The 72,089-nt window shown below is 36.3% G+C and overlaps 1 protein-coding gene and 1 pseudogene across 2 annotated transcripts; both read right to left on the minus strand.

Annotated features, from left to right (window-relative positions):
- Positions 1 to 4,699: 4,699 nt before the first annotated feature.
- Positions 4,700 to 54,095, minus strand: LOC149826698 (chromatin structure-remodeling complex protein BSH-like). Of its 2 annotated transcripts, XM_090020109.1 has the most exons (11): positions 53,904 to 54,095; positions 53,208 to 53,296; positions 37,767 to 37,861; positions 35,335 to 35,406; positions 35,162 to 35,209; positions 34,797 to 34,880; positions 31,371 to 31,409; positions 31,048 to 31,136; positions 30,773 to 30,835; positions 5,163 to 5,258; positions 4,700 to 4,959 (listed from the first exon to the last, which is right to left on the minus strand). In XM_090020109.1, the coding sequence occupies exons 1-11, from the start codon at positions 53,951 to 53,953 to the stop codon at positions 4,932 to 4,934; spliced, it is 753 nt and encodes a 250-aa protein (XP_089876235.1). In that variant the 5' UTR covers positions 53,954 to 54,095; the 3' UTR covers positions 4,700 to 4,931. The 2 variants fall into 2 exon arrangements, with proteins under 2 accessions (XP_089876235.1, XP_089876236.1); XM_090020110.1 differs by lacking the exon at positions 4,700 to 4,959 and having other exon boundaries at positions 5,159 to 5,258.
- Positions 26,945 to 28,504, minus strand: LOC149826699 (protein CYPRO4 pseudogene; annotated as a pseudogene).
- Positions 54,096 to 72,089: the final 17,994 nt, after the last annotated feature.

The raw sequence follows: 72,089 nt of genomic DNA on the forward strand, positions 1-72,089 counted from the left end.
TGGTATAGTCGCATTGATGGATACTTCTTGAGGAATGGATTCAAACGGTGTCCTTTTGAGCATACTTTGTTCATCAAAGAAGGCAATCAAGGGGAGTTCTTAGTCATATGCTTATATGTTGATGATTTAATAATTACCGGCACTAGTGCAAGCATGTGTGAAAATTTCAAGAAGGATATGATGCACGAATTCGAAATGACTGACATGGGGCTTCTCCATTTTTTTCTGGGCATTGAAATAAAGCAAGTCGAAGATGGAATATTCATATCTCAAAAATGGTATGCTGAAAATATATTAAAGAAGTTCAGAATGGAGGGTGCTACACCTCTTAATACTCCTATGGAAGTTGGACTGAAACTTAGCAAAAATGATGGTGAGAGAAACATTGATGCAACTCTCTATAGAAGCCTTGTTGGTAGTCTTATGTACTTGACTGCTACAAGACCTGATCTTATGTTTGATGTCAGCATGATTAGCAGATTCATGGAATCTCCTTCTAATACTCATTGGGACATAGGCAAAAGAATTTTGAGATATGTGCGTGGCACTATCAATTATGGAATTCATTATAAATGTGTTGAAGATTCAAAATTGGTGGGTTTTTGTGATAGTGATTGGGGTGGAAATAGAGATGATAGTAAAAGCACTTCAGGTTTCGTTTTTCACATTGGCTCAGGTGCAATCTCGTGGGCATCGAAGAAGCAAGTTGTTGTTGCTCTCTCCACAACCGAAGCTGAGTATATTTCATTGGCTCTTTCTAGTTGTCAAGCTCTTTGGCTAAGGTGGATTCTTCATGAGCTGAAGCATCCTCAATGGGAGAGCACTCCTTTGTTTTGTGACAATAGTTCAGCCATAGCACTCACCAAAAATCCAGTTTTTCATGGCAAAAGCAAGCATATTCGAATCAAGTATCATTTCATTAGAGACTTGGTCAAAGATGGAGATGTCAATGTCAAGTTTTGCAAGACCCAAGACCAAGTAGCTGATATCTTTACAAAAGCATTGAAGAATGAAACTTTTAATAAATTGAGAGAGAAATTAGGTGTCGTTATAGTCTAGCTTAAGAGGGGCTGTTGGAATTATAAGCTAGACTCTTCGTATTCCTCCCTCATTTTTGGGAAACTCATTTTACTTTAAGGCTTGTTGGAATTATAAGCTAGACTCTTCGTATTCCTCCCTCATTTTTGGGAAACTCATTTTACTTTAAGGCTTGTTGGAATTATAAGCTAGACTCTTCGTATTCCTCCCTCATTTTGGGAACTCGTTTTACATTAAGGCTATTTGCAGTTCTCTATGCAACTCTTTGGGTTCCTCTCCCATTTATTTCTTTTCCTTGAAAATGTAATAGTCTTTTAGTTTTTCTATGGTAGGAATTTATTATGTAATTAAATTCTGGTTAAGCTTGAATGCTATATATATATAGTAGCCATGTATCCTCATTTTGACAAGTCATTGGAATGTATTGAAGCCTTTTGTAGCTTTCTCCTTCTCTTGCACCATTTCTGTGTGTTTTTCATTCTAGAGAACAATCTTCTTCTCTAGTTTGTTGTTTTATTTCCAACAACCACCTTTTCAATTTGTGTGTGGCTTTTTAGTGGCTTCTTGCAACAGCATGGCCAAAGCTCAAGCTACAGGAAAATTCAGTAGTTGGTATTAGTCCTATTGTTCACCCCAAGATGCAATAAGAAGGCTGCATGCATTTGGAGATGGTGGGTCATCTCTATTTGGTGGTACCTATGGAAGGAGAAGAATAGATGCTCTTCTCTGACAGCTATTAATCTGCTCCATATCCACCGTACCACCATCAAGGATGTTCGATCGTTTGTTGCAAATAAGTGGCCAGATGATGACCTCAACCGGTGGGATCTAATTTTGTGAGTTTGGTTTTCCTTATTAGCTTACTTTCTGCATTGTATGTAATTTCTACCTTGCATATTGTGATTGCCTAACATTTCTATCAAGAAAGTCTTGGGAAAGATTAAATAAACTTAATTAATTTAAATTAAAATACTAAATTGAAGTTATATGTGAAAATAAGATTACACCAAAAGGGCTGCATGGCCCGGTTTATTCATGCAATTTGGAATGTCAGCTCATAACAAATTAAATCTGTTTTAAACAGACTACCAGAAGTAACTGGATCTGAATGTAGCGTTGATTTGGATTTGCCAACTAACTAGCGTTGGTTTACTAACCTTATTGGTTATGCTTGTTTACCATTATTGAGATTGGATAATTTTTTTAAGATTTTTATTCCCATATATGAAAACCCAACAAGGTCAACTATCTTTTTTTCTTAATTGAACATCCATGCGGCTTACTAAATTCAAAGAAATGGACACGTGTTAATATATATATATATATATATATATATATATATATATATAGAGAGAGAGAGAGAGAGAGAGAGATGGATAATACATCTGTGATAAATTTGGAAATGAAACATGCTATTGAATTTTTGGGTTTTTTTTCAAAATTACGACAGTACTGATCTATAATTTATATATATATATATATATAGAGAGAGAGAGAGAGAGAGATGGATAATACATCTGTGATAAATTTGGAAATGAAACATGCTATTGAATTTTTGGGTTTTTTTTCAAAATTACGACAGTACTGATCTATAATTTTTATAGGAACCAGTTCTTGGAGTATTTGATTCTGATGCATGAATAGGTTTTTATAAGGTTTCAAAAATCATAGGCGTGCAATTTTCATAAATTTTTGAAGCTCCAAATACCATTTTTTCATCCAAAGTGTCAATTTCTGGTAAATCAATCATGCTGAACACATCTATGGTCAAAATTAAAAAAAAAAACACCAAAAATCAAATAAAACGATTCATTTAGCACCCACGTATTACTAATGTATATAATGGAGATTGTGCTGCCCCCTTTTTGGTTAGGTTACCGTTAGACCTTCAAAAAGTCATAGTTTTGGGTGTTTTGTGCTAGATCTGAACCGTTAGATGTGTTTATCATGCTTATTTATCAAGAAAGAAGCTTGGCTTTTAATTGGTTTGATGTAAAAATGTAATTATTTTATGAAAAATGATCATACTGTAACTTATTTTTTGATTATTTTATCATTAAATTTTAGTGCAATATCAATCATTGATTTTTTTACCTCTTTAAATTACACACCTGAGCACAATGATTCATAATAAAAAAACATGTTTTCTATTGAATAAACAATGATAAACATCTAACGGTTCAGATCTAGCATAAAACATCTAAAAGTATAGTTTTTGTTGTATCCTAATTGTGGCCTAACGACAGAAAGTGGCTAACCGCCAATGGACGTGTGGGAGTCAGGCATGTGCTGAAGGTAACAAGACCTTTAGTGGTACTTTTGTGTGCTGCTAAAGGCTCTTTTATAGACGCACGTGCATCTACTGGCAGTAGGTAGCTCTCTCTCTCTCTCTCTCTCTCTGCAGCACCATTTTCCACCGGCTCAGAAAAACCACCATCGTCTATGATTTCTATAATCGAATTTCTTGTTATTTTGCAAGGTAATTTCTTATTAGGGTTTTTTCCACATTAGACCCCACCTTACAAGCCAATGACAAATCGGTCCTTGCCTTATTGCTATCCTCAAATACATCCCTATGGTTTTACAAACCTTACCAAAATGGTCCTTGTGGTTAGTTTCCGTCAACGTTGGTGAAGGAAACCGTCGTCCTTTAATTAGATTACGAATTTATCCTCAAAATACAAATCACAATTGTTTTCTGTTTCTTCCCCACCTTTCCTCTACCCTCACAGCCTAAACCCAAAACCGATTCTATACACCATCCTCTCAACACACACGACGTCGGCATCATACCCCACCTGCCCTGCAGCGCCTACACCGCTAGTGCCTCTCTTCAACATAAGGTGCAAAGCCTTTTTCTAGTTATCTTCAACCACCTGGATCATTTTCTCCGAAACCTTTTCAGACATGGCTTTAAAATCACTTCTGGAAAGCTCTGATTTTTGTTGACTAACAAACCGCTGGTAGAAGATGGTTGTGTGGTTTGTGATTCTTTGATTTTATAATGAAGTGCGCTTGATGGATTTAGATTTAGCAAATCGACAAATCTTGTACAGAGAGCATACCAAGATGATGGGTGCAGGAACTGATGACGACAGGCGCATGTTTTTCTGTAGAAGATGTAAAAAGTGAAAGATGATCTCGTATTTGAAGGGCTCTAGATTTAGGAAAGAGATTATTCATGTAGTTAAGGATAATTATGTGAATTTGTCACTGATTAACCTTGGTTGGTCATTGGCCATGGTTTACTCAGCGACTGTCAACGGAAGGATGAATTTGTCCTAGCGGTTTATAAGGTAAGGATGTTTTTGAGAATAGCCATATGAAAGGGATTAGTTTGTCTTTAGCTCATAAGACAGGGGCTAATATGGAAAAAAACTTAATAAAACCAACTATTTGAAAACAGAGATAAAAAAAAAACTTCAGCCTACAGTTATTTTGACCATGCCAATCAACTTCCTCATAAATCTCACAGCATCCTGGTTACATGCAATAGACAGCATATTTAAGACATTTTTTATTATATGCTATGATCATTTTGATGTAACCCACAATTTCAAAGGCTGGTTATGCTTACAACAACTAGTATAGCATGCCGCAGCAAACTGCAATATGTTTGTCACGGGGATAGTGCCAAGAATGATGGAGGACAACATTGTTTGCTCACGAGCTGCGAAACTACTAGAAACCATGATTTTTTGAAGAAAATATACATTAAACTCATAATTAGATTAGAAACTATTTTAGTTGATAACAATGCATGATAAGAATGAAGACATTTAATAGCTTCAGCTGATTTATTAAGAATCTTCGCCTTTAATCAAAGAACAATCCCTCAACTGGCACTCAACGGTGGCTGCCAAACACCTATTTGCACGACATTCAAATGACCATCATTGGTCATCTGGTCTTTTCTTCAATCTACAAAAAGACAATTTTTATCTCAAGTAAGAATGCAAACCGAGAAAATTTTATCATGCTCGCAAGCTGCTGCTATATTTCTACCTATAATAACCATGAATTGAGATCATACTTGCAGCTGACCACAAGCTAGCAGCTTTGTCGCTAAAGCACTTTGCATGTAAACTATACTACATTGTGTTTGGATCAGTTTAGATACTCACCGAGCATTTCTTTCTTCTTTTGCGTCCAATGCTTCCACTTCCTCACTTGATAAAATATCAATGATAGGCTCATATAAATCCCATTCCTTCCTTTTCCTGATACAAGGCAACAAAAATACTTCGATTATGCAGAGACTATCAGGCTGCCAACAATAAACTTTTCCAGTCTAAAACAATGGTAAGGTAAACAAACCAAAAATTTCCAAGACCAAAAATATGTGAAAATCAGTCAAATGCAAATCTGTCTCAACATTTTACAACAGTGTCATCTGTTTTATAGATCTATCCATCCAACATAAACAGAAAGGTCTATAAATATCATCCAAGCAGGAAAGTTACTAAAACACAATTTCTTTTGCCAGCATCCCAAGATAAAGGAAAAATTATTAAATAATGCAACCAAACAATGTGGTGAATTTTTTTTATTTGTTTATTTTAGAAAGTCAGATATAATTGGAATGCATTGAAATCAACGTAAGCAAGAAGTCTTTTCCTGTCGTAGAAGATATCAGTGAAAATAAGTGGATCAATGTTTGAAGATAATTATGAGAAAATATAACATGCTCAATGCCACATTGTGAACAGAGCTGGTAGTGTATGAAGATAGCATTAACATGTTTCATGGTACAACTGCACCATAATGTAGCCAAAAATCTGGAAGTTGCTTCAAATGTTATATTTTGAAAAACATGTTTGAAGATAATTATGAGAAAATATAACGTGCTCAATGCCACATTGTGAACAGAGCTGGAAGTGTATGAAGATAGCATTAACATGTTTCATGGTACAACTGCATCATAATGTAGCCAAAAATCTGGAAGTTGCTTCAAATGTTATATTTTGAAAAACTTGTATTCACTAACAAAAAAACTTTGGCTCAATGCCAGTTGGGCTAGCTAACTTCAATTTTGCAAATGCAATAGACTGTCAACGTCACTTACATATGCCAGTTAATGATAGCAATTCATAGCTAAAGCATAGGTTCATGAGGCAACATATGGAGAACCTTTGCATAAAAGGCATCCATATAGATGTGAGGTGTCAGGATTTTGCTTTCCTCCATGGAAGAAGACTAAAATACAAAAGGGTTACGCCTCTCTGAAGGTCATGCAACTGCTGAGACGTGTCACCTCTACTGGCTAGCCCGAGACTTCTTATTTTTGTTTTGTTCTTTATCAACTACATTGTTAAGGGGGAATTTGATACACTGGACAAACGCCACACGGACAGCGGCGTTTGCCCCGCATATCAAACGCGCCTTAATGGTCTCTTTGGGTTGCACCCAAATATTCATCCCCAATAAGAAACAGGATAAAGAAACTCTGAACAAGTAAATTATAATCAAAGGGGAGTTTGTCCAGCACATGTTAGTTGTTCCCGTCTTTGTCCTGCACATCAAACGTGCCTTAATGGGCTCTTTGAGGTCCAGCCAAATATTCATCCCTTATAAGAAACAGGATAAAGAATATCTGATCAAGTAAATTATAATCAAAGGACAATTTGTCCTTCATTTACATATCTTCTAATCCTATAAGAGCTTCATTGAAAAAAATCCTATAAGAGAAAAACATGAAGGCCACTCAATCTCCAGTAGCCAACAAATCAAGGCTCTCTCTCTCTCTCTCTCTCTCTCTCTATATATATATATATATATATATATATATATATATATATATAGAGAGAGAGAGAGAGAGAGAGAGAGAGAAAATTGGCTACTCTAGAGTACCATATTCTCAAGCTAAAACTCACAAGTGAGTTTTATTACATCAATTTGAAACAAATGCATCCAGCGTGGTCACTTTACTAGGGAATGCACTTTTGATCGAGTAGTTTCAATTTTAAAAAATGATTTTCTCAATCATGAAATTTTTACACATTGTGGACGGTTAAATTTTGAATCCTTAAAAAATCTTTGTATACAACGCGATCAGACTGTTTCTATCCATAGGGCTTGATCCACAAGAAATTAAGAAAATATGATGGAACAGGCTGTTTCTACTAGAGGGCACAGCCATGTTCAACATGTAAAGGAAGGGTCTACTTCTGTAAGTTCTTTTTTTCACTTTTTGACCTTTAACCTCATAGGCATGTCAGTCATATAATTGTCAAACAATTGGGTTCATCTATTATGAAACCATGTCCAAATGGCATATTAAAATTGCAATATATTCACTCAGACTGAGTATGGAACCAGGACTGATGCCATTTCGCTGTTGGTGACCAACCAATGCTGTTGTGACGTAAGTCATGTAATGAAATGGAAAAGAATACAAGATAATGCCTCTTATGGGCTTACAAGAACACTAAATCAAATAGCACCAAGACCACTTATGAGTCAACACTCAAGCACATACACATATGCCAGACAAGAGCCAAGAGAACACATAAAAAATATAGAGAATTATATTACAAAATGCTTGAGAAAGCATTAACCTTACAAGAGGGAGAATACCCCAATTTATACACAATCAAGGGAGCATAGAGCCCTTGGGACACTCCCCAATGGCTAGAAATAGAACCATTGGGGAGGTCCCAACTACCCTATGGAGGGATTCCCTTAATGCCCTTCAAGACAAACTAAAACCCTAGTTTGTACAATAAAATAAAAAAGACTGTAGCGCCCCTAATGGGCACAACCTATTAGGTGACTGTGAAAAGATGAAAATACTCCTATTAAGTATTTTTCTATTACAATGAATAAAACATATAATATATATATATATATTATATGTATATACATACACATATATATGCATATATGGATATCTTAACACCCTCCCTCAAACTCACAGTGCCACAACCGAGAGTTTGCCAAGGAGGAATTGTGGCAATGTAATGTTCTTTTTCAAGAATTATTCTCTGACATAATGACAATCCATTTCGATGTATTTGGTCCGCTCATGAAAAGTGTGATTGTCGATGATGTAAACTGCACTTTTATTGTCACAACATAATCTTGAGGGTTCTGCTATATGAACTCCCAAGTCTTCTAATGATTGTATCAGCCAAACCAACTCAGAGGTAGTAGTTGTCATAGCTCGGTACTCTGCTTTTGTAGAGGGCAATGACACCTTTTGTTGTTTCTTGCATTTCCATGAAATCAATGAATCTCCTATAAAAATACAAAAACCCATAGTTGAACGATTATCATTCACATCTCCTTCCAATTAAAGTTTGAATATGCAATAACTCCTAATGGAAAAGAGGATGACAAAAATAAACCATAATAGTATTTCTGATATATCTAATAATTCTCATTACAACACTCGTATGTATTGTAGTAGGCGTATGCTGAAATTGACTATTGGGTATTTTATTATTACAATGAATAAAGCATATATAATAATATATGTATATACATACACACACACACATATATATATATATATATATGATATATATATATATATCATATATATATGTACAACTATATATATGAATATATGCATATCTTAAGAGGTCATACTTGTTCAAATTGTATATATATATATATATATATATTGTTGCGACAGTTCATGGAGCACTCAGGAACCGAGGCAGAGAGAGAGAGGCAAAATCGTTATTTGATTAGGGCTACTATCCTCTAGTTTAAATAGAGGTTAGCCTAAAGAGAAATTACATATGGGTCCCTCATTTGTATATTAAATATCAAAAAGAAACTTTTTAAGAATGAAACATAATTCAGACGACTAATCTTAACACTCCCCCTCAAGCTAGAGCATAGATATCAATCATGCTCAGCTTGTCACAACAATGATAGAAACTAGGCCTCGCGAGTGCCTTGGTAAAAACATCAGCTACTTGATCTTCGGAAGATACATGATCTGTGCAAATATAACCAGCCTGAACCAAGTCACGTACATAGTGACAGTCAACTTCAATATGTTTAGTCCTTTCATGAAAAACTGGATTGTTTGCAATATACGTAGCAGCCCTATTGTCACACACCATCAACATAGGTAAGGATACTTTTACCTGAAAGTCGATCAAAACTGATTTTACCCACATAATCTCAATTGCGGTCTGAGTCATAGCTCGGTATTTAGATTCAGCACTCGACCTGGCTACAACAATTTGTTTCTTACTCCTCCAGGTAACTAGATTTCCTCCCACAAAAACACAGAATCCAGTTGTTGACTTTTTGTCTTCAATAGATCCTGCATAAACTGCGTCAGTGTAAGCAACAACGTCCAAGAAAGAATTTTGTTTAAACAACAGTCCTTTACCAAGAGACGACTTTAAATACCTAAGAACCATCATAGTTGCATCTCAGTGAACTTTGGTAGGTTTATTCATGAATTGACTGATTTTACTCACAGCTAACGAGATGTCAGGTCTAGTGACTGTCACATATAACAACTTACCCACCAAAGATCTAAAACTGATACTATCCACATATTCAGATTTTTCAACGAACATATGAGTTTTGGGATCCATAGGAATGTTAGCAGGCTTTGCTCCTAGCATTCCAGTCTCTTTTAATAAATCTAACACATACTTTCTTTGTGACAAAACTAAACCTTCTTTGTTTCTCGCAGCCTCGATACCCAGAAAATATTGGAGGGAACTAGGATCTTTAGTAACAAAGTGTTTCTGAAGATGATCCTTTGTTGCAGAAATATCTTGGGCACTGCTCCCTGTCAATATGATGTCATCGACATATACCACCATAACCACAATTCCAGAACTAGTTTTCTTGATGAACAAGGAGTGGTCTGAAGCTGACCTAACAAAACCAAAATCCGACATTACCTCAAATAATTTATAAAACCATGCCCTAGGGCTTTGCTTCAGGCCATAGATAGCCTTCTTCAACTTGCACACTTTCTGACACTCCCCCTGAACCTCAAAGCCTGGGGGTTGTTGCATGTAGACTGTTTCATGCAAATCCCCATACAAAAAAGCATTCTTGACATCCAACTGAAATAAAGGCCATCCATAGTGCACAGCAACAGAAAGAACAAGACGAATAGTGTCAAGTCGAGCGACTGGGGAAAAAGTTTCAAAAAAGTCAACACCATATGTCTGAGTATAGCCTTTTGCAACCAACCGAGCTTTATACCGTTCAATTGACCCATCCGAGTTATATTTAATGGTATATACCCATTTGCAGCCAACAATATCTGCATCAGTAGGAGGATCAACCAAGTGCCCCTAGAGCATAGGGCATCCATCTCATCCGGCATAGCCTGCACCCATTTGGGGTTGAATAGAGCTTGACTGTGATGAAGCGGAACAGAGGAGGCAGACAGAGCCGAAACAAAATTCTTCATAGATGCCCCAAGATTAATTTCTGAAACAAATTGTAAAATGGGATGATGGGTGCACTGTCTTTTTGCTTTGCGCAGAGCAATAGGAAGATCATCATCAAGAGCAGAAACTTCAGTATGCTCAGAGATACTTACTTCAGGGGAAGAAGATAATGGGGGCATGGTGGTAGGTGGTAAACTGTGAGTGTATACTATAGGAGGGTTTCGGTAGCGAGACTCACCAGAGGATGGAGCCAAAGGTTGTGGAGGAAACGACTCTAAAGGAAAAGAAGAAATTGGCAGAGGGAGGACATCATCATGGTTCTCTTGTAACGTTGGAGTAGCCTCTCGAAGAATATGGAATAGACTCAAAGAAGGTAACGTCCGCACTGACATACTCTTTATGGAATATAGGGTCATAACAACGATATCCTTTTTATTCTTAGAATACCCAAGGAAAACACATTTAATAGACTGTGACGCAAGTTTATCTCGATCAGGACCCAGTTTATGCACAAAACACACACATCCAAAAACTTTAGGGGGGATAGGAAAGAGAGGAACCTCTGGATAGAGAATTTGGATTGGGATCTGGTCTTCTACAGAACTTGAAGGCATGCGATTTATAAGAAAGTCAGCAGTCAAAACCGCATCTCCCCGGTATGATGCAGGCATATTGGATTGAATCATTAGACACCGAGCGACATTGAGGATTTGTCGATGCTTCCTCTCAGCCACACCATTTTGCTGGGATGTATGGGGACATGTAAATTGAGGTTGAACCCCATTAGCAGAATAAAATTGAAGCAAGTCTTTGGATTTGAACTCCAGAGCATTATCAGTGCGAACAATTTTAACACACACGTCAAATTGAGTTTTTATTTCAACAATCAAAGATTTAAGAATAACAGGGCCTTGAGACCGATCTTTTAACAGGAACACCCACGATAACCTTGAGAAGTCATCAACAATGACCAAATAATGACGACATTGAGTCCTAGTAGAAATCCTACTTGGACCCCATACATCGACATGAAGAAGATCAAACAGTCTTTGACTCGACGGACTTAGACTAGAAGGAAAGGAGCTTCGGCAATGTTTTCCCAATTGACATGTTTCACATTGAAACGAAACTGAAGGAGGTATATGAGGAATGACACGCCGAAGTTTTGGAACTGGAAGGTGACCGAGACGACGATGCCACAATAAAGGACTTGAGAATGATGTAACAGCAGAGTAGACCGAACCCACTGGTTGATGTAAATAATACACACCACCTTCCTCATGGCAGCCACCGATCCTCTTTCCCGTCAGCAAGTCCTGAAAGGTGCAACCCATAGGATCAAAAATCGCCCTACAATTCAACTCTTTTGTCATTTGACTGAGAGACAATAGATTTTGTGGAAAGGCAGGAGCATGAAGAACATTTGACAATTGAAGAGTGGGGGAAATAGACATGCTTCCCTGCCCTACAATTGGAGAAGAACTGCCATCAGCAAGAACTACTTTTTTATCATACAGGTTTTAAATTTGAAAAATTACACGAATTTCCACACAAGTGTCTAGATGCTCCTGAGTCAATGATCCACCTACCACCGTGGCTTGATAGGCCATCACTTCTAGAGTATGCAACCTCAACAACAGTAGACTTCGAAGTGGATGGGTGTAAGGCTAGAAGCTCTTCATATTCAGTCCTGCTAAGAGTTACAAAATCATTGGAATAATCTGCATCTGATTTCTGCTCCCCTTTTTGTAAATCAGCCATTACCATTACTATTTAATATAAACAGTTCTTCATGGCAACCAGATATGAGCAAACCAAAGGTAGAAAGCAGGTTCAGGTTCACGACAAAAACAATACATTTAATCTGTATCCACGACCATTACTGAACCATTTTCAGCATAAAAAAAACAGCACAAAGATTGGAAAGTCTTAATAGAAAGTTGGCCAACTGAATCGGATGAGGTCTGTCACCATACGCTTAGATAATATTATTCCATACCTGACGTCGAGATTCGTCAGAACCTATATAAGCATGACTCCAAAAAAAACTCCAATAGATTTTTGGCGTCAGATCATATACCAGATCAGCGTCTGACACTCATAGAACAATTCCCTTATAGCCTTCAACAGACCTGATCCCCACTTGATCAGTCTTCTCCACGATCCACACACCACAATCTTCAAGACTGTATCACTCTGGCTGACCTGCTCCAACAAATATAACTTTAGCCATATTCAGATCTGGCTGAATTCAGGCCTTCTGAAATCAAGCCTCGACAGTGACCTAGACACAGATCTGAAATCCAGATCTGTCTTCCACACATTGGTTCAATCATAGAGGATACAGCAGCGACTCCTTATCATACAGGATTCTCGACAAAAAAAAACTAAAAGCGCGGTATAGGATTCACGGCAAACCCAGATCAATCGAAAAGAGCCAATCCAAAAAAAAAATTAGCATCCAAATCCATGAATATCCAGATCCACTATAGTGAATTGCCTTCACCACAACACCCAGATCTGTGATCAGATCTGAACATACGATCAGATCCAAAGAAATATGCAGATCTGCGACTATAAGAGTTCCCACGACAGATCTGGTCGTCACCCACATCCACGACAAAGAACAGGCCGCCACCCACTTCACTTCAACATTACTGCAGTGTACCTGTATCCACCAGATTTGATCGACCGAACCATACTTCCACCTCGACTTTTAGATCTTAAGTTTAGTCCACTTCACGCAATCTGGTACCCTTCACGCACGATTTGGTGCAGACCCAGAAATCACGCCCCTTCACGCGATCTGGTACTCTTCACGCATACTTTGGCGCAGACCCCGAAGTCACCCCCAAGGTCGCCTGCTTTGATACCATATTGCGACAGTTCATGGAGCACTCAGGAACCGAGGCAGAGAGAGAGAGAGGGAAAATCGTTATTTGATTAGGGCTACTATCCTCTAGTTTAAATAGAGGTTAGCCTAAAGAGAAATTGCATATGGGTCCCTCATTTGTATATTAAATATCAAAAAGGAACTTTTTAAGAATAAAACATAATTCAGACGACTAATCTTAACATATATATACACATATGTATGTATTCTCTATATACATATATATACATATTTCAATGTAACTATGATAGTTTCTTTTTTATTTTTTGGTTTATTTTGAACTGGTCAACACAAGGTTGACTAGTCTAAAAGAGATGTCTAAATAGAGCCATTGGACCTGCTCCAGCGTCTCTATGAGACTCTTAAGATGTATATCTCAAAGGCAATAAGTTTTGGGGATATGTGATGGGCTCTATTTTAGAACCTCAACTCAAACTCACCAAGTTGGAAAGAGGTCAAGAAAAAACTTTAGAAGGAAATGCTCGCATAAAAGCCATTGAAGACCATCAATCCAAGATAGAAGATTGGGAAAGTAAACATGCAAAAATTCTTGCATAGTTTATGAACAATGTTGAGCTCAAAATATATGCCAACATCTCTAAGTTCTGCAAGGCAAATGAGGCATGGTTTTTTTATGAAAGGTATTATACACAAAAAGATCTTGCAAGGCAATTTTTTCTTCAAGAAAAATACATACCATGAAACAACTAGTGAAAATGTTGAACTAAGAAGAGAGCAAATGGAAAAAGAGTATTTTTTCTAATTCTTATATGGGCTTAGGCCCGAATATGAACAAGTTAGATCTTCTCTTCATAGATCTAAGTCATTTCCCATGGAGGATGATGTTGTCAAAATATGTCAAGAAGAGACTCGTCTTGGTATGATAAAATGATGAGATGAAGTGTTAGCCATGTCCAAACCCGACAATCATGTAAAAACTTACAAGCCTCCACACTTTGAGAGGCAAAATAGCTATAATGGTGGCTACAAGAAAGCTATTTGTCATCACTATCATGAACCGAGTCATATACAACCAAATTGTCCCAAGTTATATGACACCCCCAAGAACAAAGTGGTTTCCCTTGAAGAAACAACACTGAGGAACGAAGAACCAAACAAAGGAAAAGATTCATTTTCTCTTGCTCAATTATCGGAGGCACTTCAAATGTTACTCAAATCTCCATCCACATCGGGTGTCGCGATAGCCTCATCTTCTCCTCCACGTATGTCTTCTTGGATCCTCGATTCGGAAGACTCCTTTCATATGACACCTCATGAGAATGGTCAATCCGATTTATGCACTAACTCAAAAACTTTTTATGTTTCAACTACCGATGGAACATCTTTGCAAATTAAAAGTATTTGAACATTACATTCCTCTAAAAGTTTTTTTTTTGCCAAAAGTTACGGTTGTTGCTTAACTAAATTTAAACTTTTTTTCCATTTCACAAATTTTCGTTCATGGATATAAAATCTCCTTCTCATATAAGGGTTGCTCTGTACAGGATCTACGGTCCGGGAAGCGGATTGGGAAAGGTCATAGGAGGAGAGATCTAAACTTCATGAATTATCTAAATCTTCCTCCAAATTATTTTTGTAATTATATTCAAGATAAGGATATTGAAACTTGGCATAAAAGACTTGGACACCCAAGCTACTCAAAGATGTATTTTCCTTTTGGGAAAAAAATTTATAATGAAAAGAATTTAGTTTGCAAAGATTGTATCTTTGAAAAGATAAAATCTATTTTTTTTCCTAATAGGACTTTTGTCTCTAAGAGACCTTTTGAATTAGTGCATTCGGATGTTTGGAGACCTTTTCCCATCATATCAAAAAGAGAATATTCATATTATGTTACATTTATCGATGATTTCACTAGATATATATGGATCTACTTCCTTAATTTCAAATCCGATATGTTCTCTTTTTTAAAAATTCCATATGATTGTCAAAAATCAATTTCAAAGCAATATTTTTATTCTTAGATCTTATTCGGGTGGTGAATGCTTATCAAATGAGTTTCAAAATTATCTAGAACAAAACGAGATTCGTCACCAAAAGTCATATCCTAGAACTCCCCAACAAAATGGATTAGCTGAAAGAAAATATAGACATATTATAGAAAGCACTAGGACACTACTTATTTCTAAAGATATTCCAAAACGTTTTTGGGCAGGTCGTTCTAACATTAACATATTTGATAAATAGAATAGCCTCATCATCCTTGCAAAATGCATCTCTTTGTGAAAAAGTATTTGAAAGAACACCCGATTTCAAGCGATTGCGAATTTTTGGTTGCCAACTATGTCACATGGGTGCGGGTGCGGGTGCGGGTGCGGGCGCGGGTGCGGGTGCGGGGATTCGGCACTTCCAAAAAACCCGGGTGCGGGGGTGCGGCAGGGGCAAAAATGTAAAAAAAAATAAATATAAATATATATATATAAGGGGATCGGGGTTTTTCTGCTGTCAGCAGCTGACAGCAGGTGTCTGTCAGCAGCTGACAGCAAGTGTCTGTCAGCTGCTGACAGCAAGTGTCTGTCAGCTGCTGACAGACAGCAGTTGTCTGTCAGCCCTGACAGACAGCTGCTGTCTGTCAGGGCTGACAGGCAGATTTTTTTTAAAGACAGACAGCAGCTGTCTGTCAGGGCCCTGACAGTTTTTAAAAAAAATTCAAATTCGCAGCCCATTTCACAGGGCAATTTTTTTTTTTTAAAAATCCAAAAAACAAATGGACCTAAATGATCCTGGGTGCGGTCAACGCACCCAGGATCGGGTTGACCGCACCCGGTGCCGCACCCGAACCCGCACCCGCGTCGAGTCGCGTCGACGCAGGTGCGGCACCCTGCTAGCCGAATCCCTGTGACACAGGTTGCCAATGTTTTGAACTTTTACATAAAAGAGATAAATTGTCTCCAAAAGCCATTGAATGTGTATTCATGGGTTATCGAGAAAACAAAAAAGGATATAGATGTTTTGACTCTAAGAGTAGCAAACTATATGTTTCAAAAGATGTAACATTTTCGGAAAATGAAAATGGTTTTGAGAGAACCAAGGAAAACAATGAAGTAAATTATACTTTTCTATTTGATCTCTTGCCACAAGAAGAGTTGACTTCTTGTAATGATTCTTTGAATGACATCAGGGATAATGCCTTGAATGATAATGAATATTGTGCATTCAATTGATGAGAATGTGTAATCATCAATAAGAAATAATGATATTGTTGATAAACCCATACACATATATACCCGGCGTGAGCAAAGGTATCCAATAAATGATTTAGATAAATATATTCACAAGATGTCTTTAGAAGAAACCACTCTTAGAAGATCCAATCGTGTCTCCAACCCACTAAGTAGGTTTGAATCTTATGACATATTGACACCAAATCATAGACCATGTCTAATATCTTTACATTTCTATCATGAACCATCGTATTATAATAAAGCCAAAAATCTTTCACAATGAGTTGAAGCAAACTGAAAGCCCTTGAAAAGGCTAAAACATGAGAAATAGCTTCATTACCCATAAAAAAGAAATCTATAGGATGTAGATGGGTTTTTAAGGTTAAAACCAAGAGTGATGGGACTTTAGAATGATATAAAGCTAGGTTAGTGGCCAAAGGGTACTCTCAAGAGTATAGAATTGACTATGAAGAAACATTTGCCTCAGTAGCTAGAATGACTAGTGTTAGGACACTCATAGTCGTTACATCTATCCAAAAATGACTCATAAAACAACTAGATGTGAAAAATAGTTTTTTAAATGGTGAATTAAATAAAAAAGTATTCATGGATCCTCCGTCAGGGTTTTGTATTGAAAAAGATAAAATTTTTAAACTTAAAAAGGCTTTATATGATCTAAAACAAGCTCCTAAAGTTTGGCATGATAAATTTAGTAATGTAATGACTCATCTGGGTTTTCATTCTTGCTATACCAACACTGCTCTTTTTGTTAAAAGTACAAGTTCTGCGGTTGTTATTCTTCTACTTTATGTAGGTGATATGATTATCACCAGAAGTGACAAACAGAGAATTAGTGATATTAAAAATATTTTAAAAGAAAATTTTGATATGTTTGATTTAGGTTTTTTAAGATATTGATTAGGTATTGAAGTTGCGTACTCTCTCAGTGGACATATTCTTTTTCAAATGAAACTTGTAGATGATATTTGTACCAAGTCTGGCATTTCAGATGACAAGAAGATAAAAAACCCAGAAGTGATTAATGCTAAATTGAGCCTGAAAAATGGGACTCTTCTTGAAGATCTTACATCTTACCGCCAACTAGTCGGGTCACTCACTTACTTATCCATCATTCGTCCAAACATAACTCATGCAGTTAATTCCGTCAGCCAGTTTCAGCATGCTCCCACCACTGTGCACATGAGTGATGTCTTGAGAATTGCTAGATATATCAAGAATACTATAACAAAAAGGGTTTTTCTATACACATCTTTTTCATTAGATTTACATGTTTATAGTGATATTGATTGGGGTGAAAATCCTAATGATATGGTCTCAACTATTGGCTTTGTGTATTTTTAGGTGACTTTGATTTCATAGAGATGCAAAAGTATCATTATCCTCAATTGAAATTGAATATCGTGCAATGGCTACGACAACAATGGAGTTTGTGTGACTTAAAATTCTTCTCATTGATATGGGAATAATCATCTCAATACCTTTGAAGATTTACTGCGACAATAAGAGTACAATCTAGATTGCGAGCAACCACACCTTCCATGAGCGAACAAAATATATTGAGATGGATTGTCACTATGTATGTGATGAATATCTGAGAAGAATTATTACGTTGTATGTCACATCAGACTACCACTTGACAGATTTCTTCACTAAAGCTATTCCTGCTCCCCGGTTTATTTTTCTCCTTAGCAAACTTTCGGTCATTTTCCCATAAGTTTGAGGGGGAGTGTTAAAATATATATATATATATATATATATATATATATATATTATTAGTTTGCCCAATAGGGGCATTTTAGTTTTTTCACATGTAATTACAGTTGTTTATTAGAAACAACTATATTTTTATTTTCTTTATTTTTTTTATTTCCATGCCAATGGGGGCCCACTCCATAGAGTCGTTGGGGCCCCAGCAGTCATAAATATGATCGTAGGGAACTCCCCAACGTCTCTATGAAGGGAGTGCCCAATGGCCTCCATTTTGATTGTTGTATATAAATAGGAGAGGTGTTCCCCTTATTTCTCCCAATGCTTTCAAGCATGTTATTAATAAAATCCTATTCTTTTACTTGTTTGTATTGCCCTTTGTAGGCACTCCACTATTGTCCCATAGTGGACTTTTGCTTGTGCACTTTTGTGCTTGTATTGTGCTTTTGTAATTGTCCACTCTTGGACTTATTTGTGCTTTTGCACTTTGTTCTTGTAATTCCACATACTTCATTACAATGTTTTCTTATTTATCTTTGGTGAAACTAGTGGTGTAGCCTTTTCCTATAAAGGTTATATGGGTTCCTGGGCCTGATCATAGGGCATCAAACTTTTATGTGGCTTGTTTTCTTAAATGCAGTTCCCACTATGAAAAATCTGATGGGTTATCTTTCAAGCTATCATGTCACATGTTATGTGGCTGAAGAATTATCCCTACTTTGGAACTATCCTCTTCTGTAAACTAAAGAACTGGGCTTGGTAAGATTCAGGTGTAGATCTGGGATTTTTTTCTTCTTTTTCTTTTTTGGTTTTAGTACAATGACACAATGGCTATGCGGAAGAGAAGATGCAAGCCTTTATTTAAATCTTGAGGTTGCCCTTGGCATGGTCATATACCCGCAGAGTTAAAATCTCTGAAAATGCAGCTTGTCCATCAATGCTCATTCATTGGCAAACACAGAAATTCATCTTGCTATGAGTGAATGATAGATAGCCCAAAAGGGGTTTGAGCTGGATTGGCAACCCAAGATTGGGTATTTAGGATGTTGGATACTTGTTTTAGGCTTGACAGTTTGTTATCCTATACACATTATATTCTCAGTTTTTTTTATTCAAAAAAGAAAAAGATCAGGTAAAGTATTCAAGAAGTCTTGGTCTTTTCCCAAACAAAAGATACATTTGTGTGGGCTATTTCTCTTATTAGTACTTAGGACTTGGAAGTATTCTTATCAATTTTGAATGTCACAATATCCATTAATAGATTATAATACTCCTTGAAGTTGATAAGATCATAGTTTGCGACTTTAATAGTTGAAACATTATCATATTGATGACAGGATGATACCATAGTATTTCTGCATCTATAATTTCCATTGCTAACAGTTTTCATGCCATCATTGTGTCCATCCTGTGGGCTATTTCTCTTATTTTGAATGTCACACTATCCATTAATAGATTGTAATACTCCTTGAAGTTGATAAGATCATAGTTTGCCACTTTAATAGTTGAAACATTGTCATATTGAAGACAGGATGATACCATAGTATTTCTGAATCTATAATTTCCATTGCTAACAGTTTTCATGCCATCATTGTGTCCATTCTATATCTAGAACATGTGGAAACCTTTGGGAATAGTGCCCTGTAAGAAGAGAGAGAGAGAAAGAGAGAAAGAGAGAGAGAGAGAGAGAGAGAGAGAGAGAGAGAGAGGTCAGCCCTTTTGGGTTTTATGCTCCTCTATGGTATATTTATATATATAAACAGCTGGACAAGAATGCCCATATTGGTAATACATGCTGGACTCTTTAAGTCTAATTCCTCCATTCTAACTTGAATAACAGTAATTCCCTTAACACTCCCTCTCAAACTGTACATGGTTAAGAACCATGAACAGTTTGGTTTTAAGTGTCCAATGTCCAGCAACTATGAGCAGCTTTATGAATAAATCTTCCAATTTTATCATCACTTGAGACCATTATAGGTCGAATCTGCTTATCTCCCACCTTTTCTCACACAATATGTTGATCTATTTAAATGTGTTGCATATTCCTATGTCGCACTAGGCTTGTGGCGATAAATAGCACTCATGTAATCACAAAACCTGTACTTCGTAATGTAATGCAATGAGAAAATGCCTTATCCACCAAAACTTCTGTTGTAACCAGTGTTGTGAAAAGCGTTGAGGCGTAGCGAGGCACTCCACCAAAATCTGAGGCGAGGCGTAAGCCTCGAGGCGTAAAGTGTAAGCCTCAAAAAAAAATTTAAATAAAGAAAACTATAAAAATTATTTAAAATTATAAATAAAAATTGCTTTATTGATAAAGCAACAACCATCGTAAAATCAGTAATTTCACTGGTGACTATTGAGAATAGGTGGTTTTAAGTGAAGTCCTTTTATATTAGATGCTATTTGTAATTTTGCCTTTATAATGGGGCTTGGTTGTAATTATGCTTTTAAGCCTCTCTCTATTTAACATAGAGAGAGGCCCTAATAACGATTATCGAGTTCTCTCTTCCTGTGCAGCCGTCTCTCTCTCTCTCTCTCTCTCTCTCTCTCTCTCTCTATATATATATATATATATATATATATATATATATAGGGTTCGGTGCATCTTCTACATGGTATCAGAGCCTAGCCGATCGTGGGAGCGTGATCGATTGTGATCAAAGCACAGTCGATCGTGGAAGTTTTCTTGATCGTGATCAAACTTCGATCCAATGAAAATATTTTTCCAATCAGGTCAGCGATTATAATTTTTTTTAAGATCTGATGACAGATCTGGGCGTGTTGCTGTCGTGGATGCTTGTTGTGGGTTTCGTAGCTCCTCGGTGTTGTTTTTTTTTCGTGACTACCTGCTGCCGAGTTTTTTTTCTTTCCGCTGTGAGTTCCTATCGTGATTCTCTGTTGCCGAGTCTTATTTCATTCCCGGTTGATTCTGCTGTTGGTAAGTGTTGACGAATGTTGGTTAGTGGTGATTCTGTTGTTGGTTATTTCATTCCCTCGTGATTTTGTTGTTGCTGTTGGTGATTCTGCTGTTGCTGTTGGTGATTCTGAAAATGTTTGGGCCCTGTTTTTTTATCGCGTGAGATCTTGATATCGTGGACATGGGTACAGTTTGCACTGAACCATATTAGCTCCTGTGTGTTAATCTCTTTGCTTTCTGATCTGCCGTGAATGTGTGAAAGATATCAATGCTTTTATTTCAGCCGTGATACCCTGATATTTGGGCCCTGAGTTTTTTTTTTGTATCGTGATTTCATGCTGCGCTTCCTGGTTTTTTTTTTTTTTTGGAGAAACAGCAATCAAACTCGTAGTGGTGTTGCTCGTGAGCAGCCCATGTTATGAAACGGCAATTTGGCTGTATATGTCTGGGGAGCAGCCCCTGTTATGAAACAGGTTCTGCGTATGCAGAGTTATGTTGGTCGTGATTCACTGACGTGCTGAAAGAAAAATTCTTCCATGTTTGTGGGCTGTTGTTCACTACTGTCGTGGAAACTGCAAGCTAGATTCCCTGCTGTGCTGGGAAAGTACTCTTGTTGTGGGCTGCTATTCCTTACTGTCGTGGTTTTTTGTTCGTGTGTGAACAGTTGCTGATTGTCATATCGGTTGGTGTGTGAGTGTAACACACGCTTATCCCTGTGTTGATTGGAGTTTGTCCAGTTTTTGTTTGTTGAACCAGAAGTATGGCTGAAACTTCGAAATGTGATTCAAAATTGGAAAATATTGGAGAATATAAGGCATTTGCCAATCCATTTTCGTACGGCTCGTCTGTAAGGTTGAATGAAACTAACTATGCCCGGTGGTCCAGAACATTTATGATGTCGGTATCTGGACATCGTAGAAAACATGTCTTGTTGGAAGACGAACCCACTGAAAAGGTGGGAAAATATGTTACCTGGGATGAAGATAATGACATAGTTATGTCATGGATTATGAATAGTGTCGAACCCCATATTGCAGATGGTTTAATTTACTATAATATAGCAAACAGATGTGGGACAATCTTCGAGATACGTACTCACAAGAGACTAATGTGAGTCGTATCCTACAAGTTGAACAGGAAATATATAATTTACAGCAGGGAGATCAAACCTTGGCTCAGTACTATGCCTCCGTAAAAGCTGCCTTTGAAAGACTTAATGCTCACAGACCCCTCTGTTGTTCGAAACAAAAGGATCATCAAGAACAAACTATGGTTGCTCGGTTTCTTACAGGTTTATCTTCAGAATTCTCTGTTGTTAAAGTCCAAATGTTGACTGGTTCAGACGTACCTACTCTTGCTGAGGCATATAATCGTCTGAGTAGACTTACGATCTCTCTTCCACATTCTCAGCCTGTGACTCAATCATCTGCTTTAGTTGTCTCACCTGGTTATGGGCGTGAAAATCTTCAGAACATCAGAGGACGAGGTCGCGGATGAGGTGTGGGAGGCAGAGGAAAGCTTCAATGTACATTCTGTGGAAAATCTGGACATTTAGAAGATCGTTGTTGGGATAAGCATGGCCGGCCAACCTCCTCTTCATCAAAGTCATATGCTCCTAAAGCAAATGTTACTACTCTCGAGGCAACAAAGGCACAGGAAAATATTTCTGCAAGTGACAGTAGTATCACCCTCAGTCGTGCTGAATATGATGAGTTAATAGCTTTTCGTCCTTTGAATTCCACCCCTCATGTAGCTGGTGTTGCCTATTCAACCGGAAATCATCTTCATCTGACTGACAGTAAGTGGATTATTGACTTTGGTGCCTCCAGACATTTGTGTGGAAATTCACTTGTTTTTTCAGATCTAAAGGATATTAAGGCTCAGCTTGGAGTCTCATTAGCCGATGGGAGCTCCTCCTCGGTTGTTGGTCAAGGAAATATTTCTATATCCTCCTCATTACAGTTGAAAAATGCTCTTCATGCTCCAAAATTTCCTCAAAGTTTACTCTCTGTTAGTTGCCTTATAAAAGAACAAAACTGTAGAGTAATATTTGATCCAATGGGTTGTCATTTTCAGGATTTACTGACAGGGAAGAAGATTGGTGGAGGCTATGAAGAAAATGGAATTACTACCTACATCATCCAATGGGTATTGTTCATGCTGCAGTGGAACATTCATTTAGACCTGTTCAGTGGCATCGCCGTCTTGGTCATCCTTTATTGTCAAAGCTCCGTTCGGTCTTTCCTCAGATTCCTTCCACCACATCATTTCAGTGTGAAGCATGTCAGCTGGGCAAGCATCATCGAAGTTCGTTCCCTTCGAGTCAGAGTCAATCTAGTAATAAAGTCTTTGAACTTCTTCATGCAGATGTATGGGGTCCTAGTAAGATTCCTACTAGGACTCAGTGTCGATACTATCTAGTTATTGTTGATGATTTCTCTAAGTTGTCATGGGTGTTTTTAATAAAGGAACGATCTGACGTTCCAAGTATTATCAAATCTTTAATTCTTGAAATAAAAACTCAGTTTGAATCTATTGTCAAGATTGTTCGCACTGATAATGCTCTCGAGTTTAAATCAAAAGGTCTGTTACAATTTTACCAAGATAATGGCATCCAACCCCAAACTTCTTGTGCCTATTCATCTCAACAAAATGGGGTGGCTAAGCGAAAACATCGTCACATGTTTGATGTTGCCAGGACCATTATGATTCAATCCAATGTTCCTGCATTATACTGGGGTGATGTGATTACAACTGCTTGCTATCTGATCAACCGCATGCCTTCATGTTCTGTGGGTGATCAAATTCCAATTCATATCCTAAAACCCAATACCCCCCCCCCCTCTTCTCCCTCTCGCCCAAAGTATTTGGATGTATTTGTTTTGTACACAAACTTGGCCCTGACCGTGACAAATTAGCTGCTCAAGCTACAAAATGCATATTTATAGGTTATCCCAAAAATCAAAAGGGATATCGATGTTATGATCCTACTTCTCGCCGAGAGTATGTCAATGTGGATGTATCTTTCTTGGAATCCACTCCATATTACTCTAGTACTGGTTCCCCGCTGCAGGTTGATCCAGCTGAGTATTGTCCATTACCTATACCTCCTTTTCCTTTGGAATTTGTGCCCTCATTCCCGAAATAAACTTCATCATCTTTCAGATTTCTTAATCCTCCATTGGTATATGTGCGTAGAAATCCACCTCCACAAGTGCCTTCATCTTCTTCTTCCCCTGAGGTAAGTTCTACTGACAATAGTGATCTTCATGATGATGATAACAGGCCTATTGCTCTACGAAAGGGGACACGACAATGTACCTTATATCCCATATCTCATTTTGTCTCTGATGCCAGAATTGGAAATCAGATGAAATCTTTTATTTCAGCCTTATCTGCTGAAACTATTCCTCTGAACTATCAGCAGGCAGAGTTTGATACTCGCTGGAAGTTGGCTATGCAAGAAGAAATGGATGCTTTAATATCTCAGCATATATGGGATCTAGTTGATTCCCGAGCAGATGCTGACATTGTTGGATGTAAATGGGTATATACCATAAAGTACAAATCTGATGGTTCTATTGAAAGGTACAAGGCCAGATTAGTACCAAAAGGGTATACTCAGACATATGGTATTGATTTCTTTGAAACGTTTTCTCTTGTTGCACGAATGGGTATCATTCGTCTTATTCTCTCAGTAGTTGTTCAGCATGGTTGGAGCTTGTATCAATTAGATGTGAAAAATGCATTTCTATATGGGGACTTATCTGAGACCGTTTACATGCAACAACCTCCAGGATTCGAGGTTGAGGGGGAGTGTCAGAAGGTGTGTAGATTGAAAAAGGCGATTTATGGCTTGAAACAAAGTCCTCGTGCATGGTTTCAAAAGTTGTTTGAAGTGATGTCACGCTTTGGCTTTAATAGATCAACAGCAGATCATACATTATTTATAAAGAAAACTTGCTCTGTCATAGTTGTTATGGTGGTATATGTGGATGACATCATTCTTACAGGAGATGATGTGAAAGCTATTGAAGCCACAAAGGCTCATCTTCAAAAACACTTTGTTACAAAAGACCTTGGTTCACTCAGGTATTTTCTGGGTATAGAAGTTGTCAGGAGCCGTGAAGGGACGGTTTTGTCTCAACGAAAGTATGTTCTTGACTTATTAAAGGAAACGGGAATGTTGGGAGCTAAACCAACAAATATTCCCATGGACCATAAAGTTCAGTTGTCTGAAGAAGGGTCAAAATTGGTTGATAGCAAAAGCTATCGCTCCCTAGTAAGGAAGCTACTGTATGTAACTGTGACCAGGCCGAATATTGCTTTAGCAGTAAGCAAAGTTAGCCAGTTTATGGACAAACCAACTGAGGTACACTGGAATGCAGCTATTATGATTCTCAGATATCTAAAATCTTCTCCTGGAAAGAGGTTATTGTTCAGGAAAGGTGGAACTCTGGATGCTGACTATGCAGGATCTGTAGTGGATAGAAAATCTACCACAAGATTATGTGTGTTCTTGGGAGACAACTTGATCTCTTGAAGTAAGAAACAAAATGTGGTTTCTAGGTCGAGTGCAGAATCAGAATATCGGGCTATGGCCCAAACAGCTGCTGAATTGATGTGGGTTCGTACTGTTCTTCATGATCTTCAGGTGAAGGTTTCCTCTCCCATGACCATGATGTGCGATAACAAAGCTGCAACATATATAGCGAACAATCATGTATTTCATGAGAGAACAAAGCACATTGAGGTTGATTGCCACTATGTAAGGGATATGGTTCAAGCTGGTCATATCACTACCAAATATCTAAAGTCGGAAGACCAAGTTGCAGATATGTTTACAAAACCTCTTGCTAGACCAAATTTCTCAAAATGTTGTGACAAGCTGAGCATGATTGATATCTATGCTCCAGCTTGAGGGGGAGTGTTGAGAATAGGTGGTTTTAAGTGAAGTCCTTTTATATTAGATGTTATTTGTAATTTTGCTTTTATAATGGGGCTTGGTTGTAATTATGCTTTTAAGCCTCTCTCTATTTAACATAGAGAGAGGCCCTAATAACGATTATCGAGTTCTCTCTTCCTGTGTAGCCGTCTCTCTCTCTCTCTCTCTCTCTCTCTCTCTCTCTCTCTCTCTATATATATATATATATATATATATATATATATATATATATATATATATATATATATATAGGGTTCGGTGCATCTTCTACAGTGACAAAATAATATACATGAAAAACATGATGCATCTTTCCTGCACCAACACCAGTACCAAACCCTATAGGGTCAAGGTATGGTGATAAACAAGGAGGTCCGATTAGAACCTGGGTCAAATTCAAAAGCACTGACTAATATATGGAGCTGGGTATGGTTTATAAAATTTCATGGGGCCCGACCCCAGTTTCGACTAAGATACACAACTTTTCAATGTAAAAAATATAAATGATATTATTTTACTGGTTATGGTTAGAGTTTGGTTATGCAATTCCTATATGGTTATGTAATACCTATAAGAAAACATTTCTTCACCTGAACTTGTCTTCAGCTTGTATAATAGATGCGTTAAAACTTAAATGTCACCTAAGGTATCTGATGCTTGAAACTAGAACACAATCTAGATAAGGTCAAATTGTTAAACACATCAATATATAAATATGTGCACATCATATAAACCTATAGTAAACGCCAAACAGCCAATACAAACATCCAAATAACGACATTGCTTTCTATGTCAATTTCAGCAGGTATAAATCCAAAGAAAAGAGAACCTCATCAACCTACTCATAGAAACAATTCGTTAAACAATAACAGCATGCAAATCTCTTACCCAGGAAAACTGTCCTCCATGGAACTTGTTCTGGTCTGCCAAATGTGAATCAAGAGGGGTCAGCCAATCTTATTACCCATACGGCCAGCGAAGCCAGTCTTCGTCTTCCCATCTTTGTCAGTGAACAATGTGCAAATCAGGATCAAATACGTATCTGTTATTCCCAATATCCATTTCCCATCATAAGTTACATCAACATGAGTAATCGGAGACCCAAGTCCTGGAAATGCCGTCTTAGCCATCCTCATCGAACGATCTGAGTACAGACGGATCTTGCCATCAGTCGAACCAACCACAATGCACCCATCACCAGTGGTGGCAAAACACAGGAATTTGGTATTACTAGCAAATTGATGCCCATCTGCCCAGTGTAGAACAGGACCATCCAGTTGCTGGACCACCCCGTTGTGATCACGCATATCCCACCTACAAAGCCTCCTATCATCTAGACCCAAGAATGTCGATCCAGACGGATCTAATTGCGCGCCCTTGTTGTTGTTGGTTATATCTCGCATCGTTATCTCGGTGTTATCCTTAGCAAACTTCCATTCCGTCACTACCTTCCCAGGCTCAATATCCAATTGATGAATCCCAGTGGCATGTGGTTTTCCTTCTCCTGCTGGACTCATTAGAAGCATATTCGTCTCTGCCTTCATTAACAGAGCCTTCTTAGGGGTTTCAAAGGAAGAAGAAGAACCCAAGCCCTCAAACCTACCCTTGCCACTATTAAATTTCAGAGACCCCCTTGCCATGAATGCCATGACTCAAGTTCTTCGCGGCTTCGATACCCGAATCGCTCACCAAAAAACTGTAATCAAGCGCACCCATCGCGATACTCTGGATCCCTCTATTGGCAGCTTCCTCCAACTCTTCCAAGAGATCCTGCCTGTCTCTCACCGGCGTATAGGCCTCCTTGAAGCTCTCCTCCACGTCCTCCCACATCAAATCGTTGGCCTCCTTCGGATCAAACCAACCCCTGAAGTCCTTCCCGTAGACATCCTCCTTGTTGGACGCCTCTGTCTCGTGCAGATTCTCGAACGAACAGTTCTGAAACTCGGCAAGGAAGACCCTGTAATCCTCCGGCGTGAAGAACTTCAGCGCCCAGACACCATCGCACACGAAATCGACGTGTCGCTGGTCGTCGAACATCTTCATCTGCAGCGCCCGGCGACACCAGCCCTCGGACCTTGGAGCCCACCTTGAGAACCCACCTCCGCTGGAACTTGGGCTTGCCCTTGACCTTGATGGAGCCGTCGGCAGCGTCTCCGTTCTCGTCGACGAAGGCATAGGTCGTGAGCTTCTCGGAGATGATCCATTTGGCGCTGGGGGGTTTCAACCGATGTGCAGGTAGAGCTTCACGGCGTTCGTAACGCGAGGCACGTTAGCGTACTTGAGCTTCAAGGCCTTGAGTGTGGCGTTGATCTCGTCGAGGGATGAAGGCGACGGGGAATTGGGGTTTGGGGTATTGAGTGGAGCCCCCACCTGTACATAACGCTGGTGAGAGGGCTGCCAGGGACCCGAAAGCTCCATCGGCGGACCCTCGAGGCCCTCCGCCTCATGCGATGGAACACCCCCACCGTCCGTGGCATGCTCCAGCAGGTCTTTCTCTCTCTCTCTCTGAATGAATTGACGAATAAATAAGATTAAAAGTGAGAGGCGTATACGCCTCACCTTGAGGCGCGCCTCGCCCCAAGGCGTGCGCCTCAAGGCGTATGAGGCGCACGCCTTGGGGCATTTGCGCTTTATGCTTGCGCCTCAAGGCACAAAGGCCCTCGCCTTGAGGCGAGGCGCGCTTTTTGCGCGTTGAGGCACGCTTTTAATAACACTGGTTGTAACGGCTTCTATAGCATGATATTCCACCTTTATACTCAATCTAACCACTGTCCTCTACTTCCAACTTGACCAAATAACAAGATGTAATCCAAAATAAAACCTTATAGTCTGTTACAAATCTCCTTGTACTTGGATCTTTTGCACAATCAGCAACAAGATAAACCATAAAAATGATAGACATGTCTGGTGGTATAGCATGTTGCCTTTTGTAAACCAAGCCATCTAAGATAGTGCCTTGATATGTCACAAGATCCTCTTAAAAACTTCCATGAATTGAGAAAATTAACTGCATATACAAGATCCAGCCTGATAAATGCTATGCATTCAAGTGCCCCAACAATACTTCCGCCTTTTTGGCTGATCAAGTAAATCATCTCCTTTCTAAGCGTCTATTAATTTGGTACCTTCAGTCAGTAGAGTCTTGACTAGTTTGTGTTTAAGCATCCCATGTCACTAAAAGAAGGTCCTAGGCATATTTACATCGAGTGAGAACTAAAGAATCCTTTGTTTGATCAACTTGCATTCCAAGGAAATACCTTATAACCCCAAATCCTTTGTGGAACCGGTCATGAAGAGTTCTCTTCAATTCTTGAACTCTCACAACATTATTTCCTGTTACAACAACATCAATGTAGACAAGAACAATGGTAATGCCTTTATAATCACAGTGAACAGAAAAAGAATAGTCACATTGACTTCATACAAAGCCACGTGACTTAATCACACCACTGGAAATCTCAAACCATGTTCTGGATGCCCTCTTCAGCCTATAGATGGCCTCTTGAGCTTGAGAACAGTTTTTGAAGGTCTACTTCCGGGTAACCTCAAGGGTGTTTCATATATACCTCCTCTTGTAAGAAGTCGTGAAGAAATACATGTACATCACATCTAGAGGGTCAGATGTGTAAAAAAATTAAAAATTTTCATTAGGGGGTTTTGGAACCCGCTCAAGTAGCAAACATTTCCCCATATGTGTGTGTGTGCTTGTGTGTGTGCATATGTGTGTGTGTGAGAAAACAAACAAATGACAATGAAAGAGAGAAAAGGAATTAGAGTAAAGAAAAGAACAATATAAGGAGAAAATCACATTGTAAATGACAAAGACACAGAAATATGAGGTGAAAAAAGGCTTGGCTGAAGACTGCTGAAATCAGCGATAATGTCAGCAGTCCTTTTTGCAGGAAGAATAAGGAAATACTTAGACCCAACACAATGATTCGTGATCAGATTTAACAATGCCTTTTTTCAATTATCCAGTCCAAGTTTCCTTTTTTTATAATAACAGAGCCAAACTAAGGATAGAGAGAAATCTGGACAGAAAATATTGAATAGGAACAAAAAAGAGAAACAAGACAGGATCTTTTAGAGAATGAGTAAGGCTAGACAAAGAAAGACTTGACAAAAGGGAAAGATTGGATGCAAAAGAAAAGGGAAGAAACTTAACTTGAGAAAAAGATTGATGTAGCATCCTTAGATTGCTAGGGTCTTATCTCTCGTCTGGTTCTGATACCATGTGGAAGCCATTGAGAATCGTGCCCTAAAAGAAGAGAGAGAGACTTTAGGCAGAAATAGGAGGTGCCCTAAAAGAAGAGATAGAGAAAATAGTAGAGAGAGAGAGATACTTTAGGCAGAAATAGGAGGCGCTTTTGGATTAGGGTATACGCTCCGCTATGGTATATTTATATATAAAAACAGCTGGACAGAAATGCCCCTATTAGTAATACATGCTGGAATCTCAAGTCCCATTCTAACTTGAACAACAGTAAAGCCCTTATACACTATTGCATAACATAACACACACCCTTAACAGAACAAGCATTTTTAAAGCAGAAATCATAACAAATATGAACATCATAGATAAAGCATCATCATAAATATGCAAAGTATGATATACATGGAAGCAATCTTATGCAAGGTATGAACTCGTATGAAAGAAAACAGTAAAAGAACTCAAAGAAAATTTACCTAACAACACTAGATTTAGTTCCGAATAATTTCATTAAGTCGAAAGCAGCACCCCCCAGCTTACTGCAGACAACCATACATATTAGAATAACCGTCTACAGGAAAAGCACGCAAATAGAAAGCATCCATTACAATGTTTGAAATTGACTTGAAAGTAGAAAATGTATTATGAGTGCAACAGACTAGACAGCATTTAATAATCCCTTTTAAGTATTCACATCATTTCCTTCAATCTCATTCCAGTTCTCTCCTAAACTTGAAAATGAATAACAAACCTAGCAGAAACATGTTCAACCCCTCGCTCACGGCGACCCTTTTTGCCTACTCTTGTCTCCCTTGCAGAAACAACACTTTGAATTGCGACCTAGAAAATTAACAAATCCTAAATAAATGCACCTGTTGGATAAACCAATATAAACATTAACAGGAAAAAAGATATATAGAAAACGTCAGTATGCTCAAATTTAGTGTCCTCAAATTAGCACATTGATGACAAAATGTAACAGAGAAAAGAAAAAAGGTTAGTTCACACACAATAAGCACACAAGAGAAATGTGCATAGATAGCTGGTTCATTGAGGACAAGTCTAGCAATGTACCTCATAAAGTTGCTGCCTGATAGCAACTGCAATAGCGGGCTGCAAAATGCATCATTGGAAAGTCAGACGTGAGGCTTCTCTTAATAATATACCCTCTTCATCAACTAACGTACATGAGGCTTCTATTAATTTGAGGAAGTATGCCTGTTTCTCTTATAAAAGAGCAAAATATAATGTGTCTTTGACTACTGTTACAAGAATTGCTAAAGTGGCCAAAAGGAATCTTTTCATCCTAATTTAATTTTCTTTTAAATTTTGAGATGTAAATGAAATTTGTAATATTTCTCAAGCAAGACGGTATAAAGGTAGTTTTAACATGAAACAGGGTCAACTCAATAGCTGGCTGGTTTTTGTTAATTTTCACAAAAACTTGGGCAGTAAAATGTTTTTTTTGTCCAAAAAGGTTGGTAGTTTCTTGTAATTTCAAGTAAAAGGTGGATAATAGACAAATTTTTTTCATCTTGAAGTGATTTTATGGTTACCAAAGGATGAAAAATTGCATGGTTGATTTCACTACATAATAAAGCATTCATGTACCTATACTCAAGCTACTATAATAAAGCGACATCCAAAAATGAATAAAAAAATAATAATAGAGATGATCCCGATACAAAACATGATGATTAAGCGACAAAAAATAACTTTTATTTTGTAGAAGTAGATGAAATAAAATTTAGACGCATACACCACCCCAAACTCAAGATATGGATTAGAGATAGCAGAAAAAATTTAACTCTCAGGATAAAGAAAGAGGCTTTAAAAAAGTTTGCAAGCTGCAAGAGTTACGACAAGACAAGGAAATCTGACTGCACCTTCCAACAACTCCCTTGGAAAGTAATAATCCACAAGATGTATCCACAATCATGAAATATGCCATTACCAACAACCATGATGCTGTAATTCTAGTTAATACAATATAACATAGAAACATCCACTACCCATATAAAAAAGAAGCCTATTTCACATGGATACTGCTACGGGAATGGGACACAATGCAGATACGATTGGTAATTCTCAAAAATTAGGACATTGTGATACACATGCACACACGTGCTCTCTCTCTCTCTCTCTCTCTCTCTCTCTCTCTCTCTCTCTCTCTCTCTCTCTCTCTCTCTCTCTCTCTCTCTCTCTCTCTCTCTCTCTCTCACACACACACACACACATATGCATCTATGTCACATGGGTGCAGGTGCGGGTGTGGAGGTGGGGGCGGGGGTGCTGCACTTTAAAAAAACTTGGGTGTGGGGGTGCGGCAAATATATATATATATATATATATATATATATATATATATATATATATATATATATATATATATATATAAGCCCAAAAGTTGGACATAAATGACCCTGGGTGCGTTGACTGCACCCAGGGTCAAGTTGACTGCATCGGGTGCGGGTGAGGGTGCGGCACCTAGTTGAAGAGTCCCTGTGACATAGATATGCATTTATATCTTAACCAAAAGCAATAAAACATGAATATCATCTCAACTGTCAAGTTCAAACTCTTGAATAACAACTCTAAATCACTATAATTGAAAACATCAAACAATAAACCTATGTTAAAACTGAAGTGTAATGTAATTGATGAAAACTTTTAAAAGAAAAATAACAGCTGAATATAAAATAAGTAATCAAGATCACAAGGAAATAGATAAAGTTAGTGACACAATGTTGACTATGTCCACCACCGGTTTGATTATGTCCATGAAGGTTTTGGTGCGTCCGAGGATATGCATGCTAAGTGAAGTGTTTGTGTGACACAGCAAGGAGATGAAGCCAAAAAATCCAAAGAAGGTAGCAGAATTGTTTAGCTTCAGTATTATTAAGCCTCGAGTTCTTAGCAGTTAAATAATGAAGTCAAATTTCATTATACATAAATGGAGACATAACTCTTGATAAAGAGATGCTTCTATCAATATCACAAATCTCATTCACTAGAAAATCCTAAGGGGAAAACTCGTGACTTTAGGGCATGTTTGGAAACAAGAAAATGGTAGGAAAATGCAAGTAGGAAAGAAAAAATGGCAGCTTTTCCAACCATTCCAGACGAGAGAAAAATTTGAAAGGAAAGTTTTTATAAAAAGTGTGCTTTTTTATAGGAAAAATTCTTGCACCTGGGGGCTGGAAGGAAAAAGGTGGAGGAATTTTTCCTATCAAAAATTCTTTTTGACTAGGGCAACCATTCACCCGCAACACATTTCATCCCATGGGCTGCCACAAGAAGAGCTTCCTCCATCTTCATCTTCCTCCCACCCACCACCATTTCCAGGTCTCTCTCTCTCTCTCTCTCTCTCTCTCTCTCTCTCTCTCTCTCTCTCTCTACACAAACAAGTGAAAATTTTTCATTTAGAAAAGTTATCATATCAAAACTTCTCATAGGAAAAATTTTCTTTTCCTGTGAGAATTTTTCTTGCTTCCAAATGTGCCCTTAGGAAAAAAAATCTTCTTGGAAAAATTCGGAAAGTATATATATATATATATATATATATATATATATATATATATATATATACATATATATTACAGAAACTGTTTTTATCGCGCAAATATATTGTGATAGAAAGCAATATTTTTCAAATAGGAGATATTTTGAAAATGTCACATTCTTTTGACATTATATTGACTCTCAAAAATATCACAATAAAATCATGATATTTTCAAAATTTCAGCAATATTGGCGAGATAGGTTCTACATAACAAATTAATTATAATATAACTGAAATGTCTAGTAAAATAGCAGTCTATCTTTTATGAGACATAAACACCACCATGTACATGTATGTGTTCATCTATGTCACAGGGATTCGGCTAGGAGGGTGCCGCACCCGCGTCGACGCGACTCGACGCGGGTGCGGGTGCGGGTGCCGCACCGGGTGCGGTCAACTCGATCCTGGGTGCGTTGACCGCACCCAGGATCATTAATGTCCATTTTTAAAAAAAAAAAAATTGCCCAAATGGGCTTCGAATTTTTTTTTAAAAAACTTTATGCTAGTCTGTCAGCTGCCTAGCATAAAGTAAGTTTTTCAGTTTTCACGCACAGCTGCTGACAGCAGCTGTCAGCACAGCTGCAGCAGCTGCCTGTCAGCTGCTGACAGCAGCTGCCTGACAGCTGCAAAGTTTAAAAAAAAAACCCCGCCTATTCCCCAACCCCCTTTATATATATATATTACTTATTACATTTTTGCCCCTGCCGCACCCCCGCACCCGGGTTTTTTGGAAGTGCCGAATCCCCGCACCCGCACCCGCGCCCGCACCCGCACCCATGTGACATAGGTGTTCATGCATTTGTGAGTGTGTGTGCCACAGAGAGAGAGAGAGAGAGCACTTTACCATTGAAAAACTTTATTTCAATCCAACAAAAAGGAACTACAAGCATCACGAGAGAAACTAAGGTCCAACTTAAAGCACAATGAACAATTATTACCCCAACTTCCGGGTCTCCAATGTCCAATTCCTTACAAAATGTCCTCGCAAACTCTTCAGGATCACTCTCAAAATTGTTAATATCCTGAAATTTATAAAAAGGTGTAGAATAAAACCACGAATGATTTTGCAGAATGGGCAAACAGATGAAAGCTCAAAATATACAGAAAAAAAATCCTAGAAGACACACTCAGTCAGAGTCGTAATCCTGCTCTGCGGCATTGCTGGATCTGGGGATTCCAGCAACTTATACTACTATTCACCAAACAAACAAACAACGGAAACATAAAAAACATCCTAAAATAGTATCAAGCCCATTCAATTCTGATAATCTGCAATGCATCACATAGATGTCATCTTTCTTACCCAGAGAAACTGATCTCGTATGACTGTGTTATTTAAACGAAGGTCAAGCTGCATTTACAGAAGCACCCGAAAAAAAAATTAGAACAAAAATAAAAGATGTAGTTGGGAAAATTCAAACTACACAAAATGGAAAATCACCAGTAAAAAGAACAGTTATTAATAACCAGCCTTACCTTGAGAGGCAAGATTTTTTCACCTATGTTCATTTCTTGTCCTTCATATGATCGAAACTCTGTCAGCTGTGACTGGAACCAGCAGATTATGTTGTTAGTCATTCCGGGTCAGTACAGTTGACATAGCAAACTTACAGAAGACAGGCCCACTCTACAGATCTGGATCCCAAGATGCCTGATCCATCTACCTTCCTAGACCCATGTTCCCTTTACATCAATTACAGAACTAAACTCTCATATCATGGTGTAGGGTCATAACAGTGTGATGCTGGTTAGAAATGTGCTGACAAGTATACCTTCTTTTCTTGTGTTCCTTTAAGATTCCTAGAATAATTGAGATGAAGACATCTAGAAGATGTGGCTATTCATGTCGAAAGGTGTAGAAAATGAAAATGCAGCCAATTTGGTTAATTGGAATATGGTTACTCTCCCCATTGAATCGAGCGGACCAGGAATATGACGTCTATGATGAATCATGCTCTTTTGGCCAAATGTTGGCTGTTTCTTTGCATGGAAGGAAACCCTGGACCATGCGCATGAAAAAAAAATATAAGTTACAGAGGGTTCTTGAAGGTGGAAGATGAGTAATAAATGGAAATGCAGTTCTAGAATGTTGCTTGATGTTTGAGGGTTCTAGGATAATTCTCAATTAGGCAAAACAATTCAAGAGTCATATTAGGACTCAATTAGGCAATGGGAATGCCCTGAAGTTTTAGTCTGATTCTTGGCTTACCACATCTGCCTTAATGCCACCTTTATGTCTTACCTAAAATATGGAACTTTTTGGATAGTTCTTAGCGAATGTTGGCAGCAGGATGAAGATTGGTCTGGGCAGTTCAGGAGAGACTTTAAAGAAAATGCAATGGAAGACAAGCTTAACCTATTGCAGCACTTTGTTGTGTCCAACCCAGGATATGGATGAGGCATTATGGTGTTGCAGTGGATCTACGACAATCACAGTCACATTTTTTACAGATCTCAGCTGGAACAGTGTGATATTGTGGCCTAATATGCCACTGGGGACCAAGCCCCTCTCCTACAGCGCCTACTTTCACTTGGTAATCTACATAGACAAGGTACACACAGATAAAGCTCATGAAAAAAGGAATTCAAGGAGCTAATAGATGTATCATGTGAGTCAAGGAGGTGGAATCAATGGACCATGTGATTTGGAGTTGTGAGACTATCCAAAGCCTACTGAAACTTGCATGGCCCGATCTACAAGTATGTCTTCATAAACTTTTCTGCATTAGGGATCTAACAATGGAGCCAGCGAGTGTAAACAGAAGTAAGCATTGGGAGAAAGTATGGAAATGATGGCTTCTAACTTCATGGAGGGCTATTTGGAAACACCTTCAACAAGAAATTCTCTAATATTTTGTTAGTTCACAAAATTATCCAGTTCGAAGTTCTTCTATGTGCAGCATCTAGGTGGCCTAAGAGCAACCTATCATGGTTCGGTCCCATGTATTCTTCTTTGGTGTCACTTTATTTGGCTAATGTTGGAGGATGACTCGTCATCTTATGGTTTGTAATATTTCTATTCCACTTGCATGAATACAATTACTTTTTTCTCTCTCAAAACATATGTTCCACACTATGAGATTGATTATTTTTTCATGCTAAAAATGGTTCATGCATTATGTGATTGAATATGTTTGGCAAATCTAAGAATTTATAACCATCATTACATTACTAAGTACAAGCTTCTAAATGTGAAGTGCAACGATACATTTAACATTGGCATGCACATATACTACGGTTATTACTCTTTTATGTATGTCAGAAATTAAATCATGAAAATTGCTATCTTAAAGCCGCAACTTATGAATAACCAGTTCAAGTCACGATTATCAATACATCTTTATATTTACACATATAACATCAAATAAAGAAATACATCTTTATATTTACACATATAACATCAAATAAAGAAAATAAGTATTCATTCTGAACAAGGATAGACTTTGTTGGACATGATATTTACCACGTCACCTGTCATAGAATGTCCTATACTCGTCCATATCCTATCATCTTGACATGGGATAGAAACATAGATGGGAGCATCCAAGTGTGACCGAGGATTTAGCAAACAAAAGAACATGACAACATCAATGTTTCACACTTTTAATCCAATTCAGATGAGTGATTTTCATCATAAGATGAACATATTAATGATGGTCAATAAAAAACATAAAAGAATATAGATCACATTTGCAAAATTATTGAGATAAAGGGAAAAGAAAGTAAGAAACTAGAATTCCAATTACGTAATAAATCATGCATGCACTTGAATACAGTGCAATAGGTGTAATGAATGCTTGAGTCAATAAAAACACAAAAGAATATATATCACATTTGCAAAATTAGTCATAAAGGGAAAAGAAAGTAAGAAACTAGAATTCCAACTATATCATAAATCATGCACCCACTTGAATAGACTGTGCAATAGGTGTAATGAATGCTTGAGGCAATTTCAAATCCTTAACCGTCCTCCTTGCAAACACCACCACTTCTGAATCCGGATCTTCATAGAAACACCAAAATATGAATTAGGGAAATATTTGACAAAAAATTAAAATTTTGATTGATAGCAAAATAATTTCAAGGCCAAACATCAAATTTTGCTGCAGATTTGTTTTCCAAGCAATGCATATTACTAGCATTATCATAACTGTGCATTTATTTTCTTAAAATCATGACATCAAAACGTCTACAGGAGCCTCAGAAGAATCTTAGCAATTAAGAAAAGAACAAAGTTGTGTTTAACCAAGATGAAGAACTAACATCTACAAAGTAAATGAAAAGGGGGGGGGGGGAATACAGCAAGCTAGGACTTTGAGCTTTTCACCCTTAGATTTTACCAATTATACAGTGACAATTAACTTTGCACCATCCAGAAGCACAAGTTCTGGCAATCTGAGGTCAAAACAATTATGAGGACTAACCCTAACCTTATCTCTGGCAATCTGAGGTCAAAACAATTATGAGGACTAACCCTAACCTTATCTCTGTTGTTGGTTACAGTAGACAAGAAGAAGGATGTCAAAGAAAAGAGAGCCTTAATCATCAATGTGGTTTGTCCAATAATGATTGGAAACATCCATGAGAGAGAGAGATCCTTGGTACAATAACTAATTTATTTGTTCCTCATATTAGACAAATTCCACATGAAACATTTCTCCACAGAAACAGGCCTTCTCAAGGTAGTCCTAGGAGGGAAAAAGCTCCTAATAGAGCCTTTAGCTCTACCTCTTGGTCCTCCTCTCGAAGAACTCACTCCTTCTCCTCTTCTTTTTGTGTCTGCGGCACTACTATTGGCATAAGCCACACCTTGTCTCTTCACTGGAGAACTTCCTACTTCTGATCGTAAGTTATGGGGTGGAGGATCAGAAGTAGGGAGCTCATCTTAGTAATACCTCATTTTTAACTCAATCATCTCTTTTTCTTGTCTTTTTCCAATCAGATCATCAAGTAATTGACGGCATTGCCATTTTACGGCATCTAGCAATTTTCTTGACGTGCATGCTTGCACATTATGATGTGTCCCGACTAAATGATGCTTTAACCGAGATATACCACCCAAAAAAATATTTTGGCAATAGTTGCATTTAATTCTTAATCGGTTTCACTCATTACCTGAGTGCACCATTGCCATGTCGGATCCTCCGATGCCATCTTCTCTCAAAAACACTCAATAACAAGCAAAGAATAGGGATTTTTTACCTTAACCCACTTGAATGGAAAAATGGGTGAAAATGCACTCTCACTTGAGAAAATTGCAAAAGCCATTTCTCTTGCGCAAGAATCAGCCCCCAAATGTGTAGAAGTCGGCGATCATCTAAATTGGAACCTAGGGTGTGTGGGTTCCCTTCCAAGAGCCCTAGCCCCATTCTCAAACCAATGAGGTTGATACCATTGACATTGGAATTACCACTTGGCCCTGTGTTGGTGTTGCAGAGATAAGAGTAATGAGGCTAACACCATTGATGCCTCCCCTAATTATGACCTACAAAACCATTACTCGTAGGCAGTCAACATCTCTGGCAGCCAACACTAACCTTGGTGGACTCAAACCCCCGATCAGCTAACGAAGTGGAAGAAGGTTTGAAAAGAGAAACCCTAGGCTCCTAGGGTGAGAAAAGTATGGATAATTAGATCAAACATCATATCTGAGCAAGTTGATAGGAGCAATACAAACAGACACAAGGATAATATTTGCTACCTTGTGGGTTCCAAACCCCCTAAAGAAACTCTTTCTTTTTCTTCTTTGCACATTTGACCCTCCGGATGTGATCTGCATGTTTGGTTTAGTATAAACCGGCATTAGATCATGTTTTTCCAAAGTGTGTCGGATTTTTTGGGGTTTGAAAATTTTGTGACCTATAATGTACCAAATATTCAATCATCAAAAAATCATAATTTTTATGTCGAAAAAATATGATCCAAATGTCAATCCCTACAATGTTGATCATGTTGAACACATCCATGAGAGTCAGATTTGGTCAAAACAATCTCCCTCTATGAATTTCAACTAGGGGGTTTGGGACCCACAAGGGAGTCAATATTTTTTCATACATACATATATATATATATAATTGATTGATACAACAAAGGAATTCATCTAGAAATACGAAGAATATTCATGTTTGTCACTTCAAGTGCTTTTTTTGGCATTCATCAAAAAGAAAAAATGAGCATGCAATTGTTGCAAATTTGACCAATTATGTCAAAAAAATTGATCCAAAGGTCATTGCCTACAATTTTGACTATGTTGACGCATCCATGAGAGTCAGATTTGGTCAAAACAACCTCCCTCTATGAGTTTCAAATAGGGGGTTTGGGACCCAAAAGGAGGCCAATATTTAAAGAAAGGGGAACATCCAAAATCTACAAAACTTTTTGTACCATCCCAATTTTTTCAATCTGGATGGTCTCTCTCTCTCTCTCTCTCTCTCTCTCTCTCTCTCTCTCTCTCTCTCTCTCTCTCTCTCTCTCTCTCTCTCTCAGCTGAACCCACACCCATCCTCTCCCTCTGTCATTCCTCAATAACCATGCCAGGGCCCAACCACCAGTGTAGGTGTCTGGGAATCGACCTCCTAGAATCTGACTACACATGGCTGGCCGTCAGAGTTACGTGTTTTTTTTTTGTCTTCACCTACGGATGGCCACCGAACAATCTCACACCGCCAGTGGGCTGTTGTTGGTTGGTCGTTAGGTAATTAATCATCGGCGGCCACCCACCGGTTGGCAGCTCCTAGCATCCAACCCTTGATGGCTGCCTGCCTGCCTGAGATAGGTTTCTTTTTTTTTCTTCTTTGTTTTTGGTTTCAGGTAGCCACCACCAGCGGACAGCCACCCAACAATCTGATGGCGCTGATAGGTGGGAAATTGTACATATATGTATACATAAAATAGTATATATTTTTATATATATAATATAGTATACGTATATGTATTGTACATATATATACATATATATGTATTTATATATATACATATTATATATATATATATGAATCACTAGAATATGAGTACTGAAATATGAGAACTGGAAATATAGCCATTTCCAACACCTTTTTTGAAAATCCAACCATGTGGATGTGCTTGGCATGATGAATTTGCTAGGAATCAATCATTGTATCGTGTATTTTAGATGAAAAAATATGATTTTTTAATGCTTGAATATTTATGAAGAATATGAGCCATTGATTTTAAAGACTTAAAAAAATCTCATTTATGCATCGAAATTGGATGATTCAAGAGTGTATTCTTATGAAACCAAGTATGTAGATCACATCTGTACTGTTAGATTCAAGAGAAAATAACAAAAATTCATAAAAAATGTGGTTCACACATTAGTTCTCATATTCTAGTGACTCATATATATATATATATATATATATATATATATATATATATATATATATATATAATATTGGACCAAGTTAACCATAGTTGACTTGATCCAATGGCTAAATTTCTAGCCGTTGGACTATGTCTAATGGCTAGAAATCTAGTCGTTGGAGAGGTCCTCTCTCTCCTTTGCCCTCTCTCTCTCTCTCTCTCTCTCTTTCTTTTAGCTCTTTTTGTCTCTCTTGTGTATATAAATAGGGATCTTCCCCCTTTGTAATGTTATGCTTTCTTGCAGATTGTGTTTCAATAAAATTAGTATTTTTTATATTTTTTGTGTATGCCCTTTGTGGCATTTGTGATTGTGCTCTTTGTAGCATTTGTGATTGTGCCCTTAGTGGCATTTATGCTTGTGCACTTTGAACTTGTTAGTAGACACTTTTTTTGTGCTTAAAGGTGTCATACCTCTCTTTATATGGTATCGGAGCTTGGCTCTTTTTGTGATTCTCATTTAAGTGCTCTTGTGTGAGTCATTGGTGGAGTGTTCGTGAGATCGTGATTGTGCAAGTGCTTGTGGATTGCGATCATGCATCTTTGAAGTTTTCAAGTGCTCGCGTGACACATTGGTGGAATGCTCTTATTCTCCTCTTTTGCTTCCTCCTTCCTTCTATCTATTTATCTCTTCACTTCTCTATTTTTGTAAAATAGATGACAATGAAAATGTCACCATTAAGCCTGTGAAACTCAATGGTTTTAAATATGTAACATGGGATTCTATTATAAAGCACATTATTTTAGAAAAAGGGTTGTAGGAACTAGTAGATGGATCTGACCCGAAACCTAAGCTGGTTTTCACCAAGGTATAAGGTGAGAAAGAGGTACCTTTAACGAAAAATGAGAAGACCAAAACTATAACCACTTATGAGAAGAAGTGGAAGGAATGGAAGATAACTTTGAAAAGAATTAGCTCTTCTAGAGCCAAAATGGCATTGTCCCGAAGATATAGAACTCTGTCAAAAACAAATGGATACAGAGCATTTTTATCAATTTATCAACGACCTAAGACCGAAATTTGAATCTACAAAATCAATTCTTCGACATAGAGGAAAAGTTTTTCCTATTGATGATGTTATAGAAGAATAGAGTATGGAGGAAAATAAATTGAAAAGGCGTGTAACTAAAAGTGAGGATGACTCGGTCTTGGCCGTCTCAAGACTGAGAAATTATATATGTGCATATAAATCACTTCATTATAAAAGACGAGGCAATGACTATAATAAAAGAAAATTTATTTGTCATCATTGCAATGAACCGGGACACATTAGGCCCCAATGTCCTAAACTAAGAGGGGCATATGAGAAGAAGGTTGCTTTTGTAGGCTCTCCACAAGAGTCAAGTGATATTTTTGCATAGATTCATCCATTGGAAGCATGTCGCTGGCTCAATTAGTGGAAGTTCTTCATCCATTTCTCAAGGGAGTGTCTTCTTCAACTACAGCTATTGTTTCATCTTATTCCAACCTTGGTAAATTTTCTTGACTTTTTTATTATGGTGTATCTTTTAACATGACCCTAAACAATGATATTTTATCTGAATATCATAACTCAAGTGTGTCAAATGTTTTTTACGGTTGATGGTACATCTCTTCAAATTGAAGGAATAGGGAATTTTGAAAAGGATCTTTCATACTAAAAAAGTTTTTTTATTCTAAAGGTTCATCAGATCCCTTAACTAAACTAAAAAACTTTTATCAGTCTCTCAAATATCTGATTATAGTTGTAATATTTTTTCCTTCAAATAAATGTTTGGTGCATGATCGTCAGCCAAGGAAGCTGATTGGGTAAGGCTATAGAGAATGAGGTCTCTACTATATGGATTTTTAGAGATATTTAAAGATGTTTTTTGTTGTAATGTTCAAAAATTAGATTTAAATATATGGCATAGAAGATTAGGACATCCAAATGTATCTAAAATCCAATACTTTCCAAATTTGGAAAATATTTGTAATTTATGAAAAGATTACCATTTAATGATAGAACTTTTGTTTCAACTAGACCACTTGAGCTTGTACAGTCAGATGTTTGGGATCCAACACATGTTTTATCTAAAGGTAGGTAGATACGCATATTATGTCATATTTATAGATGATTTTACTAGACATACTTGGATATACTTTCTAAAGCATAAATCTGAAGTCTTTTTTCATTTTCAAAACTTTCATAAATTGGTTAAAAATAGGCTTGAAAAAGAAATCCCTATATTTTAGAGTAATTTAGGGGAGAATTTATTTCAAAATGAATTTAAAAACTATCTTAATCTACACGACATCACACATCAAAGATCTTATCCTCACACACCACAACAAAATGGCTTAACTGAAAGAAAACATAGGCACATCATTGAAACTTCAAGGAGCTTATTTATTGTTAATCGTGTGCCGAAAACTTTTTTGGCATAAGTTGTCTTAACCTTTGTTTACCTTATAAATAGTATATCATCCTCTTCTTTACAAAATATTTTCCCTATTGAAAAACTTGTTAAACTCTCTTTTGACTATGCTAGATTATGAGTCTTTGGTTGCAAATGTTTTGTATTAACCAACAAAAATGACAAATTTTTCTTATGCCTTTTTTTGGTTATGCTGATAACCAAAAGGGATATCGGTGTTATGATCTTGAGAATGGAAAATTGTATATTTCTAGAAATGTAACTTTTTTGGAAAAAGAAAAATTCTTTGATAAAGAGCAATCTAAGGAAGTAACTGAGTATTCGTTCTTATTTCATCTTGGTTCCAACAAAGATGATGATGATTAATTGTGAATATGATTTTGAAAATGTTATTGAATCAAAAGATAGTGAGCTTCTTAAGGAAGAATCTCATGATGATCAAAGTTGTATACAATACTCTAGACGGGAACATCAAAAAACACCATGTGCACTTGAAAATTTTTCCAACTTGAATAAAAAAGAACTGCAAACTAGAGTTTCACAACCTTCATCAAAATTTGTATCTTATGACTCTTTTTCTTCCAAGTATCAAGCATGCATAACTCTAATACATTCATATATAGAACCCTCGTCTTATGCTCAAGCCAAAGATCACTCTGAATGGGTTAAAGCCATGAGGGTAGAACTAGATGCATTAGAAAAGGCTTATACTTGGTATATTTAAGATCTTTCATAAGGAAAGAAACACATGGGTTGTAGATGGATATATAAGATAAAAACCAACAACGATGGGACCCTTGAGATATACAAAGCTAAGATAGTCACAAAAGATATGCACAAAAATATGGTATAGATTATGAAGAAACCTTTGCACTAGTTGCCTGCACGACCATAGTTAAAACCCTCATTGTAGTTGCTTCAATTGAAAATTAGTCCATATATCAAATGGATGTTAAAAATGTCTTTTTAAATGGCAATCTTATAAAAGAAGTGTACATGGCGGCACCCTCAGGTATGAAAATACCTTAAGGGAAGGCTTTGTTAAATATATATATATTATTGTATATTATATATATATATATAATAGTTTTGTAATCTGGGGTATTTCTATCTTTTTACCTCTTGTAATTAGCACAGTCCACTAGGGACTGTTTTGTAATTTTTCCTTTTTTATTTTATGTTTTCTTTATTTAAATGACCAAGGGCTCTATGGTCATTAAGCCATAGGGTCGTTGGAACCTCATCCTAACTGTCATAAATATGACCATCGGGAGGTCCCAACAACTCTATGGGATCCTCCTCCTTGGTCCATTTGTTTTATAAATAGGGGCTAACAGCCCCTTTCAATGTAGTGCTTTCGAGAACTTTTTATCAATAACACAAATATTATTTTTATGTCTCTTGTTCCTCTTTGTGAGGATTGTGTATAGCCCTTAGTTGGCTCTTTGTATCTTGCCTACTAGTGGCTTTGTATTTGTGTGGTGCACTTTTTATTCTCCTTTGTGGCATCTCTCTTGTGCACTTAAGATTTCATTACATGGTATCAGAACCCTTTGAGTTTGTTTGATCTTGGAGGCTTTGTCTGTGGTGATCAAAGAACATGTTTGTGATAAAAGTTCTTTAGATAGCCTTTTTCTACTTTATCCAGTTCTCTTGTCGTTCCTCATGGAGCATGAATCAAGAGTTGAGCTCTCATTCAAACTCAACGGATCCAACTATATGATGTGGGCTTTGGCAATGAAAAATCACCTCAAAGGCAAGAAACTTTGGAGATTTGCGATAGGCACTACTCTCGAACCATCTTTGAAGCTCACCAAAGTCGAAGAAGGTGTTGAAAAACTCTTGAAAGAGAGGATCATACTAAGGCTATCCACGAACATCAATTTATGGTAGAAGATTGAAAAGCAATCATGCTAAGATTTTAGCATGGTTCATAAACAATGTTGACATAAAAATATGTGTCAATATTGTTAAGTCTAGAATAGTCAATGAAGCATGGTTCTTTCTTAAGGATATGTATACCCAAAAAGATCTTGTTAGACAATATTTTTGTTAAGACAAGATTAGAACCATGAAACAAGAAGACATGAATGTCTGTGATTATTTTAGTACCTTGTCTCCTCTTTGGGACGAATTAGCACTTTTTAAACCAGAATGGGTGGCTCCCGAAAATATTGAATTAAGAAGAAAGCAAATTGAGAAAGCACACTTTTTCAATTCATTGATGGTCTAAGACTGGAATTTTAACAAGTGAGATCCTTTCTTCTTCAAATGACTAAGGTCATGCCTATTGAAAATGCTCTTGCCGAGGTATGCCAAGAAGAAACATTTCTTGGCATGACTACTAAAAGTGAAGATGTTTTGGCCGTTACTAGTCCGGGCTTAAATGTAAGGGCTTGTAGACCCCCTCACTTTGTAAGACAAAAATAACTATAATAGTGGATATAGGAAGGGTGCTATTTATCGTTTTTATAATGAACCGGGACATTAAACTAGTTTGCCCAAAGCTTAAGGAACTTAAGGGCAAAGGCACTCTTAGTTGTCATAGGCGCTAGAAGGAGCCTAGGCGTTGAACCCCTAAAAAGACCTACATGGAGCCTAGGCAGTACCCCAAATAAAAAAAATAAAATAAAATAAAAAACATAATAAGAAACATGTATACAACATAAAATCAATCAACAATAAGCAATAGACAAATAATGTCGTTGAACACTGTAAAGCAATTATATTACGTAACCTTAACCTTCTCAAACAAATTAAGAATAAATTAACAATTGAATAAACAAACCATACAACAATGTAAATGAACAATACACAAAAAATTAACACTAACAATAAACATAATACAAGCAAATCACAAATAATGTCTTCTTTTCAACAATAAACATAATACAAGCAATAGACAAATAATGTCTTCATCTTCTTCTTCTCAACAATAGAAATTAAAAAACATAATAAGAAACATGTATACAACATAAAATCAATCAACAATAAGCAATAGACAAATAATATGTCGTTGAACACTGTAAAGCAATTATATTACGTAACCTTAACCTTCTCAAACAAATTAAGAATAAATTAACAATTGAATAAACAAACCATACAACAATGTGAATGAACAATACACAAAAAATTAACACTAACAATAAACATAATACAAGCAAATCACAAATAATGTCTTCTTTTAAACAATAGACATAATACAAGCAATAGACAAATAATGTCTTCATCTTCTTCTTCTCAACAATAGACATAATACAAGCAATACACAAATAACATGTTTTCTCCTTCTCCTCCTTGAAGAAGAAAACAAATGATATTTCAAAAAAAAATCTTCAGAAAAAAAAGCCTAGGTGCCTAGGCGGTAATATAAGGCCCCACCGCCCAAACCTGGTTGCCCACACAGTGGGGATGCACCTAGGTGCCGCCATTGACAACTAAGAAGTTGCTCCTATTGGAAAAACCACGCCCAATAAGGAAGAACTTATAATTCCATTCCATCTTATGTCTCAACCGCCGATGGAACTTCTATCGGAACTTCTTTAAAAATAAATAGTATGGGAACTCTTGATTCAAAAAATTGTTGTTCTAAAAATAAGGGTTGTTCAAAAATTTAATTTAAATATTTTTCCATTTCTTAAAGTTTCGACCATGGAAGCAAAGTCTCTTTCTCATCGAAAGATTGCATCATGCAAGATCTTCAGTCAGAGAAGCTGATTGGGCAAGGCCATAAGAAAGGCGATCTTTACTTCATGGGTTTTTTTATTAATCCACCTAAGTCATTTTGTAATTATGTTCAAGATAAAAGCATTGATACTTGGCATAAGAGACTTAGGCATCCTAGTTTTTCAAAAATGTATCTCTTTCATTTTTTGAAAAATATTTGTAATGTAAAGGATATATCTGGTAAAGATTGCATTTTTTGGAAAAATGAAAGCAATTCCTTTTACCCAACGAACTTTTATTTTTACTTGTCCTTTTGAATTAATGCATTCGGATGTATGGGGTCCTTCATCAGTCATATCAATAGGAGGTTACTCCTATTATGTTATTTATTTTTATGATTTCACTAAATATACATGTATTTACTTTTTAAATTTTAAATCTGAAGTGTTTTTTTCTTTAAGGAATTTCATATAATGATTAAAAATTAATTTCTTAGTAACATATCTATCCTTAGGTTTGATTTGGGAGGTGAATATATGACAAATGATTTTCAAAATTATTTGAAACAACACGGCATTTGTCATCAAAAGTCTCGCCCTAGAACTCCCCAACAAAATGGATTAGCAGAAAGAAAGCATAGACATATAATAGAAACTGCTAAGACACTTCTCATTTCTAAGGACACTCCAAAAAAAATTTGGGCGGAAGCCATGTTAACTTCAACCTACTTAATAAATAGAATACCTTAATCTTCCTTGCAAAATGTCTCCCCATTTGAAAAACTTTTCAAAATGACTCCTGATTTTAAAAGATTGAGAATCTTTGGGTGTAAGTGCTTTGTGCTTACTCATAAAAATGATAAACTATTGAGTGTGTTTTTCAAGGATATGGGAAAAATAAAAAAAGGTATCGTTGTTTTGACCCAAAGAACAACAAACTTTATGTTTTTAAAGATGTTACCTTCTTAGAAAATGAAAGTGGATTTGATAATAAAGAAACTAAAGAAGAAATTAACTATACATTTCTATTTTATATTTTACCGAGACTTGAATCTAACCAACTTGATTGTAATGATGTCTTTGAACTTTGCTTGAATGATGTTTCTAGTAATGAACATCCAATTGTTGATGAAATATGTCATCAAAATGAAAAACCAATTGAAAATATGCATGTTTATATTCAGTGTGGACAAAGTGATCAACCATGTGCTCTTGACAAGTTCACACAAAAATATACCCTTAGAGGAATCTCAACTTAAGAGATCTAATCGGATTTCTAATGTTCCTAATAGATTTGCACCTTATGATTCTTTTTCTCCCAACTTTAGAGCTTCTCACTCTTATAATGAACCTTCCCATTATAAAGATGCCAAAAAATATTTTCATTGGATTAAAGCAATGAAAATAGAGCTTGATGACCTTAGGAAAGCCAGCACTTGGGAAATAGTTGATTTTCCTCTAGGCAAGAAACCTATAGGATATAGATGGATGTTTAAAGTAAAGACCAAAAGTAAAGTGATGGATCCCTAGAAAGGTATAAAGCAAGGTTAGTTGTCAAAGATTATGCTCAAGAATATGGAGTAGATTATGAAAAAACCTTTGCTCATGTCACTAGGATGACTAGTGTCCATACCTTAATAGTCATTGCCTCTATCCAAAAATGGTCAACTTATCAACTAGATGTTAAAAATATATTTTTAAATAAAAAAATATGTGAGGAAGTTTACATGGATCCCTCACCAAGAGTGGATATTAATGGTAAAACTCTGAAATTAAAAAAGGCCTTATAAGGTCTTAAACAAACACCTAAGGCTTGGTATGATAAATTTAGTCATGTTTTGATTAAATTGAGATTTATTTCTTGTTATACAGCTGACATTGTGCTCTTTGTCAAGAAAACAGGTACTAATATTGTAATATTTCTACTATATGTTGATGACATGATCATTACAGGAAATGACAAAGGAGTTAGTGAAATTAAAATTGTTTTAAAGAAAAATTTTAATATGTCTGACTTGTGATTTTTGAGATATTTTTTAGGAATCAAGGTTGCCTACTCACCTAGAGGATATATCCTTTCCCAAATGAAATTAGCTGCTCATATATGTGCTAAGTCAAGATTATTTTATGAAAATAAAGTAGAGACCCCATAAGTCATAAATGTTAAATTAATACTTGAAAATGGCATATTGCTCGAAGATCCTACTCCTTATCGCCAATTGATTGGATCGCTCACCTACCTTTCTATCATCCGACCTGATATCGCTCATGTGGTTCATGCAGCAAGTCAGTTTCAACATTCTCCTACCATAGTACATATGGGCGCAGTTATGAGGACTATTCGCTATATTAAAAATACAATCTTAAAAGGGCTTTTTTTATCCTCCTCATCTTCATTAGATTTAACTGCTTACACTGATACTGACTGAGGTAGTAATCCAAATGATAGAATCTCAACTACTAGTTTTTTTGTTTTCTTAGAGAATTCCTTAATTACTTGAAGGTGCAAGAAACAGCAGAAGGTCTCGTTATCTTTAATTGAAGCAGAATATCGAGTCATGATTATGACAACAATAGAGATTATATAGCGACGGACTCTTCTCCAGGACATGGGAGTTTTCATCTCCAAATCTTCGAAGATGTGTTGTGACAACAAAAGTGCAATCTACATTGCAAGCAACCACACCTTCCATGAAAGAAAAATGCATATTGAGATGGACTACCAATACGCATATGATGAGTATCTGAAAGGAACTTGCCGATTGCCATCTTGCCGATTTTTTCATCGAAGCTCTTCATGCACCTAACTTTATTTTTCTCCTTAACAAACTTTTGGTGATCTCACTGTAAGTTTGAAAGAGGGTGTTAAAATGTGTATATATATATATACAGTTTTGTAATCAAGGGTATTTCTATCTTTTTACCTCTTGTAATTAACACAGTCCATTAGGGACTGTTTTGTAATTTTTCTTTTTTTATTTTTTGTTTTCTTTATTTAAGTGACGAATCATTAGATATGTGAGAGACATTATGCATGAGATGTTCTTCTCTTCATACTCCACAGTTCTTAGAGCCTTTTGTGATGTAGATTTTGAGGGAGTTGCATCATCCACATCTGAAGCAGAATATAGGGCTATGGCTCAAGTTGCAGCAGAAATTGTTTGGATTAGGTGGCTATTAGGAGAATTAGGAGTGACCTCCTTGTATTGTGACAATGATTACCATTCATATTGAAAAGAAATCCAAAGTTTCATGAAATGACTAAGCATATTAAGATAGATTGCCACTTTAATAGGAGAGCCTATGAAGATAGAGTTATCTCTCTTGAGCATGTGAGCTCTAAAGATCAAATTGCAGACATGTTCACTAAGAGTCTTGCCCTTTTACATTTTAGTTCATTCTTTTCCAAACTTGGGATGATTCCTCTTACATCATCTCAACTTTGAGGGGGAGTGTTGAGACTTGTGTATCATACGTAGGGGTGTCAACGGGTCGGGTTTGGTTGGACCCAAGTAGAACCAGACTTTGGCCTGATTTTTGGGTATGGTATCGGGTATGGGCCTAGGTCTAATCGGGTCCACTATAAGAGAAACCATACCCGAACCCGATAAGAACTAATGAACCAGACCCAGACCATACACAGTAAAATAATATTTTTTATCATTTTTACATTGAAAATTTGCAGGTCTTAATCGGAACTCAGGTCGGGCCCGGGTCTTGTATAAAATTTCACAAACTATACATGGATTCTTGTATTAATCGAACCTTTGGGTCCGAACCCGGGTCTTATTATTTATCACCATACCCGGACCCTATAGGGTTTGGTTTGGGACAGGTCTGGGTAAACCCAACCAGTTGACAGCCTTAATCATATGTTTGGCCATCTTAAATGTTACCCCTTTATTGTATATATGTGTACATTTCATTCTTTCTAGGGGTATCCTTATACATTTTCAATTAGTGTAAAGTCAATAGTTTTTGTATTGTAGTGAGGCAGAGGGGATGTCACCCATATATTGTTGTAACTCTCTCTACAACAACAACAACAACTACGCCTTCATCCCAAAACAATTGAGGTCGGCGATATGAACCAAAAAAGAAAATCATTCTGGGTCTTCCACATGAATCCTTCTCCTCCAATCATTTCTATCTAATGTCATGTCCTCGGTGAGGTTCAAAGCATTCATATCCTTTCCTATCATCTCCATCCATGTCTTCTTAGGCCTACCCCGACCTCTTTTAACTAATATATTTTCCCATTTCTCCATCCTTCTAACTGGAGCATCATTAGACCTTCTCCGAATATGTCCAAACCACCGTAAATGATTCTCTCTCATCTTATTTTCAATGGGTGCAACGCCTACCTTCTTATGTATCTCCTCGTTCTGAATCTTATCTTTTATTGTATTTCCACACATCCATCTAAGCATACGCATCTCAGCTACACTCATTTTTTGAATATGATGTCTCTTGGCAGCCCAACATTCTGTACCATATAGTAAAGCAGGCCTAATAGTCATCCTATAAAACTTTTCCTTCAACCGCAATGGCATTCGCACAACACTCCAGTTGCACTTTTTCATTTCATCCACCCAACCTTTATCCTATGATTTACATATCCATCAATTTCTCCATACTTTTGAATGATAGATCCCAAATATTTGAAACAATCATCCACCAGTATTTCTTGCTCACCAAGCTTCACTACACTCCCATCACTACTTTGTTGCTTACTAAACCGACATTCCATATATTTTGTTTTACTCTTACTCAACTTAAAACCTCTTGCTTCCAATGTATGTCTCCATAATTCTAACTTAGCATTAACCTCAGCTCTAGACTCATCAATCAAAACAATATCATCAGCAAACAACATACACCACGGCACATTTTCTTGAATTGATCTCGTAAGCTCATACATCACTATAGCAAATAGGAAAGGGCTTAAAGCAGATCCTTGATGTAACCCAACCGTTATAGGAAAATTGGTTGTCACCCCTTCACAAGTGCGGACATTGGTTACTACTCCTTCATACATATCTTTAATTGTTGTAACTCTCTCATTTTAGAAAAAAAATGAAGTTTCATTTTGTGCTTCCTCTCATCCTCTCTCTTCTAGAGTTCATCTTCTTGATAGAGGCTAAATTCCTATCCTTGTAGCAACAACCCAATAATGTTCATAAGAAATGGAAATTAAGCAGAGCCATGCAAATGTTTGTCATGATTTTCAGAAGGAGCTAGCTTTTAGTGATTTTATTGTCAGAAAGCATCAGATTGCTCGAAGTTTCTTTTGATTATCCTTTTTAATCAAGCCAAAAAGTTAGGCCTGCTATTCTTTACTTTATGCTGATGGCATTGTTAATTGTACGTTAGCAAGAAAGAGAAATTAAAAAAAATGCATCCTCTTCTCTTAAATGAAGGGCAAAGGCTTGATGGATTGTTTCACAATTGATCACATTGCAAGTTATAATGCCTTCTTTTCTCATAAGAAATAGTGGTTTGTTTGATACTGAATAGATTTATCAGCCACGAGATATTGTACAACACCATTTTATTAATAGGAACACCCAGCTCGTCGAATCCTTTTGGGTTGTTTCCTTCTCTCTCATCTACTTAAAAGAAGCTAGATAATCGCTCTTCCTTCCCGGAAGAAAACTTATATGAAGAATGATTGATACAAACTGCTACCACTGCAAATATGGTGCGACTAACTTGAAGGAAATTGTAAAGCACCATCCATGACAAGAATATAAGACGAATATCGGTCTCCTACTACAGGACATCTACTGCAACTTAGTACAATGCACCAACCAAAGACATCTACTGCAATTTGGTACAACAAACCAATCAAAGAACATTAAAAAAACCATAACAATGAATCAAGAAACAACCTAAAGTAGCACATACCAGTAGGGTTCCATGTAAAGGCATCCTTGAAACGCTGCCCCTCAACTTCAACATCAACACGAATAGGAACTAAATTCTCTGACGTCGGCCTGGATTCAAGACAGCATTTTCAAGCACAGCCACAAAGGATTCCTATAGCAACCCTGAAGAAGCAAAATGAAGCAGCAGAGGGTTTCCGTGCTACGTCACAGGGACACGCCAGACATTTAGGGTTCAGAGCCCAGGGGACACGACAGGACATGTAGACAGACCACGTGTCACGTTATGACATTGCGAAAAATATTTGATTTCTTTTTAACAGTTTTTAATAGTATTTCAATAAGATTATATTATACATAGTAAAATATAAAAAGATTAGAAAATTTTGAAAAAAGAAACCGTGCCCTCGTGTCCTACTTTTCGAAAAAAAAAAGTGCCTCTGACTCGGGTCGTGTCGGTATATTTCTTTTGCGCTCTCTTACGCAACAAAACTGATACTATAAAAAAAGCCCCAACCTTCACCAAAGGGCTCGAACGGAAACCGAGCACCACAGGAGAAATAGCAAGCGCATCCCTCAATTCGATCTCACAACAGACTCTCGTTCGGAAGGAACGGGTGAGTGAGTGAGTGAGAGAGCTAGGTTCGGATCGTTCATCATCGTGGAGTAACAGAAAAAGAAAATGGAGAAAGGTTTTCAGGAGAGAAAGTTCATTTACATTCGGAACTTCATGGCCGGTTTCGGTATGGCTGCCGGAAAAGTCCTCATGCTCTCGTGCCCGCCCTCGTCCTTTCCCGAGCAGAGTTTCGGGTGGTGGTGCTGGTTTTCGTTCAAAAGAGGCCGCGGAGGTGGGGTGGGCAAGGTCTGGGTTGTGAACAAGTTTGTGATTTTCGTTAATCTGAGAACTGTTTTTGGCCTGAAAACAGGAGGTTACTCACAAATCAAGTTCTGCAGCTCTTTGTACCCAGTCTCTCGCTCTCTGGATCGAAATTTACAGGTAGCCCCTAAAGTTATGATTATTTTAGATTTACTGTCTATACTACTCAAAATTAAAATTACAACTATATCCAGAAATTTAGCTCTTACCTTACTGTCCGTCCATCAAGATTTATTGCAAAACTCTGTCGTCTACGTAACTGATCGTTTTAAAGAATGGAGCTTGCAATCAGCCGATGGGGTTGCCCACGAAGTTTTATGTCATTGGAGTCTTCTCTATTGCTGGCCGATCCCTCGTCGGCCCATTCGAGAGCTGCGTGCATGCTCACATCACTAAATTTCGTTATTAAAGTTATTTCCTTTCCCCCACCCCCCAAAAAAAAAAAGTACATGTAGTTTTTCTGTGAAAATTTTATAAAAACATGCCTAACTTTTGATCAATTTACAAACATAGCTTAACTTTTAAAATATTACAAAATGCACCCTTAACTTTTGAGAATTACTTTGTTAATTAAGCATGCATTGTTAATATCTCAAAAGTTTGGCGTGTTTGTACATAAACCAAAAGTGAAGTATATTTTTGTAAATACTTCTTTTTCTATGCAATAAAAAAAAATTAGCTATCGTACGCAATGTTGGGTCATCGAGTATGTGTTCAAAAATAAGTAATCAAAAGCGTGGTCAAAAGACAATGTATCGGCAACTTATCCTTTGTCACTTTTATATATATATATATATATATATATATATATATATATATATATATATATATATATATATATATATATATAGGGATGGAGCCACGTTAAGAGGCTTTAACCTGGAGAAACCCCACAAAAGGTGTCCACCCAAACCCGTAGAAGACATGGGCCGTGCCCAACCCAAAGGTTGCCCCCAGGACCTTTCCCCCTCCCTTCACCAAATCCCTCCATCTTACCCGAATCTCCGCTAAATCCCTAATTCCCACCCTCTCTCTTTCTCTCTCCCTCAAACTCTCTTTCCGGCCTTTCGCCCTCTGCCATCCCTGCAACCCCACCTGTAATGCGGTCCCCTCTTCACCGCTCTACTTACAACCAGGCGGAAGCAGATCAGGTCATGCTGAACATAAGCTTTTTTGCTCATGCCAACATCATGGCCGTCCTTTCATATTTTGAAAAGTTAGTTCGTCCAAAATGCAAATAGGGCCACGATGTTGGCATGAGCAAAAAAGCTCATGTTCAACATGACCTGATCTACTTCTCAGCCATGCGGCCTGGTGTAAGTTTTGGAAAACCCTTTTTAAAATGATAGCTTTTAATTAAAATCCAGTGAAAGCCAAACACAAAAAAATATAAAAATTTGCTCGCATGAGTGGTGGAGTTTGGGTCGATCTCAAGGAACGAGAAATACTTGTATCCAAACACACAACTATGCTACTCTTTATTGCCAAAATAAAGAAAATTAAATAATTAAATAATTAAATCACTCAAGAGTATTGCCCTACGCAGAGGCCTTAAAGAATAAAAGAATAAAAATGCCTTATTACAACCCAATGAATTGAATTAAATAAAATAAAAGCCTAGTCTAAAAAGAGAAGCAAGAGTCTTCAGTGCTTGAGGCTTTTGTGGTTCCTTTCTGTCTCTTCTAGGTTGAACACTTTTGTATGGTTTGATTAAGGACCCTCTGAAGGCTCCTTGAGGGAACCTCAGAGGGTACTTTGAGGGCATGAAATGGGCTCTTCCAACGCTTTCCTGCAAAATACAAAAACAAAACAAAACAATATGATGAAAACGAAACCAAATCTAAGCTTAAAAATCAATAAAAACAAGATTTAAATTAACTAGAAACAAACTACTATGAGACAAAACAGCGAAACTGACTAACTAATCAAGCAAGAAATTAACCAAGGTAACAAACTAATAACCATCTATAAAACTTCCAGCAATCCAACTAAATAATTGTCAAAAAAAATATGGAAATCTAATCAATTTAATAACATGAACTAATCAAATAACAAACTAATCATGAAATAAACAAAACGTGATCAGCATTAGCTAACTATAATCTAACTCACAAACTACTTAATATTAATCCAAGAAAGGGAGCGTACACTAAACTTGGTTATTTAACACTCTACCCAAATTCAACCACTAAAATAATTGCTCGGTGTCTAGCTTAAAAAAATAGGCTGAATGTAAAACCACTCAAGTAGGATAACATAAACCTAGTCAATCAATGTAATATGAATACCTAAGTCTATTGAATGCACTAAACAAGGACTGGCTGAATACGATTCCTAATGGGAAATAGACGCGAATAAAAAAAGAAAGTACTAATTGACTCTATTAAAAAAACTCTAAACTAACTAAAGATTCTAGAAATCAATTGGATTAATGAAAACAAATACTAAAACAATCACGTCGAATGAAGCACAACTAAACACGGTTGCAAAAAGTATTATAATGATAAAACTAATCTAAAAAGTAATGTTAACAAAACACTTAACTTTGGTGAAATAAACTAATGAACTAACATTGATGAAATCAATTAATCAACTAACCTAAGAAAAACCAATAATTACTAAACTATAGCAAATGTCAATCTGAATAACAAATTCAGCTATTTCCTACCAAACAACAACAAAAAAACTTTAAACTATGACACTCTAAATAATACTAACCATGCTAAAGTAAACTAACGTACTGCTGCATACTAAATAAAAAACCATTGATATGATACTAAATAACAAAAGACGTTTAGGTCTCGTCTAGCTAACAAAACACTAAAATAAGAACACATGTAAAAATACTAAGCTACCAACCCCTGATTAATGTTTGTTGCCAACACAAAAAAAATAGTCATTCATTAACATCAAACCGAACTGCAACATGCAGAAAAGATTCTGGGTTGCAACACGGCTCGACTGCAGAGTGAGCTTCACGTCAACGATCAATGGCCAAATCTTTCGATAATGGCAAATCTGGTCCTTATCTCACACCAATGGGACAACCATACGATATGCTCAAAAACAAATATATTTTATTCTATCTTATGCTAAAACAACAAACCAATCTTCGCTATATGCAATAAAATCATATTTAATCTATGCTATAAAAGTATCTAAACCAAACTTTATGCAAAAATAAGTAAAGAAACGGGGAAGAAGAAATAAACCGTGTGATTTGCCTCCGATCGAGGGGTTGAGAAGAGAAGACGGTCAATTCATCTGTATCCATGCTCCCCGATGAAGAAGAAGAAGTTGCCGATGATGAGAGGGTTTGAAGCTTGAAGAAAAAGAAGAAGAGGAGAACAAGGAGAGAAAGAATTCGGCAAAAGAGAGAGGAAAAGCAAGGGAGAGAGAAGAGGGAGGCAAGAAGGAGGGAAAGAAAAAGGGCTGCTGGAAAAACGTATTCCCAGTCTTCAATAATTCTATTTATAGTCCCCATTAGGTTAAAAATCAGCTTTTCAAAAGAGATACGATAAATTTTCAATAATTTCAAAAAAGTCTCTTCTTGAAAAACAAGTTTTTCAAAAGGGGTTTTTCCTAAAACTAATTAAAGACAATTAATGAAGTCCTAATCTAATCTAAATTATAAAAGTAGAAAAATTCTATCTAATAAAAATACAAAAAATGCAGGGCCGAATAAAAAATTGTGATTTTTCTCAAAAAATCAATTTCGAAGTGGATTCTCAAAAACAACGATAAATATGAGTTTTTAATGTGATTTTGTCATGGATCATGCATAAATTAAGATAAATAAACATGAAAAATGTATGCATGATCACGACCCAAGCATATCTCTCTCTTTTTTTCTCTATCTCTTTGGTCGTTGCCCGTTCTTCCACTCCCTCTCTCACTTCAACTTTCCATTCCCTGCTGAAGGAGGCAGAGTACCGCCTCAGGTCCTCTATCTCTCTCGTCTCCACGGCGGAGTGTTCTACCCATCGTCATTAGCGTTTTTGTTTTCGTAACGAGATGAGAGCATTGCCATGTCATCTGTGTTGTCTCCATAATAGAACCTGAGAATGGCAGTGTGTCTAACCATCCGGAAAAGGGCCACGGGGTCAGATTTCTTAATGTGCATGGATATCCAGAAAATAGTGTGGCTCTTTTCTAGCGTACTCTTTCAATGTCTCTAGTTGGCCAGAAGGGCCGCTGGCTGCCCCATTTCTAACCGGCCATAGGCCAGAAGACCTCGACCTTCATTTTCTTTCACAATTGAAACATTTTTATTCATTTATCTAGTTCTTTTACATTGCGAGTTTTTGTTTTATTTATAGAAAACCATGTTTTTGATTTCACATTTTCACAAGTGTTCTCTTTTCTTTTCTTTTTCTTTTTGAATTTTGCTTCTAGGATGTAAGTTTGTTGGTTTGTAAGTCACAAGTCCTGTAAAAAAAAAATGGTTCTTAGAATTTGTTTTTTAAAGAGGATGGTTCTTAAGAGCGTTGATCGTTTCTAAATCAATCTAAAAAATGATTGAGATCTTGGTTAACTTTTGGTGAGAAGTTGAAGAAGGCTGAAGGTGTGGGCTTCTCCAAGCAGTCAAGAAGGACCAGTTCACAAATTAAAATGTAAAACTAAAAAAAAAAACAAGATAACAAAGTGAAAAAATGAATCCCTAAAAAAATGGCCTCTTGCTTAATCCATATGTTGAAATTTGGGAAAAAAATGGAATAAAAAGGTAAAATAATATGGTATTTGCTCAAAATCACAATACCTATTTTTAGTAGATTTTTTAGGAAATATATAGGTTCAACACCAAAAGCATATTTACCGCAATAAATATGCTATAAATAGATATGTTTATGAATTTGGACTTATACACGTAACAACAAAGCACCTATTTCTTGTGACAGATCAATAGGTTGGCATGCAAGCTATGTGGTATGGGTAAATCTTTTCCATATATTAAGGGAGTGTTTGATAGTGGGGGAGAATTTCTCCCGCTGAGAATTTTCCTCCAGTTTTGTGTTGGGCCCATGTCTTAATCAAACACAGGAGTTCTCCCCAAAATTCGTGGAGAACTTATTCCCAAAAGCATGGGAGAAAAAGATGGTGCCCACCCTGGTGAAATTTTACCCAAAAAGTGAAAAGAGGGGGTCGACTGTTGAGGACTCAATGGGTTAGGGCATCATCTTCCCCTTCCGCCTCGGTCGGCTAGCCACTTTGAGATTTTAGGTCACCGCTTAGGGCCTCTTATTTTAGAAGGGCCTTCAAAATTTGGTGTTCACATACGATAGACACATGACACATATCGAGGGCTTACAAAATTTGGTGTCTAAATAAGGTTAATAGAAATATTTAGGTAATTATTAAATTATAATTTATTAATTATCCAGAAACTATAATTTAGGCAATTTTATTAATTATCTAAACCTAGTAATAATTTTTTTTAATCCTCAAAATTTCAAACCTTTAAAGTAATAGTAATATTTTTTTACATAATTTATTAACTTTTTACAGCTAATTAGACTCACTAAAAGTTCTAACCTAACCAAAATCGGTAACCTAAAGAGCCTAAACTAAAGCATATCTCTATCTAAATGATCAACATTCCTAAATAATTATTCAAAATCTGATTCAAACATCTCTCTCTCTCTCTCTCTCTCAACGATCAACATCTCCAACTTTAATCTTGCAAGTTATTTTCTTATGTTTTTTTTTGTTTGTTTTATGTTCATTGACATTATAGTATCATAATAATTACTAATTAGTATGTGTTTTTTTTTTTACATCTTTCAAGTTTCAATATGATCACTCGCATGACCTTTAATTGAATTATAACACTCATCCTAAATATTGGTCCAATAATCTTTTTGCAATATATTCTCCTCTATTTTTAGTTTTAGATGATTCATATTTAATAGTGTACAAAATTTTTGTTCATTAGTTTATGTATACGCAAGTGTTTTTTTTTTTAATTTGATGCTCATGCTAAAAATAAATTTTTTAATCTTATATCCTCCATGTTCAGGTTTACTAGGTCTCATGTGTGTGGTGTGCCTAACAACTATTTGATCCATTCTCAAAAAATTATTAAGTTTTATTATTCTTTTATTTTTACCATGTTAAAATTATTATGTCCTTTATAAAATTTGAATTTGGACAAAAACATGTGAAAAAAAAACTAAAAATTTAGTTACTTCTCTAAAGGGTGCTCTTGATAAGTTTGTTGTTAATAAAAAAAATATAAATTACTTGAATGATGATACTATTACCCACAATGAGAAAAATTTAAAAGATGTTGAAACCAAAGAAAGTGAGAAAATTGTCAATAATTTAGAAGAACGGAGAATAATACCATAAGAAATTCATGAAAATATAGAGAAAAAGCATGAAAAAGTAAATGAGAAAATTTAAGAATATTTAGAAGGGAAACCACAAATAATAGCTAATTATTCTATCAATATTTATGATTGAGGACATTGGCCAAATATAGATATAAAATTATGGGATTTATTAGTTGAAAGAGGCCCAATTATAGAAAATAAAAGAAAATTTTCTCTTGATAAAGACTCTAGACATTTTTCTATGTTTCATTATTATTGAGAATTACCAAATAGATAAAAACATGATAAAAAATAGTTAATTTATTCAAAAGATGTTGATTAAGTGTTTTGTTTTTGTTATAAGTTATTTATATTGAAACTTGATAAAATTCAATTAGTTAATGAAGGAAGTGAAGATTGAAAGAAACTTAGTAGAATATTAAAAAGTCATGAAACACAAGTGAACATATTACTAACATGAATGCTTGGTTTGAGGTACATAAAAGATTATTAGAAAAAAAGACAATTGACAAAAGTACTCAAGAAAAAATTAATAGAGATAAAGAACATTAGAAAAAAATTTGGTAAGGATTAATGTCATTCTTAAGACTTGCAAAAAATAACCTAGCATTTCGTGGACGGAATAAGAAGATATATCAATAAAAAAATTGACTCAACCCTTACCAAAATTTTGAAATAATAACAATTTTAACACTATAATCTTGAACATAACAATACAAAATGAATTGATATTATTGTTAGCTAATAATGTTAAAAATGTTATTATTTTAAAATTTAAAGAAGCAAAATAATTTTCAATAATACTTTATTGTACACCCGATGCAAGTCATCAAGAACAACTAACACTTATTTTAAGATGTGTTGATGTTTCCACTATTCCAATATAAACAGAAGAGTTCATTTTAGATTTTTTAGATATTGAGGACACATCTGGACAAGGTTTTTTTAATGAACTAATAAATGCAATAAACTGTCTTGGACTTGATATTAATATTGTAAGAGGACAACATTATGAAAATAGATCTAATATGAAGAGAAAACATCAAGGTAAGCGAAAAAGAATACTAGGTTTGAATTCTAGGACATTTTACACATCGTGTGGTTGTCACAATCTTAACTTAATAATTAGTAATATTGTAATACCCAAATTTTTTTAAGGTTTTCTTGAATCTTGGCATTTGAATTATTATGTGATAAATTACAAATTCTAAATTTTAGCTAGAAATGCACTAAAGAGATTTGTAGGGTGTAAACACCCCAAATTTTCCATCTTCATTCACAAGCCCTTTCCTTTGCTACTGGGACCCATTCTCTGCAACCTTCAGGGGACCAACCGGTCGAATATTTGAGCCAGGGTTGTTCATAGCCTAAATTTTACAATAAATTTCATTACTTCATCTTGCAATAAAGATTTAATATCTATTTTGGCTCGATTTCAATCATCAATTCTTGCCTTGCGAACAAAAATGTTCAAATCTTTATCTCTGCTAGGGGTCAGGGATTTCAAATCCCTTATCCAAGGTTTGCCTTTTGCATATCATCTCACATCATTGTATGTCATTGCATGTGATTTCATTGCATTGCATCTCATTCTCGAGTTCCAGCACTCTAGTTTTTCAAAATCTTTCAATCCAAATTAGAGTTTTAAAACTTTTCTTTCGAAATCAATTCCAAATACTTGGGTTTTAAAATCAACATTTTGCCATTAGTTAACCCCCAAGATCTTATATTTTTTTACTTCAAAATATTTTCTTTACAAAACTATCTGGATTCATTTTAAAATCAATTTTTAACTGATCTCAGTTCTCAGATGAGACTCATCTAGGTGGTGTCGCTTCTCGATTCCTTCATTCTTCAAATTTCTCAAATTTTTAGAGTCCTAGTCGGATCAGGACTCTATCTTTTTACCTTTTAAACCTTTTTCAAAATTCTATTTTGGTTTTAAATCAGAGGTAGTCTTATCCATTGTCCATTTCTGTCATTTTGGCCAAAATCTCAGAGTCCTAGTCAGATTAAGACTTTTTTTCAGAGTTTCAGTTGGATCAGGACTCTACTTTTCAGTTTTATTTTTATTTCTTTTCGAGAAAACCTTTCAAAACTTTTCATTTTGACCAAAATTTTAGAGTTTCAGTTGGAATAGGACTTCGCCCCAGAGTCCTAATCGAATCAGGACTCTATCCTAATTTCATTTTTTTACATTATTTTCACTTGTTTTCAAGTCTTTTTTAAAATCTCATCATTTACTTCTCAGAAAACCAAAAAAATCTTAGAGTTCTAGTCAAATTAGGACTCTTCCCTAGAGTCCTAATCGGATCAGAACTCTGAACCTGACTTCAATTTTTATCTTATTTTCATCTATTTTCTAAAATCCTCTCATTTGTTTTCTAGAAAACCCTAAATTTTAAGAGTTTTATTCGAATTAGGGCTCTATCTCAGAGTCTCAGTTGGATTAGGACTCTAATTTTGATTTCAGTTTTTATCTTGTTCTTACTTATTTTCGCGAAAAGCCCTTAAAATCTTCTTCTCTGTTTTTAGAAAAATCAAAATTCTTAGAGTTTCTGCTTTAACTCCCATTTTCACTTGTTTTTAAAACCTTTTCGCCTGTTTTTCGAAAAAAGTCCAATTTTGTAGAGTTTCAAACAACTTAGGACTCTATTTCAAGAATTTCAGTTGGACTAGAACTCTGACCCTAACTTCAGTTTTCAGCTCATTTTATCAAATTCTGAGAAAACCTTTTAATAACTCCTTTATCTATCTTTCAAAAATGCCAAAATTCTAGAGTTTTTGTCGAATTAGGACTCTTTCCCTAGAGTTCCGGTCGGGTCAGAACTCTATTCTGATTTCACTGCTTGTCTCTATTTTTACTTATTTTTTAAAATCCTTTCATCTGTTTTCCAAAAGAAGCAAAATTCTAGAGTTTCAGTCTGATCAGGACTCTGTCCCAGAGTCCTAATGAGGTTCGGACTCTATTCTGATTTCTGTTTCTACTTTCATTTTCATTCTCTTCACTTGTTTTCCAAAAATTAGTCTATTTCGCAGAGTTTCAGTTGATTCATGACTGTATTTATGAGTTTTGGTTGATTTAGGACTCTAACTCTGACTGCATTTTCTGACTTATTTTCACTAGTTTTGAGAAAATCCTTCAAAAAAAATTCGCTTGGCTTTCAAAAATCTAAATTTTAGAGTTTCAGTTGGTTTAGGACTCTGGTCTAGAGTTTCAGTTCGCTTAGGACTCTATTTTCAAAACCACTGATTTTCATTTAGTGATTTTGACTTTGTTTTAAAACCATTTCTTCTCTTTATTACAACTTTTTCAAAACTCTGATGTGGGACCCACACAGTTGGTGCCATATCTGGTGGTGTCTCGATCCAGTCAGAACTCTATTTGGTTCAAAAACTTTTAATTTCAATTCTCATTCTAAATCTTTTTTGAAAACCTTCATTTTCAAGTTTTAAAAGCGTTTTTGAAAAATCAAGTGGAGCTCACTTTGGGTGGTGCCACATTTGAAAGTGTTTGGGTTAGCTTAGGGTTAGTCTATGTCCTAATTAGGTTAGGAGTTAGAAGAGTCAAAATCGATTTTAAAAATCCATCTTTATTTTAGTGTTTTAGCCTTGTTTTATATAAAGTTTTAAAAAAACCAAGTGTGTGCCCACCTAGGTGGCGCCACATTTGAGACCTTTCTTAGTTGAATTAGGTTAATTAACTAGAGTTATATTAGGTTAGGAGTCCTCATAACCCCCCCCCCCCCTTAGTGGATTTAGATAAAACTTTGAAAAGTCAAAAGCACATTAATTAGCCCTAATTAATAGCTTTTTCAAAAAACTATAAAAAAGGGGCAAAATGGGGGGTCGACCTATAGGCTTTTCTCTCTCCTTTTCATGCTCTCTCTCTCTCCTCCAGCAACCTTCAAGCCCTCCTCCATTGCAGCAACCTCCGAGGTGAGTTTTACTTAACTTATTTCATTAATTTTATTAGTTCTTCATGCTTTTTTTTTATGGTTTTCACCATAGTCGCCCCTTATTTGTTGGATTCAAGCTTAGTTTTCAATCAAAAAACATAAAATCGATTCAAGAAAGCGATCTAACACTGTTTGAGGGCATTTTACATGATTCCAATTCATTCAAATAATTGGAAATGCTGTTTTTTATATTTAAGCCCATTAAAAGATGAGATTCACCCATTAAATGGGTCAAATCTCTCTTTTCGAAGGCTAAATCAAATTCTAACTGTGTATTCCCTATTTTTTTAATTTTTATTATATTAATATTTATTTTGGTCATTCAAGCATCAAATCTAATTTCATGATATTATTTGCATGATTTTCTTATTATTTTCATGTTTAGATTAGGGTTTTGCAAGTTTTATCAACAATATGCGATTTTCAATCCTAGGCACGCGGAAATCACATTATTTCATGTTTAAGTTTCTGTAAAAAAAATACAATTTTTTTAGGGTTGGTCTATAGGTTTGTCAGTGACTTCCCATAAAAAAATTGGATTATTTTAGATTCTGAAACTCTGTCAAAAAAATAGAAAGCTGAAACTTATTTTTTAAACTGTGAAATCGCTATATAGATTCGAGAACAACTTGCTGAGGCGATATCTGCTTCGCCAAAGATACGATTGACGATCCATAAGTTGCAGTGGTTTTGTCTTAATGTCTAATATTTACTATAAATTTTTCATATTTGTATGCATCTGTTTGCTATTTTTCCTTTATCAGAAAGTAGAATCGATTTTACAGAGTCTGTTATACGTTGTCTAAACCCTAGATTGACTTGTGTCAATTGTATCTTCCTCACCGAAGATCCGATCGATGATCCGTAAAATAAAAACTCTTCCTTTATGTATATGTTGTTCATTGCTAAAATTTTATGATTTTTTAATATGATTTGCTAATTTTTTTTCTACCCGAAATCGGATGTACTTATTTTAACTCGTTATATATTAGTCGGAATTGAGCATATATTGTTGGAATGATATCTCTCTAAACGAAGATGATTTTTTAGATTTGTAAAAAAGAAAATCTCTATTTTTCTGTCTAGTATCTCTTTATAAATTTTTATAAATTTTCATGGTGATTTAGTTCCTAATTTGGGTCCAACACTATGATAGGTACATGCCCACAAGCAAAATCGTGTATTCTAGGGTTTTATTTAATTTTTACATTAAAATAATGTCAAAAATATATTTTTTTGAATGAAATTTATTTTCAGGGTTATCAAAACCATCCATGTTGATTTTTATTGATTTTTGAATTCATTTGATATATTTTTTTATTAACTCATGAAAATAGGGTGCCCACGGAGTCCCGATTGGAGTAAAGCCCATGCGAAAATCACTATTTTTGTGATATTTTGATTTTTTTATAAAAAGTTTGATGTTTTTAATGTTTGATCATGTTTATATTCATGCTATGGTACTTCATACCCGATTTGCCTTTGATTTGAATCCATTTGAGTCCTAAATCCAAAGTTTTACCAAAATCTTTTCTGGAAACCTTGATTTCAAAGCCATAGTCTTGTTTTTAGGGGTATTTTTATCATTTTCTCTAAATTTCGAATTTAAAATTTATTTATATTTATTATTTCTTCAATTTCATATCATATTTTATTATGTTTATCTCAGAGAAACATAGAAAAAGGCTTATATCTGGATAAATCCAGTAATTTCTAGATATTATTGGATAAATCCAGAAAAGCTGACATATTTTCACTAAAAAGTTTTCTAGTTTTGCAGGGATATTCAAGACTGTATTTCTTTTTTTTTTTTTTTTAAATTCAATTAGTGATGTAAATTAAATGCAAACTTTAGAATAAGAATTTACTTTTCCTACTTAGAATAGGATTGCATTGCATATAGTTTTATTTTTCAATAATGTTAATGTGTAATGGATGATGATTCATGCATATTCGAACTCATAATGGTCTACATGAATGGCACATGCACCAGCTTCTAAGGAGTTGATAAACTTGGTGGGTTTCGTATTTGTGGCTATAGTCAGAATATGAATAAAACTCAGATTTATCATCTTTTTCCAAGCCACAATCAACCTACACTCTTAAGCATCTTAAAAAATCATTGCATATTTCAAAGTTTTTTCAAGTATTTTTTCATTTTAAAACCAAATGAGGTATTATTCAATACATATTCATGGCCATAATCAGGGATATGTAGAGAATTTATTTCATCAAAATTCTATAAGGCACATAAATTTCTTTTTTAAATGATTTTTTCGAATTCTTCAAAAAATATTTTTGCAAGTTACGTTTATTCATTCATCTAAGTTTAGATTGCATCATGAATGATTTTTACAGGGCTATATACCCATTCTTTTGATCAATTCAAGGGTTCAGAACTTAGAAAAATCGATTTTCTCAAAAAAATCTTCAAAGTTTTCTCAAAATTTGATCATTTCTTCAGAAATCAACTTTCAAAGAGGCTTCTCAAACATGATTCACGATTTTCAAGATGTCTTCATCTGCAAATATTTACAAGTATGTCCAAATCTTTGAAGCATATATCATATTTTTGATCAACATTTTCTGAAATTCATAGCACATGCCTGATTCTTTATGCATTTAGAGAATAGAACATCGATTTAGACAAGTTGAATAAAGCAAAGCACCAGATTGATCCTTGGTTCAATTACCTCTAGTTATGGTACCAAAAATGGTTGAATCTAGTATCGACAAGCGAGTCCCATTCTTCAGAATTATCTTGTATTTTAAAACGGAGGTGAGTTATTTTCAAAATCTTTTTCAAAGGTCAGTTTGACTTGCGAAAGTAAAATTTTGCAATGATAACAGGTTTGGCGACCGTGATGGGACCTATCTTCGTCTGATCAATCTTGTGCTTTGCTCTATTCAACTTGTCAAAATTGTGCTCTACAATGTCAACTCTATATTTTGTGAACTTAGAAGCTTAGAATCAAACCCAGTTGACATGGATTTCATATAGTCTTTGGCATGGTTTGGTAGGACCAATTGAGGAGGTATTATTCATGCTCACTTAGACTTAGGTCTAATAAAATCCTCATCAATCTAGGATTTGATTAAAAACAATATTTGCCACTTATAAATTTTTCAAAATTTTACTTCTTTAGGTCATTAGTGTTTTCTTGCATGTTGATCATATTTCAAAAATAACCCAACCTACTTTTACCTGGCCACCACGTTGTTGGGTTTTCTTCTGGAACCATAGTTCGGGACAAAGCCTCACAACTGGGCCACCTATTTGGGTTGATCCCCCCTGCCACGTACCAAGGGCCATAGTCCAAAGTATATCGACAGGCGCTCAAGGATGTTGGAAAACATGAGCCTAGAACTAGAGAAATTCTTTTATGCCATGTACATCGAGCCTCGACTTGAGTATAACGACATAACATGATTGGACACAGATGATCTGAGCCTTAGAGTTAGGATTAGGGGCCTACAACTATTTTAAAATTTGTGCATCTAGAGTGAGCTTTTTAGGGAATGTTGTATGTGCATACTTGTTCGTACAAGATGTCATTGAATGTACTTTGGTTATGTCTCTTTATTCTCTTTATTTTCTCATATTTTTCATAATTTTTCTAAAAATACTGGATGATTTTCAAAATACCCTATTTTTTTATTTTCTAGCATTCCCTTTTATTTTATCAAACCCTGGACGATTTTCCCAAATCATCTATTTTCTTTAAAACTCTTGGTGATTTCCTATCCTTCCGTTCCTCTGGATCTTGAATTTTCAGCTTTATTTTTATCCTGCTTGCAACTTTTTCAAAAAAATCGCACATACTCTTAAAGTTTTGTCCTTATCTCTTCTTTATTTTTCAGTCTATTTTGATGGCATCTAGTCAGCTTGATTGAGTCTTTTCTGAGAACCATATCTCCTATGAGGTGCGGCAAGGTCTCTTCTATCATCGAACTCAGATCACCGGACCTTTCATTCCCTGATGGTACTATTCTTTGCTCAAGAACTTCTCTCATATGTTCTCGGACCATCTGAGTGACTGCGGATTGGAACTGACATCAGCAGTGGGAGAACAGATCGCCAATGGCAATTTGATTCAAGCCTTAGCAGAGTGGTAGAATCTGCACATCTGTACCTTCTGGTTTCTATGGGGAGAGATGACTCTACTACTGGACAAATTTTCAGATATTATGGGTCTACCTGAGCCAACTAGTCAGCCAGAGGATCCGATAGAATAGTAGTTTCTGATCAACGTCAAGGGACTTGACTCTCGAGGCGCTCTAGCCTGGATGACTGGACGCAAATCTTGGCCACTGATAGAGGCATATGAGATCCAATATGTTGACTTGTTTGAGTTATACCAACACTATGGAGCATTTAAAGAAGTTGACTCCTTATCCCAAGTAGCGTGAGAAAGGATTCAACATGCAATGATCTTGTGTATCGTAGGGCTAGCCTTCTTCCAGGACGGACAAAACTATACAGATATCAGAATAGTACAACTTTTGAGAAGATGAGAAAATCGACAGACCAATCATCTATCTATCGCCATGGCCACACTTGCCTTCTTATACCATAGATTGACCTGTTTCGTGCTTAAAGATTCTATCTTAGTAGAAGGGCGCATCTATGCGCTACAGTCTTGGTTCCTTTGGTAAGTGTCATCTCGCACCAACTCATTCAAATATAATAGCAAGAAGTCACTACCTACTTCTTGGTATAAATTTTTGATCGAGAACCTTCATGAAGAGAAAATCGTGTGGGACTACTTCGACCGTTAGGAGTCACTCCCTCGATACACCTATGTATATGGCAAAAGATTCAAGTTACTCAGACCTTTCTTTTCCGTTTATTACCAACCAAAGCGATATGTCAGACAATTCTCACAGAGACAGAAGCGCATTGAAGCTCGATTATTGTCAGGCATTGTGCCATAATTTGATCTAAAGTCTACTCAGTGGTCTGGAACATACCATTATGCCAAGCATAGTTGTGATTCTTTTGTTACCCTCACTCTTTTTCCTGGTCTTCGAGTGTCTTCTGATTACCATGAGTGGTGGCAAATTGTTTGTCTGCCCCCTCTTTCTCAAGTTTATTATTAATAAAATTATTTTTCTCGAGCATTTCTCATTCTATTATGGTTTTATGACCTCGCCTAGGTAACAAGGCATATTTTAGTTGTTTATCTCTTTTATAAAGAATATCAATGCAATTGTTATGATTCCAGCGACAACCCGATCTATGGTAATGGGATATATTTCAAATTGTTAACCTAACTCTCATCAAATATTTTTCCCCTATTTGTCGTGTCCTAAAAACTATTCTTCAAATCTAATTGCCCATTTTATTCTATAGAGAGCATTTGCAATCCTACATGGTTCAGACAAGGTCCGACAAGAAAACCACATCCATCAAGCATATTGATCAGTCATCTGCATCTGAACAAGAAATGTCATCTCCGCGATCTCCCAGGGGTCAGAGCCAGCAGTACAATGATGATGTTGATCCTCAGATGTATGCTTTATTCAAGAAGATGATGAAAAAGATGTTGACTCAGCAAACAGGGGCTAGTTCAGGCAAAGCCAAGAAAAAGGCTAAGGGTCGGGTAATGAAAAAGCATATTAAGATCTCAAAAAAGCAGAATCACCACGAAGATACCCCTGACGAAGCTGAATCAATGGGTGACACCGATGAAGAGTATAAGATTCAACATGCACTTTGAAAGTCAACTCAGGGGCAAGGGTGGGCCTATAAGTCCAAGGATCAGTCTGTTAATGACTCTGATAAGCCATAGCTCAAAGACGTGGTCAAAATGGTCAAGGATCTGCATGCCCATGACTAGGGAAAGAAGGTCTTCACAAGTGAAGACTGTTATGATGGTTTAGACAGAGATGGCAGTCTCGATAATTTCCCCAAGAAGTTTATCAAGTTTGATGGTTCTGGCAACCCTAAAGTGCATCTCGCCATGTTTTTCGCTGAATGTGCCAAGTTCAAGAGAGACAACCGGGCTCTGTTCCTTTGTTTTCCTCGCAGTCTGAAGGGAACAACAGCTAAGTGGTATTCATAACACATTAATCTCTTTGAGTTGAAGAAATTTGACAAGGTGGTCAATCTGTTTATGGAGCGGTTCCTATTTAACACAGAGGTGCTACCAACCCTCAGTCATCTCTGCAGCGTCAAGCAGAAGGAAAATGAGAAGGCTCGGGATTTCATTCACAGGTGGAGGTCTGCCTGTAATAAAATGAGGGATTCAATATCAGAAGGACACGCATTGTCGCTAATCCTGAATATTTTTTCATAACCCCTAATGGGCCTGATTTCCACCTCTCCATCAAAGACCTTTATTGAATTGACAGAGCGAGCTGAATGGCTTGAGCTGGGCATGAAAATAGAGTATATGAGGGCATCACCCTCACCAAGAACAACAACCAACAAGAGTAAAAGAAGAAGTCTCATTTCACTTACTCCACTGATGCGAGTCGTGGCAAGAATCATCGTAAGAATGAGGAAAAATCATTCAGTTATGCAGGCTCAAATCCTAGCAAGAATGAGCCGAAGGGTAAATCATTCCCACAGAACAACAAGCCACCTCTGCCAGCCAATGAACATGCACCGAAATCACAACAAAAGGTGAAGCATGAAGGGTGGAGCTATAACCATAAATTCACCCCTTGGATCAATCACTTGAAACAATGCTCGAATATATGCTTACCAGTGAGATGATCAAGCTTTCAAAGGTAGCCGATCCACCCATTGTCATGAAAAAATGAAAGACAGATTTTGTAAGTTTCACCGGACAGTGAGGCATGACACTGAGAACTGCTTCATTATAAAAAACATAATTCAAGATTACATTGACAAGAACCTTTTAATAGAAGGTGGCGACGATGAAAAGATGACTATCTTAAATCATCCCTTCCTTCAGCACTCGACAACAGTGATATCTGACTATCCATTTCAGCCACATAATCATATTCAGTCTTGTCCCAAGGATGATATCCATGTTCAACATTAGGTCCTGGTGCTATAGTGGGCCCAATCCAGTGCCCAAAAGATGGACCTCGTCTCAGCTTTCAGTAAGCCGAATGTCTCAAGGGAGCCTGCCAAGGCATCCCCTGAAGTGGCCAGAAGGATTCCAAGATTTCCTAAGTGTTTCATCAAGACTATTCAAGATAGGGACAGATAGTCAAAGAAAACACCAATTCAGTCCAGCAATCAGTCACTGCTCTTTCAAATGTATCAATCCTCGAGTTGGCGCATGCCTCTTCTGAGCACCAGCAGGTCTTAGATGATTTGTTGCAGAAAATCAAAGTAAAACTGAGCACAACTCCCGAAGACATGGCCTAGATGATCGTCAATCAGACCATGACCAACTCTCTGATCACTTTTTCAGGCGAGGATCTGCCTAAGCCTCATGCATTCCACAATAATGTATTATATATTGTGGTGCGGACCAGGAGAATGATTGTCCCCCACGTACTCATTGATAGAGGTAGTAGCCTTAACATTTGTTCGGAGATGACTATTAAAGCTTTGAGGTTAAAGGAAGAAGAATATCTCCCTGATCCCATCACTATTTACGGTTTTGACAACCATGGACAGACCTCTAAGGGAAAGATTTTTCTAGAAATATTCATCAATTATTCGGTCCATACAGTTCTTTTTCATGTCGTCAATGTGCCACCAACATATAATCTTTTATTGGGACGAACATAGATTGATAATGAAAATACAGTAC

This window comes from Nuphar pumila, chromosome 10, assembly GCF_984573655.1.
Source record: "Nuphar pumila chromosome 10, dmNupPumi1.hap1.1, whole genome shotgun sequence".
NCBI lineage: Eukaryota > Viridiplantae > Streptophyta > Magnoliopsida > Nymphaeales > Nymphaeaceae > Nuphar > Nuphar pumila.

Coding starts and splice junctions, on each gene's coding strand:
- LOC149826698 (XM_090020109.1), bottom strand. CDS start 53,953: ATGAGGACTTTTCCGGCAGCCATACCGAAACCGGCCATGAAGTTCCGA. Junction 37,862..53,207: donor CTTTACATGGAACCCTACTG/GTATGTGCTACT, acceptor GTTTCTATGAAG/ATCCGGATTCAGAAGTGGTG. Junction 31,410..34,796: donor TTGGAGACCCGGAAGTTGGG/GTAATAATTGTT, acceptor TGCATTTTGCAG/CCCGCTATTGCAGTTGCTAT.